This window comes from Aotus nancymaae, unplaced genomic scaffold, assembly GCF_030222135.1.
Source record: "Aotus nancymaae isolate 86718 unplaced genomic scaffold, 86718_ANA_hifiasm-v0.15.2.pri h1tg000029l, whole genome shotgun sequence".
Taxonomy (NCBI): domain Eukaryota; kingdom Metazoa; phylum Chordata; class Mammalia; order Primates; family Aotidae; genus Aotus; species Aotus nancymaae.
The window spans coordinates 56,157,113-56,229,201 of record NW_026988442.1 but is presented as its reverse complement, the minus strand read 5'-3'; positions in this window follow the sequence as shown (position 1 = coordinate 56,229,201).

The following is a 72,089-nucleotide window of genomic DNA, read 5'->3' as shown; positions in this document are numbered from 1 at the left end:
CTGATAAGAAACTTCAGCAGTCTCAGCATGCAAAATCAAAGTGCAGAAATCACAAGCATTCCTATACACCAATAAGAGACTTAAAGAGAGCCAAATCAAGAACGAACTGCCATTCACAATTGCTACAAAGAGAATAAAATACCTAGGAATACAACTAACAAAGGATGTAAAGGACCTCTTCAAGGAGAACTACAAATCACTGCTCAAGGAAATAAGAGAGGACACAAACAGATGGAAAAACATTCCAAGCTCATGGTTAGGAAGAATCAATATTGTGAAAATGGCCATACTGCCCAAGGTAATTTATAGATTCAAGGCTCTCCCCATCAAGCTACTTATGACCCTCTTCACAGAACTGGAAAAAACCACCTTAACCTCTCTTGGAACAAAAAGAGAGCCCACATAGCCAAGACAATTCTAAGCAAAAAGAACAAAGCTGGAGGCATCATGCTGCCTGACTTCAAACTATACTACAAGGCCACAGTAATCAAAACAGCATGGTACTGGTACCAAATCAGAGACATAGACCAATGGAACAGAACAGAAGCCTCGGAGGCAATACCACACATCTACAACCATCTGGTCTTTCACAAACCTGACATAAACAAGCAATGGAGAAAAGATTCCCTGTTTAATAAATGGTGTTGGGAAAACTGGCTAGCCATGTGCAGAAAGCAGAAACTGGACCCCTTCCTGACACCTTACACTAAAATTAACTCCAGATGGATTAAAGACTTAAGCATAAGACCTAACACCACAAAAAGCCTAGAAGCAAACCTAGGCAAAACCATTTAGGACATAGGCATAGGTAAGGACTTCATGACTAAAACACCAAAAGCTTTGGCAACAAAAGCCAAAGTAGATCATGGGATCTAATTAAACTCCAGAGCTTCTGTATGGCCAGAGAAACAATTATTATGGTGAACCAGCAACCAACAGAATGGGAAAAAAATTTTGCAGTCTACCCATCTGACAAAGAGCTAATATCCAGAATCTACAAAGAACAGAAACAGAGTTACAAAAAAACAAACAAACCCATTCAAAAATGGACAAAGCATATGAACAGACACTTTCAAAAGAAGACCTATATGAGGTCAACAAATACATGAAAAAATGCTCATCACTGATCATTAGAGAAATGCAAATCAAAACCATACTGAGGTACCATCTCATGCCAATTAGAATGGCAATCATTAAAAAGTCTGGAGACAACAGATGCTGGAGAGGATGTGGAGAAATAGGAACACCTTTACCCTGTTGGTGGGAGTGTAAATTAGTTCAGCCATTGTGGAAGACAGTGTGGTGATTCCTCAAGGACCTAGAAATAGAAATTCCATTTGACCCAGCAATCCCGTTACTGGGTACATATCCAAAGGATTATAAATTGTTCTATTATAAGGACACATGCACACGAATGTTCTTGCAGCACTGTTTACAATAGCAAAGACCTAGAACCAACCCAAATGCCCATCGATGATAGACTGGACAGGGAAAATGTGGCACATATAAACCATGGAATTCTATGCAGCCATAAAAAATGATGAGTTCATGTCCCTTGTAGGGACATGGGTGAATCTGGAAATCATCATTCTCAGCAAACTGACACAAGAACAGAAAATCAAACACTGCATGTTCTCACTCATAGGTGGGTGTTGAACAACGAGAACACATGGTTACAGGAAGGGGAGCATCACACACTGGGATCTGTTGTGGGGGGGACTAACGGAAGGACAGCAGGGGGGTAGGGAGTTGGGGAGGGATAACAAGGGGAGTAATGCCAGATATAGGTAACAGGGATGGAGGCAGCAAACCACATTGCCATATACGTACCTATGCAACAATCCTGCATGTTCTGTACATGTACCCCAGACCTAAAGTGCAATAAAATATGTTAAAAATTAATTAATTAATTAATTAAAATGAAGCTTAAAGGCAAGAACATCCGACTGTGTTCCTTTTCAAATTAAGACAAAGGATGAAGACATCGTGCAATTAACATTTGATCTCAGAAGACTGAGGCTTTCTCTTGACTCTCATTTTTCAGGTGGATCTGGCCAGGTTGTGTGTCAGTCACTTGCTTATAAAGGGCCATCAGTCACCAGTGCCACCTTGACTCCTGCAAGCAACGTTGTGGAGATGCCCGGGTTCTCTGGGCTCCTCCAGGGCTGGAGTCTCACAGGCATCACTCAGATAGGGAAACAGCGTCTCTCCATACAGGAGAACACGATAGTTTAAAAGGGCTTCTGCGGTGGGGCGTGGGGTGGAAGAGAATGTGTTGCTGGGAAGAGTTCAGCTTTTGCTTTTAACAGGGTGACTCGTCAGCCGCAGAATGAGAGAACCAGAAGGCTGGCATTTAAAAATGTTCATTTAAAAGAGAACTAAAAGGCATTTAAAAATGTTGCTTTGGAAAATTACCTATATCTTTAAAATTGTTCATACAATTTCAAGAAAGTTTATCCTCTCGTTCCCCACAAAAATATCCTATTCCTTTACTGGGCTTGCTTGGAGCTTGGTAACGCCCAGCAAAGAGTGCAAGAACTGGCCTTTCCCTAGAGATGACCTGGACCTTCTGCTGCAAATGCTCCCGCAGGGTGGGAGGATCTCCGTAAACGGCGTGGCCACATGGCCCCTTCTTTCACTCTGAACAGGGGAAGCTGTGTTGCCAGTTTCTGAAATGCCTTCTCCTGCCTTGGTCCTTGGTCTGGGCACCTCACTGCCTCCATGAAGGCTGAGCCCCGAAGCCCAGGGGGAGACACCGTGGAGGGAAGTTGCAGCAGCAAGTGCGTTAAGTGAAACCCAGCCTGCCACGGAGCCTGCCACAGAAATGCTTTCCAGGTCACACTCCAGGAGCACGCATGTCCTTTGGCAGTGCAGCTACGCTGTGGGCATCTCCAAAGTGGTCTCCCAGCCGGGTCAACACAGCCAGCAAAAAGCTAAAAGGCGGGGGCCGGGCGCGGTGGCTCACGCCTATAATCCCAGCACTTTGGGAGGCCAAGGCGGGTGGATCACGAGATCAAGAGATCGAGACCATCCTGGTCAACAAGGTGAAACCCCGTCTCTACTAAAAAAATACAAAAAAAAAAAAATTAGCTGGGCATGGTGGCACACGCCTGTAGTCCCAGCTACTCGGGAGGCTGAGGCAGGAGAATTGCTTGAACCCAGGAGGCGGAGGTTGCGGTGAGCCGAGATCGAGCCATTGCACTCCAGCCTGGGTAACAAGAGCGAAACTCCGTCTCCAAAAAAAAAAAAAAGCTAAAAGGCTCTAGATTCCTAAGTGATTTTTAGGTTAAAAAGTTTAAAAAATTAATAAAGCAGTGATGAGAATAAATCCGACCTGCATTAAGAAAAAAAGAAAGAAAGAAAGAAAGATGGCTTTCAAATAGTCCCAGAAACGTTGGTACCATCCTGGAATAAATAATTGTACCCATAATAGAATATCATTTTAGAAAGTCATCATATGAGTTAAAAAAAAGTGGAACACTTATATATTCTTTCAAGAGTAGAGAACTTGTTTGTGGAAACATTACCTTGGTTTCCTATTAGACTTTCAGTTTCTTCCATAGCTGGTAATAATTAATCATTTTACCATAAATCAAGATCATTACGAAATTCTAAAGTCATCTATTAAAATTTATGACTTACATAATAGATGTACTCCTTAGATATTTCTTTAACATCAAACATTTTAAAGCCAGTACTTTTAAATGTCCTAAAAGGAAACTATTTATTTAAAGATTTCCTGTGATAAATGTTTGGTAAAGGAAGGATCCTTTGGTAACATGAATAATTCTTCCATAATTATACTTTCGTCACTTTGAATTCATATACGGAATTATGCTTTCTTAAAGGGAGTATATCCTGACTAGCAATGGTTTTATGTTACAAAGTGTATATCTTATACTTATTTCAATTTTCAGTGCAAAATGAATGCAAACATTATTCCAATCACCTTTTGCCATAAATATGCCAAAATATCTTAGCCAATGAAAAACTCCCCACTGCTAAATACATGTTTTCATGAAAAACAAATTAGATACATTTTCCTAAGGAAAAGAATTTAAATGCATTCTTTGAATCATGCTCTACAATCTTTTTCCAAAGCAGCTTATGCTGTATCTTACAAAGTCAATGTTTACCAGTATATTTATATAATTTTCTTTCTTTTGTTTTCCCTCCATTTGGCAGAACACAGAGTACTATATAGGCATGTGTCTGAATATTTAGCCATGCTATGCCAGGAGTCCACACAATGCTTAGGACTGTTTAATTTAACAAAGAATGTGTGGCTTTTGCATGTTCTGGCACGTATGAGTGTCTCCAAAAACTCTGCTAATGGCAGAACGTACTTGTCACTTGAAATTTACAAAAGTGCAGTGAGTTTAGACACACCACCATCAACTTTATAAATACTTCTCTTTTAAAACTTGATGCAAAAAAATGAGTATTGGAAACGTTAAAAAAGTACATAAAGATTTAGAGAAACAAACTCTAGGGCCATCTCTCTGTACCTGCCTTTTGAATTTGCCCATGTTCTGCTTCTAGCAAGGAAATAATATGAAGCTCAAAATATGATTTATAACCTTCATATAAATCATTTACAAATGCCGGAACAACCAAATATTTAATAGTCAGCCAATCTGCCTATAGTTTATATCTAATTTGTGATCTTTAGGTTGGAATATTGTGCAGTTAAATTAGGTAAACATTATTTTAAAATTAGGTGATTACTAGCTTTAAACATAATAAACTATTTTTCCTTACATAAAGGAGAGGTAATGGGAAACTAATTTTTTGTCTGTGGATTTTTATGGATAACAAGGAGAACTTATAATATTGAAGCAAGTGAAATGGACCATTCACTGGTGGAAGTAATGCTCTAAATGCCAAACAGTATATTTACTTATATTGAGAAGTTTGCTTTGTCATCTATCCCAGTACTTCTCAGATTTTAATGAAACATCTGGGATCCTGTCAGAAATACAATTCCGACTCAGTAGATCTGGGTTGGTGGCCTGAGAACAAGTTCCCATGGGATGTACCTTCAAAGCAAGAATATAGATTTCTTTTTTTTAATATATTTTATTGCACTTTAGATTCTGGGGTACATGTGCAGAACACGCAGGATTGTTGCATAGGTACATACGTGGCAATGTGGTTTGCTGCCTCCATCCCTGTCACCTATACCTGGCATTTCTCCCCTTGTTATCCCTCCCCAACTCCCTACCCCCCTGCTGTCCCTCCCCTAGTCCCTCCCACAAAAGACCCCAGTGTGTGATGCTCCCCTCCCTGTAACCATGTGTTCTCATTGTTCAACACCCGCTTATGAGTGAGAACATGCGGTGTTTGATTTTCTGTTCTTGTGTCATTTTGTTGAGAATGATGATTTCCAGATTCATCCATGTCCCTACAAATGACACGAACTCATCATTTTTTATGGCTGCATAGCGTTCCATGGTGTATATGTGCCACATTTTTCTTATCCAGTCTATCAGACTGGCAAATTGGATAAAAAGTCAAAACCTATCGGTGTGCTGTATTGGGAAACCCATCTCACATGTAAGGACATATATAGACTCAAAATAAAGGGATGGAGGAAGATTTACCAAGCAAATGGAGAGCAAAAAAAGCAGGAGTTGCAATCCTAGTCTCTGATAAAATAGACTTTAAACCAACAAAGATTAAAAGAGACAAAGAAGGGCATTACATAATGGTAAAAGGATCAATGCAACAAGAAGAGTTAATGATCCTAAATATATACGCACCCAATACAGGAGCACCCAGATACATAAAGCAAGTTCTTAATGACCTAAAAAGAGACTTAGACTCCCACACCATAATAGTGGGAGACTTTAACACTCCACTGTCAATATTAGACAGATTAATGAGACAGAAAATTAACAAGGATATCCAGGACTTGAACTCAGATCTTCACCAAGCAAACCTAATAGACATTTACAGAACTCTCCACCCCAAACCACAGAATATACATTCTTCTCAGCACCACATCACACCTACTCTAAAACTGACCACATAATTGGAAGTAAATCACTCCTCAGAAAATGCAAAAGAACGGAAATCATAACAAACAGTCTCTCAGATCACAGTGCAATCAAATTAGAACTCAGGATTAAGAAACTAACTCAAAACCACAAGATTTTATGGAAACTGAACAACTGGCTCTTGAATGCTGACTGGATAAACAATGAAATGAAGGCAGAAATAAATATGTTCTTTGAAACCAGCGAGAATGAAGACACAATGTACCAGAATCTCTGGGACACATTTAAAGCAGTGTCTAGAGGAAAATTTGTATCAATAGATACCCACATGAGAGGCAAGGAAATATATAGATGATTTTTAGATTTTAAGTATCTGTTCTGTATCCTGTCTTTATGATTGATCAATTAGCTTTTCCTAAGTTTATTTTTTACTACTTTACTGAGTATTCTTTGCACACTTGCAGGATAGAGCACAAAAACTTGACAGTAGTATGGAAATAACACAAAATATATTTTGAAGGCTGGTCGAAATACAGTTCTTCTATATCTAGATGTATAGTTTTCGTCTAGGTGCATCAACTCCCTGAGACATAATTTGCTTTTAAGTAATTTAGAATATGTCATTATCTACTCAACGGAGATGTATGAAAATAAATGAGGTTATACATGTGAAAACTTTAGATACTTTAGAGCACTATAAATATTTTAGTTGTTGAAGTTACTACTATTATGTCACTGGGTTATTGGAAAACATTAATTATTATTCTGTGTTTTACATAGTGTTGTGGTGTATCTTGTATTCTCCTGATCATCATTTGAATCTTCTATCTTTCTTTTCAGTATTATAACTTGCCAGTCTGGAGTTGCAAGGTCTCTAATGCATATTCAATGATTCCTCCCCAACCCACAGAGGGAGGTATTGTGCAGAGAGAAAAAAAACAAAACCATGAATTCTGAAATCATACATGCGGAGTTTGAAAATCTGAAATTTTGTTTCTTTAATAGTATCCATGACTGAGTACCTCCTGCAAATGCTTTATGTACCATCAGGGGTACCCACAGACTTCTGATCTGGCTTATCTTTCTTCCTAAATTTATTTTTACAGGTAATACCGATCCCACTTTCAAGACCCAAGTCCAAAATACACTTCCATGAAGTTTTCCTGATCTGTGTCCCACCCACCCTTTCCACTACACAAACACACACAGCAGGAAGTGACTTTCTCTCTTTTGACAACTTACAATAAGATTCTTTTTGTAAGATCCTTTTTAATACAACTGGTCTATAATACAGATGTGAATTAAATTTCCTTTTAAATAGTTAACTACATATCCACCTGCCTTAAAATTTGTGTCCCCTGAGATACTTAGCACATTACTTTGTACATGCTGGGTACTCATTTAATTATTAAATTGAACTATTTATAATTTCTTAGATTTGTTGTCTTTACATTTTTAGTCATATACTCTCATTTATTGAAAATTTCAAGCTTCTATTCTCAACACGTTTATTTATGTAGAAATTTTACTTACACATATGCTTACTATATTATATTAACATAACATCCACATATAAAATATGCAAAAATTAAAAGTTTAAAGGCTATTTTGAACTTCTATTTTGCAAAATGAAAAATAGAAATGCTAATTTTTTTCCCAAATGCACTCCTCAAAGTTTAGAATTCTCTGGTCTTAAAGAATACAAACAAAATAAATACTGACTTCTTTGCTATCTGGATACATATCTAGTATCAAAATAATTTATTGACACATTATTCTGTGTGCATACTCTTCAATTTTACTACTGAGTTTAGAAAACAGAAAAGGGAAAATAATTCTGAACCAGGAGCTCTTCCTGTTTTCTGTAAATTCTAAGTGCATTGAGAAGATAAAATTAGGTGCCATCGAGGAAGACAGAAGAAAACAGGGGAGAGGAAAGGGTTGGAGAAAGGAGAAGACAAGGAAAGAAAGAAAGAGTGCATTGGTAGACTCCTGACGTAGAAAGAGTGGGAAAGGCAGCCTGTCTCAAGATTACTAAGGGACTTAGTCCCATTCTTACTCTGTCAGATAGATGAGTTACCAGGCTTTGGAAAGGATGGTTGGATCGTGGAACCAGTGTTCCTAAACATGACAAAGATCTTCCTAAAGCTCACATGGCATCCAAACAGAGAATTTTTTGATTTCATGAGACCACTCAGAGTTGGACCCGGGTCTGATAATAGTCTGCCAGTTCTGGGCACTAAACAGTGCCCCCTAGTTCCAAAGGCTTTGATAGAAAAAAAGGAACCCTAATAATAACTGAGATGAAAATTGGTGCCAGCCAGGCTGGATACAATTGCAAATTCAGAAGAAAAATGATTTAAAACAAGGATGTGATTATTCTTGCACACCTGAGTATATGTACCCAGGTATTTATACCTGCCTCATGTTCTACCTTGAATCTGCTACTTCTTTGCGTAACTGTTTTGGTATCTTTTTTGATGTTGCTTCTTGATTCTCCCATTTCTAATTAGTAACATTTAGAATACTTCCTCTTATACATTATGTTCTCAGTAAATGTGTTTAAGGGACTAATTCATTTATTAAAGATTGTTACTTATCTTATAAATTATAGGTATTTATATCTGATTTTATTTTTGTAATTAAACACTTATTTAATTCATTTTTTTTATCACAACTACCAAGCACCCAAAATCAAAGGTGTCGAAATTAGGAAGTGGTAACATTTCTAGAAAAAGTTAGAGTAAATCAAATGAAAATTTTAATATCAAAAATTAAAAATGATGGTGAAGCCCAACTCATGGTGACCATAAGTAGCAGGTGCTGTCACACAAAGGCTAAATGCCAACTTGTTAAAGTAATGACTAAGTAAGTAATTACCAAGGAAATAGAATTCTTTTTCATCATTACAAGGTAAGCTTTTTTCTGGCTAGAGAGGTTTTGATATGCTATCCATGCTACCAAATGTCTTTGCTAATAATAAGACTATATGTATCTTTCAGTTTATCATGAAGTAAAATTGTCTTTCTAGTTGACATTATCACTAAAACAAAAACGCCTACTATTTCAATAATAAGTGAGGATAGTTATATTATACTTTGAAAATATTTAAAATAAGTTGATTATGGAATAATTACCTTCTATTTGAAGTTTTGCTCATTCACACATCTCCAACCTCACTCAGTCATTAAATCTTTCAACACAACTTGGATCTGAATATACTCATTGCACACAATGTATTGTTTGATATGTCAGTTTACTCCAGGGTGCTTCACACAATTACATCTTCCCATCTAGAATCTGGTTCTTTTGCTTCAGCAAACAATACGGTTTTACTGAGACATCTTAAGGAGTCTGAAATGTTATATCTCTGATGAAACACAATTACTAACTCCTATCTGCTTCCACACGCACGCAGTCATTTAATCCTACTTAGATATTTAATAGAAGTGAAATGGTGCAAATCCACACCTTGTCTACATCTATTAAATTCTACTTGAGTTCTTGAACATCCTATAAGGCAGACACATCTTTTAGAAGTGTCTTATAGGAAAAATATGTAAAAGCACACATATGGAAAAGATAGATACTAGTTATAAGAAAAATAAGTATTTAGAAAAGAACTATTGGATTACAGAGAATAGTAAAAATAATAGAAACGGCAATCATCTCTTCCCTTTTCCTGTCCTTCTGAAGGCAAGTTGTACTAGATTGGTGCCCTGCCTCTCCCAGTGTCTCCCCCATCTTGTTTACCACATCTTACATTATTAAGGGAAAAGAGAGAAGCATGGAAGCATTCTCTCTAAGAGATTTTTGTAGTTATTGTTCTCATATATGCCAAGAATATTTGAATTTGTAGGAAGTCTTTTTTATAATTAAGGCATAAGAAATTAACTAAGCTAAGTCACTCTTGTAAGAAGCTTAATAACCCATAATCTTTTACTATGTCTTATAGGAATAGGGTGATAATTTAATTTTGTATTCTAATTTATTAGATTAGCACCTCATTTCAAGCCATGGGGTCTCACTGAATAGCAAAAACATTCATGTTTTGAGGCTTGATTAGAAACCCAATATATGAAGGAACTATTTATTACAAATTTTTCTAAAGCCAGATATTGTTCAGCCAATTAAATTTTGTGGGAAAACACTTCTTAAGTTCTTAATAACATTTTTTCTTCAATGGAGCTCAGTGTATTTTCCCTGGTAATATTTTAACACAACATGTCTATGAATTACAACGCAAAAATTCTAAACAAATTTGGAAAAATTGGTCAGCTTAAGGTTAAATTGGGTCAAAAATAAGCCCCCAGAAGGGCAATGAACTTAAGCTAATAAAAACATTTCATTCATGGACCACTTGAACATGCATTGCAGAGGTCTATAGCGTAAAGGAAAAAATTTAATTTCTTTGCCTTGAAGGAGCATGTTAAAACTAGCTCCATTCTGTTGGTGTGGGTATTGGAATTATATTCCTGGCTAGCTACATGGTTAGTGGAGTTAGCCAGCAGCAGTTGTCAAAGAGAAAGGCAACATATAAATCTGTTTCAAGGAGTTTAGTTATTTCAGTTTCACATTTGCAGGTTACTGTATCTGCAGTTTCCTGGAGGAGAAGAACCTAACAGTCTACAACTAAGCTTGCATCAAATAATATGAAAATAATCATGTAAATCATATGAAGAATTAAATTGTTTTAGAGGTTAATTTAATTTGCATTACCTGAAGTCTACCCCAAGCATTAAGCTGAGACCCAACACTGTTAGTCATTTACAATGATTAAAACTACATTGCTCTCCTGATTTATTACCTGGAATTCTTGTAAACAGCAACTATATCTCTTTGAGGATAGTATGCACCATGACATATTTTAAAACATGATGTTTTATTCTTATTAAATATTCCACAGGCATTTTGAGAAATATATAGAACACAACTTCTAGAGACTGTGCAATCTTGAAAGAATGCTTGCAATTTTCTAAGACTTTATGTAGCAATAACACTTTTGATATAAAACAAACACAGCATTATTATAGGAAATGGTCAGCATAATGTCTCAGTACCTGCCTTCATGAGCTTACAAAGTTAAATAGTATTTTTTAAATGTAGCTATGTGAAAAGAGTAGATGGCAAAACCTACAAATGACTTTGGGATCCTGGTTAGGGAGGTAAAAGGGAAGTGACACAGACAAGAAAGAGCAAAAATTTAATCTCAGTCTAGAATAACTGGGTAGAATTGAAATGGGTTAAAAAAAAATGAAGAACACTCTTATTAAAGGGAAAGAGATCTTCACAATTCTTATTTACTGTCTAGAAAAAAGTAAGAGGCTGAACAAGAAGCCCTAAAGTGTTTAGGACATTCCCTCTGCTGAAAACTACAAATTATTTTCTTCCAAGGAAGATGTGTGTCTTTTTATACTCTGCTTAGCAAGAAGGGAAGAATAGATAAATTTCATTAAAAATAAATGTAAAAAGATGCATCTATATCAAAGGCATAATCAAGCATGGATCCAAAACACATTTGCTCTCTTTGAAACAAATGTTAAAAAATTTACTTGCATAAGAAGGTGAAAAATTCTAGTCAACAGGTATCATTATGTGTGGCAAACAGCGGAGAAAACAGCAATACAAAATAACAAATATTTTTAAATGCCAGCAACGATTAAAGATCTTTAAAAGTTATTTTTAATAGATCTTCTACTTTCCTCTACAAACAATTCATTTTTTATTAATATTTATATGGTTTGAATAAGACTTATGAAAGCTATCACTGAAAATTAGAATATAGATGTTTTTACATTTTTCTGACAAGTCATAAATATTGAATCAGTATCAGTTCATTCTTTTAGTGTTTGGAGTAAATCCTTAAGTAAAGCAAAAGACCTTTAATTTTTATCACTTAAATGCTTAATGCATAGTTTAATTTTTAATGTGGACTTTTAGATGATGCCAAGTTTTATTAAGGTTGACACACCTCTACTAGAATTAGCCCAAATTAATATAGAATTAATGGATCCCTCCTCTCAAATTCCTAATGTGAATAAGATGCAGCATCCTCTCACACCAAGAAAGGAATACAAACCATTCAATGAGAGTGAGATATAAATAAGCATTATAAGCTGTTAAAACAGACAGTGGGTATCTGAAGGTTATAATTTTGGTACATTTTTAGTATAATGTAATATCAAAGCTTGAATAATCCATTTCTTTTTTTCTTTCTCTTTTCCCTTATATTCTTTTAAACCAACAGCATTAATGATAAATGGTATATGTCAAACTCTAATAACTAAAACATCCCATACCTTTATGAAACAGTCTCCTACATCCAGTGTCATTTGGATATATGTGAAGTACGTTGTACTCTTTGGACGGAATTTTAAAAAATATATGCCACATCAAAAGAAAGAGACAAAATTGATGTGATGTGTATATGGTAAAAATCTGACCAGAAAGACTCTCTCATTGCATTTCTAATAGCTTGGCTTTGACTTGTACTTCTTTTCATGGTACATTTAAAGAAGTCTAACGTCTATTTTCTGTCCCTGAGCAATAAGCATTACCTATTTTACTTTTTGTAAATGAATTACTTCGAGGATTTCAGTTGAGTACTTTACCTAAACCCTACAGATAGATGCTGTATAATTGTTGCCACATTCTTGATTATCATCAAGATACATTGCCGTGATAACTTGAAATCCTTGGCAAATTTAATGGACATTTTATATAGTGCATCTTGGCTTGAAAATGTCAAGCAAAAAAAGTCAGAGCAACACAGTCTATATAAGCTCTCCACTGAATGTGAAGGGCTGCCTAAGACACGCAGCTCTGACTGCCGAGTTTCTAATCACAAAGCTAAATGACTCGGGTGTTATCAAACTTATTTCTTCCAGGTACTCAAGTACCAAAATGACAAATCACAGGGGTGGCTGTTAGCCTGAAGACACTTCTGTTCTATTATTTAAAGTCTGTTTTTTTTTTAATGTCTGAGATTTCTATGTGGAAAAAATAATGAACTTTAAGAAATGTCACTTTTACTAACAGAAATTATGGCTTGAACACCTGAATATGAATATTAAATACAAAAAAGTACATTTAAATAATGTTAAGGTTGTGACACAAACTGACAAAAGCAGCAAAATTCAAAGTTAAGGATGACACTCCACCTTAACTCACCCTGCTAAGAGGGGGAAAAGGGCAGCAGAGTGCACAGCTGGGAACGCTATGTTGGCCTTCATTCTCTGTCGCCTGATTGTGTCAGATAGTGTTTTACCCTCCATATTACTTAATTGGTTTTTGGCATTTGATTTCCTCTCTTTTGCTTAAGAGAATTTTTGGTGCCCATTTATAAAATGTCATTTGGAAACCTACACATACCGATACTATACTTTTGGGGGAGACTCCTGAGAGGGATCAACTCATTAGAGCTGGGGTGTGTGTGTGTGTGTGTGTGTGTGTGTGTGTGTGTGTGTGTGTAGGGAGGGGGCATTTATCAAACAATGTGGGCATCTGGTATAAGAAGAAAAATGAAAGCTAACAATTTTCAAGTGTTTGCTTTGTGCCAAGCATTATTTTTTTTTGTTTGTTTACAGGTATTGATTTCTTCAAGCTTTATTTAAAAAAAAAAAGTCTATGAGGAAGTTACCACTGTCATCACCATTATCATTATACTCATTTTACAGATGGGAAATTTGAGGCACAGTGAACTTGCCCAAGATCACAAAGCAAATAATTGCCAAGGTCAAGATTCAAGTCTTGGCTCCAGACAATCAATTTCTTAACCATCATGGCCAACAAAAATAAAAGTGACCAGGATGTCACCAAAATTGAGTCAGTACACTCTTTACAACAGTTAGTACATGGCTATAGCCAATTAATATATTCTAGTATCAATCAGGCAAAAATTACATATTAATCATCTATTACATGCAAAGCATCAGAGTATGTGCTTTGGATAAATGGAAGGGAGCAAGAAGAATTAACATTTATAAGAAACCTGATACATGCCAGACACTTCACTGAGTACCATGCATATATCCACCTAATTGTTTCAAAATCACACCAATATTTGTATTATAATTATGATTTTGAAAATGAATAAACTAAAGCTGAAAAAGATCAAATAACTTGGCCAAGACCACACACAATTCCTGGTGTTGCTGTATATTAGCTTTGCAAATTTTTTCAAGATACCTGACTTATCTGACCCTTTCTTTTTTTTAACAATATGGAGATAGGAGAACAAATCTTGTAGTTATTGTGGTTCAATCAGTCTTGCATTTTCTGAGAGAATCCTATTGCCAATCTATAAATTAACAAATATTTTCTTGAAGCCAACAATGTGCCAACTAAATTTCCTTTGGATTGAACCTCTTAAGAATAAATTAATGCTGGTCATAATATATCAGATAAACTGTTGGTGAAAAAAAGGTGATTAGTGGAATTCAGCTCTATGTCACTCCCACTTCTATTGATGTCTATCAAACAAGACAGATGTGACATAAAAACATCATATTATATTACTAAAAAGAATCCTGGAGTTTATCACAACCAAACTCATTTTTATTGATGCATAAACTGAGTTTTTCCCACCATAATGTAGCCTGCCTGAACTAAACCACCAATTAATACTATGGTCTCTGATGCCCTGTTGAACACATTTCTACTTCGCCATTCTTTACTTTGTCATTAATTGTAGAAATTATCTTTGCTTTAGAAATGCTACACTGTCTCTTGATCATTTCCATCCAAATCTATTGCGGCAAAGTTCCCTGACACCAGTCACAGTGGTACCAAAAGATAGTATGGTGATTAAGAAATAAACACTCATTAAATTCAAGATAATTAGAGTTTTTTAGCTCAGCAGGATACAAGTCTTTTTATTTAAGAAAAAAGTGGTATATATAACATAAAGACTTTCCATCCATGGTCAATTCTCACTCCTGCCAACTAATGAAGGGAAATAAGGATAGATGACTAGACAGATGTAAATCAAAAGTCACTGATGATCATAATTTATTAACTGGTAATTCTGTTTGCCACCACCTCCGGATCCAGGCTCCAGCCTTTTCCGCCCTGTTTAGGACAGTGAGCTGACCCATGCAGACACAGAATGGGTGTGGAGGTGTTTTTCTGCACCTCTCCTTCAGCAGCACTTTCATCCCTTCGTGTTTTCTCTCCTACTGAATAGCAGCACAGCTCCTGGCTCTAGGTTGTCCTGGTCTCCAGGAGCTTTATTTTTTCCCATGTTTTTTTCTGGCCTTAGAGTGATAAAGTAGATAGTATTATTTTTGACCCATATCCAGGGCACCTCATTATATATGAAACTCATCTCCTGACACATTGAACGTAAACATGGCTATGTGACCAACTTGGCCAGTGAAGAGCAAAATAATTTATGTCACTTCTCAGGAGAAATTTTAAAGCCAGCCTCTACTTTGTTCTTATTTTCTGCTGTCATAACTAGCAATGTTCTTAACAGAAGCTGCATCATCTAGCCTGGGTCCTAGAGAGAAGACAACAGGGAGCAGAACTGCAGCTGACCCACAACAACATGTTCAAAATAGAGGATTAGCTAGAAACAAGTGTTCTTAATTCATTTATTTGGAGTTTTCATTACCATTGCATAGCCTATCTCAGTGGTTTTTAATTTTTCAGCATCAAGAATCAACTAGAATACGTACTCACTAGTCCCACATGCAGAGTTTATGATTCAGTGGGTCCAAAGTAAAAACTGAGAAACTTCATTACTGACAGATGATACTGATGCTGCTGGTCCAGGGACCAGACTCTGAGAATCACTGTCCTAGTTGCTTCAGACTGATACGAGTGGGAAGATTTCATGCTATTAGTCTCACGTAGCCTCCATTGCCTTCTTTTGCTTCTTTAACACTGCCCACGCCTCTCTACAGAGAGATTTTTATTAGATTCTCTTAAATTGAAACCATTCAGGTGGAAATTCTCCTTCATGCTAGGAACCTGAAATCTTGTAATAAAGTTTCTATTGACATTGTCCAAAAACTATGAACATGTATTATTTCTTATGATCCACACAACCACCTTGAAAGTTGATAGGAAAGACATAACTTAGTAAATGAGGAAAAAGTTTCAGATAGACTGTGACTGGCCCCTCTGGGTGGCTAATTTGCTTCAAATCTTAGAGTCAATTTAGGTAGCTTCTACTTCATATTATTCTTATGATAACACGCTATAGACAGTGTTGTAATATACTGTATGAGTTTCCTTTTGTGCTTCCTCTTAATAGTGCATTTCTAATTTCATCTTACTTTTAAAAGTATAGAGACTAGTTTCAATCCCCAGAGGGAGCAAAAAACATACTCTAAGCTTCCTTAGAAATGTATAAAATAACTTATGTTCTTGGGACAAACTTAACTTGACCAATAGTAAACTCAGCAAAGAATGGCGAGGCATGTAGCCATAGGATTTAACCATACCTAAATTAGTTTTCGGTCCCTGATCACCACAAAGTAGACATCAGGAAAATTCAGGAGGGTACTTGATATTGAATTCATAGTTTTAATTATCAGAACAATAATCTTGAGGTTTTTCCATCAGGACCACTATTCACATATATGAATACAATAAATTATGCTCTTGAAAAAGAAATCTTAAATATTTCACTTTTATGAGGAAAAAAATATGAAGGTGGATAAGCCTACTGGATGTGCTTTATACTTTATTCAAGTTTTTTTTTAATTCAAGTTGCAGTAGCAAACACTCAGGCTTATTGTTAAGCAGTGTAAACATATTTAAAAAGATTTCCATTGAATGGAAGATAATCTAAATGTTAGTTGACAATAAATTATGATACTTCCATTTAATGGATTGCACACTATATATTTAACTGAAAGAGCATATTGAAAAACAGCATGTACTACGGGAGTTCAGTTTTTCAAATATGTATGTACATGTGTATAAAGAAGTGGATACATGCACAATTATACCATAAATATTTGGAAAAAATTCTAGTGTATTTAGCAAAAGGTAAATGATGGTCATCTTAGGATGAGTAGTATAGATGGTATTCATTTTCTATATCATATTTACATATTTTCTGATTTTGCAAATTTCTGGAAAACTGTAGATAAATTTCTGAATTTACAAATTTTCTAAATTTTTGGCAAGAAACAGACGTTGCCTTTAGAATACTTGTATGACACATAGTATAATAGTGGTATTTCAAAAAAAGAAAGAAAGAAAGAAAAAGAGGCAGATGTTACAAGGAGCTCAAAGTAGACCTGCAAGATATATGGTGGTTCACAAGTTTAGAGAGTAGTCTAAAATAATAAAAAATAAAAACAAATAGCATAAATAATTTTATATTTATTAGGTTATTTTATGATAAAAATTGTTAGCAAACTAGATATAGAAAAAATGTACTTCATAATAGAGACCATGCATGACAAACTCACAGCTAATAGCATACTCAATGGTGGAAAACTGAAAACTTTCCATCTAAAATCAAGAGTAAGCAAGCATGCCCACTCTCACCACTCCTTTTCAATGTTTATTACTTTTTGAATATTTAGAAATTCTTTACAGTGTGGAGATTTTGTAAAATACAAAAAAAAAATTAAAATTAAATTACTATTAGAATTGTGTTTTGTGTTTAGGAATATACCTTTAATTAATATTTGTAAATGAATCTACCAGACTAAAAAACATAATAATAGAATTTAGGCATTTACAGTTAAATAAATGTTCTTTCTGAAAATATTTAAAAGTATATATTGAAGAAAAGACACTACCTGCATACTTGATAAACTAGAATTAGAGGAAAAGATTAGAAATATAGAGAATTACATCTGCAGAACATCAGAGGAAGAGGTTACTTGGGTATTTCTTGAACATTCCTGTCAGTTATCGACAAACTCTAAGATTAAAAAAAAAGGTAAAGTCAAGAGAAAGGAGTCAATATGTGAAATCTGTCTTTTACTTGGAGTTTAGGTTTACTATTTTACCTAAGGAGGGCCAAAAGCTGCCATTGCTCAGTCAGTGAAAGAGGTAGGAAGTATCAGTCAGGGAACAAAAGCAAAGCAAGGAGCAGAGAGCTTCTAAACAAGACTCTGAGCTTTCTGTTTTTTGCTGTGTGGTGAGTTCCCTTCCAGGGTGCTGAATGGAAGCAACTGGCTTGCTTCAGCAGAAGGATTGTCAGTAGTAGACACAGCTGTGCAGGTCTGGCACACAGTGGTTTGGTTTGCTTTGGTTTTCTCAATTTGCCAGCTCTCTAACCTCCCTCATCCAACAGCTGTTGCTCAGAGTCCTCCAATACTCCTCAGAGAACACAAGAACTAGGCCTGGAGCCTGCCTCTACCACCCTTACCCCCAAGGGTAACCTGCCATCACAGATAGTAAGATTATTTTCTCTTTGCTGTTTTGAAACAATGTTTGGAAAAAATTTGAGAAAGTGTACATAGTAAGAAAACTTTGATCGCCACTTATATGAAATCCATGTCTACTGCTGCCTTTTAAAATCTTGGCATTCACTGTGATTCATACAAGCTAATGCAATGTTGGAGGAAGTATCTTCTCCACACATTAAGAAGGAAGACTGTTGGTTTCAGAACCCTACAGCATTTATCTGGTTGTCAGATATGGCATGATATTAAAAAGCACAACTCAAAACAAGCAATGAATACCAAAATAATGTTTTAACTATGCAAAGACTTAATTTGTGAATAATTTCATATCTCTAGAATTTGACTAAATAGAAAACAATAAAACAGCTGAGTTAAAGCTAGATTTTTCTATCTTGTAAACCACTCAATTTGTTCATAGATAATAATAAAATATCTAGGTTGGTGAGTATTTTTCATCAAATGAGTTGGAAATATTTTTCTTTGATTATTTAATCTACTCATTTATTTGGTCTGCGAATATTTATTGACTACCTGCTATGTGTCAGCAAGGTTCTAGGTGCCCCAGACACAATAATAACCAGAAGGTACCAAAACCCAAACAAAAATACAAAAACCCTTGGCCTCACTGAATTTAAATTCCAACATGGGAGGCATATCATAAACAATGGACATAATAAATAATTTATCAGGATTTTAGAAAATGATAAATGCTATGAACAAAAATAAATTTAAATAATTGAGAAACTGATATTTGATTAATGACTTTAAAGAGATGAGGAAGTTAGCCATGTACTATTTTTTTCATAAGTTATTGGGGTACAGGTGGTATTTGGTTACATGAGTAAGTTGTTTAGTGGTGATTTGTGAGATCCTGGTGCACTCATCTCCCGAACAGAATACACTACACCATATTTGTTGCCTTTTATCCCTCACTGAGATTTAAGTCCTTAATTCATCTTGAGTTGATTTTTGTATAAGGTGAGGGATGAAGATCCAGTTTCACTCTCATACATGTGACTAGTCAACAGCACCATTTGTTGAAAAGGGTGTCCTTTCACCACTTTATGTTTTTTTTGGCTTTGTTGAAGATCAGTTAGCTGTAAGTATTTGGGTTTATTTCTAGGTTTTCTATTCTGTTCCATTGGTCTGTGTGCCTATTTTTACACTAGTACCATGCTGTTTTGGCAACTATGGCCCTGTACTATAGTTTGAAATCAGTTGGTGTGATGCCTCCAGATTTGCACTTTTTGCTTAATTTTGCTTTGGTTATGAGGTCTCTTTTATGGTTCTATATAAATTTTAGAATTGTTTTTCTAACTCTGTGCATTTTGATGGGAATTGTGATGAATTCATAGATTGCTTTTGGCATTATGGTCATTTTCACAATATTGATTCTACCTATCCATAAGCATGGGATGCATTTCCATTTGTTTGTGTCATCTATGATTTCTTTCAGCAGTGTTTTGTAGTTTTCCTTGTAGAGGTTTTTCAATGCCTTTGTTAGGTATATTCCTAAATATTTTTTTCAGCTATTGTACAAGGCATTGAGTTCTTGATTTGATTCTCTGCTTGGTCACTATTGGTGTATAGAAGAGCTACTAATTTGTGTACATTAATCTTGTATCTGGAAACTTTGCTGAATTCTTTTATCAATTCTAGAAGCTTTCTGTAGGAGTCCTTAGGATTTTCAAGATAAACAAACATATCATCAGCAAGCAGGGACAATTTGACTTCCTCTTTACTGATTTGGATGCTCTTTATTGCTTTCTCTTGTCTGATTGCTCTGGCTAGGATGTCCAGTACTATGGTGAAGAGGAGTGGTGAGAGTGGGCGTCCTTGTCTTGTTTCTGTTCTCAGAGGGAATGCTTTCAACTTTTCCCCATTCAGTATAATGTTGGTCATGGGTTTGTCATAGATGGCTTTTATTACATTAAGGTATGCCCCTTATATGCTGATTTTGCTGAGAGTTTTAATCATAAATGGATGCTGGATTTTGTCTAATGCTTTTTCTGCATCTATTGAGATGATCATGTAATTTTTGTTGTTAATTCTGTTTATGTGGTGTATTACATTTATTGATTTGCATATGTTAAACCATCCCTGCATTCCTGGTATGAAACCCACTAGATCATGGTGGATTATCTTTTTGATATTTTGTTGGATTTGGTTAGCTAGTATTTTCTTAAGGATTTTAGCATCTGTGTTCATCAAGGATATTGTTCTGTAGTTTTCTGTCTTGGTTGTGTCCTTTCCTGGTTTTAGTCTTAGGGTGATGCTGGCTTCATAGAATGAAGTAGGGAGGGTTCTTTCTTTCTCTGTCTTGTGGAATCATGTCAAAAAATTGATACCAATTCTTCTTTGAATGTCTGGTAGAATTCCACTGTGAATCCATCTGGTTCTGGACTTTTTTTGTTGTTGGAAATTTTTAAATTACTGTTTCAATCTCACTGCTTGTTATTGGTTTGTTCAGGATATCTAATTCTTTCTGATTTAAGCTAAGAGAGTTGTATTTTTCCAGGAATTTATCCATCTCTTCTAGGTGTTCTAATTTATGTGTGTAAAGGTGTTCATAGTAACCTTGAATAATCTTTTATATTTCAGTTGTGTCAGTTGTAATATCTCCTGTTTCATTTCTCAGTGAGTTTATTTGGATTTTCTCTCTTCTTTTCTTGGTTAATCTTGCTAATGGTCTATCAATTTTATTTATCTTTTCCAAAAAACCAGGTTTTGGTTTCATTTGTCTTTTGTATTTGTTTGTTTCAATTTCATTTAGTTCTGCTCTGATCTTGGTTATTTCCTTTCTTCTGCTGGGTTTGGATTTGGCTTGTTCTTGTTTCTCTACTTCCTTGAGGTGTGACTTTACGTTGTCTGTTTGTGCTCTTTTTAATGTAGGCGTTTCAGGCTATGAGCATTCCTCTTAGCACTGCCTTAGCTGTATCCCAGAGGTTTTGATATGCTGTGTCATTATTGTCATTCAGTTTGAAGAATTTTTAAATTTCCATCTTGATTTTGTTTTTTACCCAATGCTCATTCAGGAACAGGTTATTTAATTTTTATATATTTGTGTGGTTTTGAAAGTTCCTTTTGGAGTTGATTTCCAGTTTTATTCCATTGTGGTCTGAGAGAGTACTTGATATAATTTCAATTTTCCTAAATTTATTAAGCCACGTTTTATGGCCTATCATATGGTCTATCTTGGAGAAAGTTCCATGCATCATTGAATAAAATGTGTATTCTGCGGTTGTTGGATAAAATGTTCTGTATATAGCTGTTAAGTCCATTTGTTCCAGGGTACAGTTTAAATCCATTGTTTCTTTGTTGACTTTGTGTCTTGATGACCTGCCTAGTGTTGTCAGTGGAGTACTGAAGTCCCCCACTATTATTGTGTTGCTGTGTATCTCATTTCTTAAGTGTATTAGTAATTGAATTACAAATTTGGGAGTTCCAGTGTTAGGTGCATATATGTTTAAGATTCTGATTTTTCCTGTTGAACAAGGCCTATTACCATTATATAATGTCCCTCTTCATCTCTTTTAACTGCTGTTGCTTTAAAGTTTGTTTTGTCTGATATAAGAATACCCCTGCTTGCTTTTGGTGCCCATTTGCATGAAATACCTTTTTTCACCCCTTTACTTAAGTTTATGTGAGTCCATATGTGTTAGGTGAGTCTCCTAAAGGTAGCAGATAGTAGGTCGGTGAGTTCTTATCCATTCTGTTGTCTGTATCTTTTTAAGTGGAGCATTTAGTCCATCTACATCCAATGTCAGTGTTGAAATGTGAGGTACCACATTCATTGTGCTCTTCGTTGCTGTGTACTTTGTTTTTAGTTTTGTTTTGTTTTTGCTTTTTAACGTGTATTTTTGTTTCATAGGTCCTGTGTGATTTATACTTTAAACAGGTTCTGTTCTGATGTATTTCCAAGATGTGTTTCAAGATGTAGAGCTCCTTTTAACAGTTCTTGTAGTGGTGGCTTGGTAATGGCAAACTCTCTCAGCATTCGTTTGTCTGAAAACAACTGTATCTTTCCTTTATATATGATGCTTAGTTTCTTTGGATACAAAATTTTTGGCTGATAATTGTTTTGTTTGAGGAGGCTGAAGATAAGGCCCCAATCCCTTCTTGCTTCTAGGGTTTCTACTGAAAAATCTGCTATTAATCTGATAGGTTTTCCTTTATAGGTTTCCTGGTGCTTCCCTCTCACAGCTCTTAAGATGATTTCCTTTTACTTGACTTTGGATAACCTAATGATAAATGTCTACATGAAGATCATTTTTGTGATGAATATTCCAGGTGTTCTTTGTGCTTCTTGTATTTGAATGTCTAGGTATCTAGCAAGGCCAGGGAAGTTTTCGTCAATTATTCCCTGAGCATATTTTCTAAGCTTTTAGAATTTTCTTCTTCCTCAGGAACACAAATTACTCTTAGGTTTTGTCATTTAACATAATCCCAGACTTATTGGAGGTTTTGTTTATATTTTCATATTCTTTTTTCTTTGTCTTTGTTGGATTGAATTAATTTGAAGACCTTATCTTTGAGCTCTGAATTTCTTTCTTCTACTTGTTCAGTTCTATTGCTGAGACTTTCCAAAGCATTTAACATTTCTAAAAGTGTGTCCAAAGTTTCCTGAATTTTGGATTGTTTTTTCTTTAAGATATTTATTTCCTTGAATATTTCTCCCTTCACTTCTTATATCATTTTTTGGATTGCCTTGCGTTGGGCTTCACCTTTCTGTGGTCCCTCCCTGATTCACGTAATAACTAACCTCTGGAATTCTTTTCAGGTAAATCATGGATTTCTTCTTAGTTTGGATCCATTGGTGGTGAACTAGTATGATTTTGGAGGGTGTTGACAAGCCTTGTTTTGTCACATTGCTAGGGTTGGTTTTCTGATTTCTTCTCATTTGGGTAGGTTCTGTCTAAGGGAAAGTCTAGGGTTATAGGCTGTTGTACAGATGTTTTTTGTCCCATAGGGTGTTCCCTTGATGTAGTACTCTCCCCCTTTTCCTATGGATGTGGCTTCCTGTGAGCTGAACTGCTGTGATTGTTTCTCTTCTGGGTCTAGCCACCCAGCAAGTTTATCTGGCTCTAGGCTGCTACTAGGTGTTGTCTACACAGAGTTCTGTGATGTGAACCATCTATGTATGGGTCTCTCTCACCTGTGGATACCAGTGCCTGTTCCAGTAGAGGTGGCAGAGGGTGTAATGAACTCTGTGAGGGTTCTTAGTTTTGGTGGTTTAATGCTCTATTTTTGTGCTGGTTGACCTTCTGCCAGGAGGTGATGCTTTCCAGAAAGCATCAGCTGTAGTAGAGTGGAGAAGTACTGGTGATGGGCGGGCCCTAGAATTCTCATGATTATATGTCCTTTGTGTTCTTCTACCAGCATAGGTAGGGAAGGGCCATCAGGTGGGGCAGGGCTAGGCATGTTTGAGTTCAGACTCCCCTTGGGCGGGTCTTGCTGCTGCTGAGAGGCACAGGGGTGAGATTCCCAGGTCACTGGAGTTGTATACCTAGGAGGATTGTGGCTGCCTCTGCTGAGTCATGCAAGTTGTCAGGGAAGTAGGGGAAAGCTGGCAGTCACAGGCCTCACTCATCTCCCATGCAAACTGAAGGAGCAGTCTCACTCCCACTGTGTCCCTCACAACAGCCCCAAGTCTGTTTCCAGGCGGAGGGCAAGTCAGGCTTGAAAACTTGCCCAGGGCTTTCCACCTCCCAGCTGTGAAAGAAAAGGGCTTTCATTCTTCCCCCGCCTGTGAAGTCTGCAAGCTGGATTCGCACCCTCCCCCGAGTTCTGGCCAGGATGCTTCTCGCCCTGCTCAAATTGTTACAAGGTTCAACTAGAGACGTCCTTCTCCCCATGGAGTTTTACCCCATGCTCCACTGGCCTCCCTCCTGATGGATCCCTGTGGTGTCAGGCAGGAATGGGCTGCTTAGGGATTCAGTGAGCTCCCAGGCTTCCCTGCTGCTTCATCTCCCCCTGTATTTCATTCACTTGGCTCAGCTCTAACTTGACTCAGCTCCAAGTAAAGTCAGGAACTTCTCCAGCAAACAGACCTTCAGCTTCTCCAGTGGGGGTGTGTGTTCGGGAGAGAAGGGTCTCCCTTTTCCACTTCCACAGTTGGGCACTCACAGTACTTGAGATGTCTCCCGGGTCCTGCAAAAGCAGTCTGTTTCCTTCAGAGGGTCTGTGGTCTTCTCAGGATTGCTGGTTTGTTCTTGCAGTGGATCTGGAGCTAAAATTCACAGTGCAAGTGTCTGCATGCTGCTCTGTCTGGAGCTACAATCTAGTCCTGCCTCCCATCTGCCATGATCCCAAGGTCACCACTATGTGCTATTTTAGAAGGCATTTTATTCAGAGAGAATAGGAGGCACAGAGGCCAGTGTAGATAAAGATGAGTAAGAGGAAGAGAGGTAGGAAAAGAGAAGGAATGACGGTCAGGATACGTGAGCTCTTGTTGAACAGGTTGAGGACATGGGCCTTTTTTTTTCTGAAATAGGAGCGATGTGAAGGTTGTTTTGTAAGGGTCCTTTAGCTGTAAAATCCCTTGGGGCATGGGAGTATCAGCAGAAACATGGAGACCAGTTATGAGGGTCTTGCAATAATTTGATTGAAATATTGGGTATCCTGCCACCAGGATAAAGGTAATTTAAATATGTTTTGCTGAATGAAAATTTTTTGGTCAAATTTTTAAGCAGCATTAGAACAAGATTGTCAATTAAAATTCCTACCATGGAAGTCCTCAGAAAAGGGCAAGTGGAAATGTAGACCAGTACCTGAAATGGAAGCTAGAAGCTTACTAACAATTTAGATCCTATGAGTATACTGGTGAATGTTTCAAATTGTGTAGTCGGAGCCTTCTAAATAAGAAATCAAAGAAAAAGTTATTTCAAGTCTATTTTGGTTACAAGAGACAATTATCATAGAAGGAAATCTCTACCTGGATCATTTGCTGTGGCTGTCCATGTACAACACAGAGATTTTCTGCCATGTGGAACATCTGTAACTCGTACTAGACACAGGAATTTAGGGTGTGAGAGAGGTCTGAATCAAGATACAGAGGCTGCTGCAGCCCTACATTTCTCAGTCTGTTTCATGAAATAAAAATCGCGAGAGAAATGAATAGTCATTTCTGAAAAAAAAAAAAATTCCTGGAAAATGGTGCCTTCAACAAATTTAAATAAGTTTTTTTCCATCAAAGCTTGTCAGAACCTTTAATTGATAATTTTCAACACAAAAATTCAAGAGTGTATTATTAATATAATATGCTCAATTTCCCAATGTTATTTGACAGTGTTACTTTACAGTAAATTCTTTTCATTCTCCTTTGTATCTTTCACCATCCTAGCACCTAGTATAGTGCTTTGAGTAGGAAATAAGAAAGTAAATAAATCCATCTTCCTAATTCTACAAATAACTTATTTTCTAATGAAGACTCCAAAGGTGCATGGCTCAAACCTAGTATCTAAAACATCACAGAAAAGCAGCATCTTCAAATTTATAATAAGAGAAATAGTGGCTATAATTACAATGCTTTCTGTATCTGTAAAGATTCTGAATTGTGTAATTTACAAAATCATTTTCAGTAGTCTATACTAAATAATAGCTGGATATCCATATATGTATATGTCCATATACGTATCCAGTCAGTCTTACAATTGTAACACAGCTTTTAGAAATGTGAGCTTAACTTCAAGTAATGGTTGCTTTAACATATCATTCTTCTAGATGATAAGTACCTGAAACAATCAGTATACTTTCCTTTTGTCATTTACTACGCAAGGTAAATTGAGTAAGAATTTAACCCAATGTGATGCTAAGTCAAAATCAATGTTTTATTTATCTACTCCTAACAAGTATAAAGACAGAATGTGAGTTAACTAGGTATTAATCTATTTTATAACACACTTACAATAAGTGACCTGAAACTCTTACTTGTATACATTCTCAGTCCATTAAGTAGTTTTATTTCAAATAACTAAATAACTACAGGTATCATCAAAAATCTTTGAACCAGTCATTTAGAAGCTTTTGTATTGAGTGTTGTCTTTGTACATGCACATATGAATGCATGCACACACTATAAATGTAGAGCTTTCTTCCTGAATGTCCTGTCTCCACTATGAATTGAAATAAATTGGTAGTGAAATTTTATTTTTAAAATTGTATATTTTATACAGAGGAAACATTTTCCTCTGTATAAAATAACAGCAAACATTATTTCATCTACTCTGTCAGGCTCATTCTATAATGAATAGTAAAATACCTATTACTATGTAATTAGAAATAGGGTATTTTCAAAAATAATTTTTAATTAAAAACATCTAGCAAAAAACTTGCATTCTAAAAAGAACTTTTAAAACTTTTAGAAGTTCTAACCAGCCCATCTGGTCAATATAATGGTCACAGGTGATCATAGCTATCCCCAGAAAGGCTCCTGGAAACCCCTCCTCTGAGAGCCTGCCCCTCTCCCAGTGGGGCAGGGGCATCTTCCTGTAATACACATGGGCTGTGCTATATTGCATCAATTGGTATCTTAGTCTATTCTCTCTTCTCTGAAAAAATCTCATAAATTGTGTGGCTTATAAACAACAGATATTTATTTTTCACAGCTCTAGAGTCTAGGGGGCCTAAAATCAAGGTGCCAGCCAATTCTGTATCTTCTGATGGCCTGCTTTCTGGTTCATAGACAGCACTTTCTTGCTGTGTCCTCATATGGTATAAGAGGCCAGGTGTCTCTCTTGGGCATCCCTATCTCCTAATATCATCACTTTGTGGGGGTAGGATTTTGACATCTGAATTTTGGGAGGACACAACTGTTCAGACCACAGCAATGGGAGAGACAGTCAGATAGGTTTGAATGTGCACAAAGAAAAAGCAATGACCATTTTGATATTTATGATACTTATTAATATAGTAGACAGTATTTGGCATATTGTGGGTTTAGATATGGAGTTAATAACTTTTTAAGTCACCTATAATCATAATTCCCCAAACTCCTTAAGGTTAAAAAAAATTAATGGAGGAAAAAAGAAAACGAAAGGATTTATTTTCTTTTTCTCTGATTTTGAACAGATGCACTTCAGAAAAATGGTGGTGGTGTCCTTTTGGTAAATCAGAATGTCAGCTGAGTATTTTTAAAAGTAAAAAAAAATAAAATAAAATCCTGGACTTTCTCTGAAAGGTTAAAATGGTTTAAGCAAATTTAGTCAAAGTAAATGACATCTAGTGAAGAATACAAGGAAACTATATTTATTTATAAATGCTTTTACTTAAATTCTAAACAAGCAATTTACTAAGCTATAATTTCAAGAGATTGTGATATGATTCTGACAAAGAATATCAAGAATTTTAAATGGTAAAGAAGTGATGGGTGGACAAAAGAATACAGGTTGATAAAAAGATTAATCTACGGTCCCAGGCATCTTAATGTTACAATCTATGATTATGAGTAATCATTTGGAAACAAAAACTCCTCTAAGTGGCTCTTGTCCTTTTCCTGCCCTCACAGTACCTAACCAGCTGTAGCTGACATCAATGCAGGAAGTAGCCACATTTCTGCAAATCAGAGGCAGTTAAGAGAGACATACATTGTCAGCCACTAAACCAGCTTCTGATATAGTATTAGGTACAAGCTTTATCACTCAACACATACATGAGGTTAGCTTAGTCATAGTGTTAAAGAATTCTTTCATTTAGCAGATACTGACATTTAACCAAATAAAGTAAAATGAAAATGAAATGCAATAAGGTAAAATAACAATATAAGTAGGTTATTAAGAATTAACACTGAAATCATCCAAACCAATTTGTCCCCAAACACGCCTGACATCAGGTTGACATGGTTATCAAAGCCACAAACAGCAGAGGTCTGGTTTGGTGTAGGTCAAATACTGGTAACTATGGAGCATTTGTTTTAACATAAGTTTGATTCCTTGGTTATATTTCCATATTTATTTAATCCTTAGCAAAACATGCTTTGCCTTTGTATGTCATCTTAACAGTAGTCAAGTTCAAATATTCAGGATACTTGGAAATTTCTGTGTACTGTAAAAGATGAATTGTTCTATCTCTCCTTGTGTAGTCACTTACTAACACCAGAGTCACCCACTGTCATTCCTTAATCACTTAGACACTAGGCTCATTGCCATTTTCCCCGTCATTACTCTGCTTGGTCTGAGTAATGTCAGTGTTCACATCAACAGCTCTGTCAACAATCAGGTCCCTCATTCCCTTACTTCCATTCCTAGGCCTGTCTTCCATCCTCCTCTAGTGACTCAGAGTCATGGGCATACCCTAGGAGCTGGCAAACTATCCCCACAGGCCAGCTACTTGTTTTGTTTGGTTTTGTTTTTTAACAGACATTATTTTTAGAATAGTTTTAGATTCACAGCAAAATTGAGCAAAAGGTATAGAAATTTCTTATATACTCCCCCACCCCCATCTATACATTTGTTACAATGATGAGCCTACATTGATACAGCATTATCACCCAAACCGTAGTTTACATTAAGGTTTATTCTTCCTGTTGTACATTTTATGGGATTAGAAAAATACATAATGACATGTATTCACCATTATAGTATCATAGAGAGCAGTTTCATGTCCCTAAAATTGCTTTGTGCTCTACCCATTCTTCTCTCCCTCCCCACTAATCCCTGACAACCACTGATCTTTTTACTGTCTCCACAGTTTTGCCTTTCCCAGAATGTCATAGACTTGGAATTGTACTGTAGGCAGCCTTCCCAGGTTGGTTAATTTTTTTTATTACTTAATAATATGCATTTAAGTATGCTCCATGCCTTATTATGGCTTCATAAGTCATTTCTTTTTATTACTAAGTAAAAACTTTGTCTGGATGTATCACAGTTTATTTATCCACTCACCTACTGAAGGATATCTTGGTACTTCTAACTTTTGACAATTATGAATAAAACTATTATAAACTGCTGTGTGTATGTTTTTGAGTGGACATAAGTTTTTTTACTCTTTCGGGTAAAAACTAAGAAATGTGCTATGAACTGCATATTGGTGTTCTTCCAAAGCTTATATGATGAAACTGAAACCTCCAAAGTGATGGCTTAGAAGATGGGAGCTGTGGGAGGTTATTAGGTCATGAGACTGGAGCCCTCTTGAATGGGATTGATGCCCTTACAAAAGACTCTCCAGAGAACTCCTTTGGCCCTTCCACCATATGAGGACATATAAAAACAGCCACCGATGAACGAAAAGCGGAACCTCACCGGACACAGAATCTGCCGGTGCCTTGATCTTGGGCTTCCCAGCCTCCCAAACTATAAGAAATTAATTTCTATTGTGCATAAGCCACATATTGATGATATTATTGTCATAGTAGACTGAATGAACTAAGACAGAGTACGACTGCTGGACTGGGTAATAAGAGTATGTTTAGTTTTGTAGGAAACTGCCAGTCTGTCTTCCAGCATGACTGTACCATTTTACATTAACACTAGCAATAGAGTTCCTGATGCTCTACATTCTTGCCAGCATTTGGTGGTGTTGGTGTTCTGGACTTCAATCATTCTAATAGTTGTGTACTCATATTTCATTGTCATTTTAATTTGCATTTCTGTAACGACATATGATGTAGAATATGTTCTCAGATTTTTATTACCCATCTGTATATATTCTTTGGTGACATTATCTGTTAATATCTTTGGTCTATTTATTAACTGAGGTGTTCATTTTCTTCTTGCTGAGTTGTAAGGATTTTTATGTATATTTTGGATAACACTCTTTTATCAGAAATGCACTCTGAGAATATTTTCTCCTGGTCTGTTGTTTATCTTTTCATTCTCTTGACAGTGACTTTTCCAGAGCAGACATTTTTATATATAATGAAGTCTAAATTATCAATTATTTCTTTCATGTATCATGCATTTGATGTTGTATCTAAAAAGTCATTACCATACCCAAGGTCATTTAGATGTTTTTCTTTATCATCTTTTAAGAGTTTTGCATTTTACATGTAGGTCTATGAGACATTTAGATTTATTTGGGGGAAAAGTAAGGTGAGGGTCTAGATTTTTTTTTTTTTTTTTTTTGCATGTGACTATCCAGTTGTTTCAGCACCATTTGCTGAAAAGACTATCTTCTCTCCATTGTATTGCCTTTGCTGTTTTATCAAAAGTCAATTAACTACATTTATGTGAGTCTACTTCTGGGCTCTCTGTTCCATCAATCAGTCTGTTCTTTGACCAGTACCACACTGTCATGATTACTGTTGCTTTACACTAAGTTTTTTTTGTTTGTTTTTTTTTTTTTTTATATTTATTTATTGCATTTTAGGTTTTGGGGTACATGTGAAAAACATGCAAGGTTGTTGCATAGGTGTATACGTGGCAGTGTGATTTGCTGCCTTCCTCCCCTTCACCCATATCTGGCATTTCTCCCCATGCTATCCCTCCCCAATTCCCCACCCCCCCGCTGTCCCCCCCACTCCCCCACAACAGACCCCCATGTATAGTGCTCCCCTCCCTGTGTCCATGTGTTCTCCTTGTTCAACACCCACCTATGAGTGAGAACATGTGGTGTTTGATTTTGTGTTCTTGTGTCAGTTTGCTGAGAATGATGGTTTCCAGGTTCATCCATGTCCCTACAAAGGACGCGAACTCCTCGTTTTTAATGGCTGCATAATATTCCATGGTGTATATGTGCCACATTTTTTCTGTCCAGTCTATCATCGATGGGCATTTGGGTTGGTTCCATGTCTTTGCTATTGTAAACTGTGCTGCAATGAACATTCGTGTGCATGTGTCCTTATAGTAGAACGATTTATAATCCTTTGGATATATGCCCAGTAATGGGATTGCTGGGTCAAATGGAATTTCTATTTCTAGGTCCTTGAGGAATCGCCACACTGTTTTCCACAATGGTTGAACTAATTTACACTCCCACCAACAGTGTAAAAGTGTTCCTATTTCTCCACATCCTCTCCAGCATCTGTTGTCTCCAGATTTCTTAATGATTGCCATTCTAACTGGTGTGAGATGGTATCTCAATGTAGTTTTGATTTGCATTTCTCTAGTGGCCAGTGATGATGAGCATTTTTTCATATGCTTGTTGGCCTCATGTAAGTCTTCTTTTGTAAAGTATCTGTTCATATCCTTCGCCCACTTTTGAATGGGCTTGTTTGTTTTTTTCTTGTAAATCTTTTTTAGCTCGTTGTAAATTCTGGATATCAGCCCTTTGTCAGATGGGTAGGCTGCAAAAATTTTTTCCCATTCTGTTGGTTGCCGATTCACTCTATTGACTGTTTCTTTTGCTGTGCAGAAGCTGTGGAGTTTGATTAGGTCCCATTTGTCTATTTTGGCTTTTGTTGCCAATGCTTTTGGTGTTTTGGTCATGAAGTCCTTGCCTACGCCTATGTCCTGAATGGTTTTGCCTAGGTTTTCTTCTAGGGTTTTTATGGTGTTAGGTCTTATGTTCAAGTCTTTAATCCATCTGGAGTCAATTTTAGTGTAAGGTGTCAGGAAGGGGTCCAGTTTCTGCTTTCTGCATATGACTAGCCAGTTTTCCCAACACCACTTATTGAACAGGGAATCCTTTCCCCATTGCTTGTTTTTATCAGGTTTGTCAAAGATTGGGTGGTTGTAGATATGTTGTGTTGCCTCCGACGCCTCTGTTCTGTTCCATTGGTCTATATCTCTGTTTTGGTACCAGTACCATGCTGTTTTGATTACTGTAGCCTTGTAGTAGAGTTTGATGTCTGGTAGTGTGATGCCTCCTGCTTTGTTCTTTTTGCTTAGAATTGACTTGGCTATGCGGGCTCTCTTTTGGTTCCATATGAAGTTTAAGGTGGTTTTTTCCAGTTCTGTGAAGAAGGTCATTGGTAGCTTGATGGGGATAGCATTGAATCTGTATATTACTTTGGGCAGTATGGCCATTTTCACGATATTAATTCTTCCTAACCATGAACATGGAATGTTTCTCCATCTGTTTGTGTTCTCTCTTATTTCGTTGAGCAGTGATTTGTAGTTCTCCTTGAAGAGGTCCTTTACGTTCCTTGTTAGTTGTATTCCTAGGTATTTTATTCTCTTTGTAGCAATTGTAAATGGCAGTTCGTTCTTGATTTGGCTCTCTTTAAGTCTGTTATTGGTGTATAGGAATGCTTGTGATTTTTGCACATTGATTTTGTATCCTGAGACTTTGCTGAAGTTGCTTATCAGTTTCAGGAGCTTTTGGGCTGAGATGAGGGGGTCTTCTAGATATACAATCATGTCGTCTGCAAATAGAGACAATTTGACTTCCTCCTTTCCTAATTGAATACCCTTTATTTCTTTTTCTTGCCTGATTGCTCTGGCTAGAACTTCCAGTACTATATTGAATAGGAGTGGTGAGAGAGGGCATCCTTGTCTAGTGCCAGATTTCAAAGGGAATGCTTCCAGTTTTTGCCCGTTCAGTATGATATTGGCTGTCGGTTTGTCGTAAATAGCTTTTATTATTTTGAGATACGTTCCGTCGATACCTAGTTTATTGAGGGTTTTTAGCATAAAGGGCTGTTGAATTTTGTCGAAGGCCTTCTCTGCATCGATTGAGATAATCATGTGGTTTTTGTCTTTGGTTCTGTTTATGTGGTGAATTACATTTATAGACTTGCGTATATTGAACCAGCCTTGCATCCCCGGGATGAATCCTACTTGATCATGGTGGATAAGCTTTTTGATGTGCTGTTGTAATCGGCTTGCCATTATTTTATTGAAGATTTTTGCATCTATGTTCATCATGGATATTGGCCTGTAGTTTTCCTTTCTTGTTGAGTCTCTGCCAGGTTTTGGTATTAGGATGATGTTGGTCTCATAAAATGACTTGGGAAGGATTCCCTCTTTTTGGATTATTTGGAATAGTTTCAGTATGAATGGTATCAGTTCCTCTTTGTATGTCTGGTAGAATTCTGCTGTGAACCCATCTGGACCTGGGCTTTTTTTGGGTGGTAGGCTCTTAATTGCTGCCTCGACTTCAGACCTTGTTATTGGTCTATTCAGGGTTTCGACTTCTTCCTGGTTTAGGCTTGGGAGGAGGCAGCTGTCCAGGAATTTATCCATTTCCTCCAGGTTTTCTAATTTATGTGCATAGAGTTGTTTGTAATAATCTCTGATGATGGTTTGAATTTCTGTGGAATCTGTGGTGATATCCCCTTTGTCATTTTTTATTGCATCTATTTGATTATTCTCTCTTTTCTTTTTTATTAGTCTGGCTAGTGGTCTATTTTGTTGATCTTTTCAAAAAACCAGCTCCTGGATTTATTGATTTTTTGAAGGGTTTTTCGTGTCTCTATCTCCTTCAATTCTGCTTTGATCTTAGTTATTTCTTGTCTTCTGCTAGGTTTTGAGTTTTTTTGATCTTGCTCCTCTAGCTCTTTCAATTTTGACGATAGGGTGTCAATTTTAGATCTCTCCTTTCTTCTCATGTGGGCACTTATTGCTATATATTTTCCTCTAGAGACTGCTTTAAATGTGTCCCAGAGATTCTGGTATGTGGTGTCTTCATTCTTGTTGGTTTCGAAGAACATCTTTATTTCTGCCTTCATTTCATTGTTTATCCAGTCAACATTCAGGAGAAAGTTGTTCATTTTCCATGAGGCTGTGTGGTTCTGGGTTGGTTTCTGAATTCTGAGTTCTAACTTGATTGCACTGTGGTCTGAGAGACTGTTTGTTATGGTTTCTGTTCTTTTGCATTTGCTGAGGAGTGATTTACTTCCAATTATGTGGTCAATTTTAGAGTAGGTGTGATGTGGTGCTGAGAAGAATGTATATTCTGTGGATTTGGGGTGGAGAGTTCTGTAAATGTCTATTAGGTTTGCTTGGTCCAGGTCTGAGTTCAAGTCCTGGATATCCTTGTTAATTTTCTGTCTCGTTGATCTGTCTAATATTGACAATGGTGTGTTGAAGTCTCCCACTATTATTGTGTGGGAGTCTAAGTCTCTTTGTAAGTCTTTAAGAACTTGCCTTATGTATCTGGGTGCTCCTGTATTAGGTGCATATATATTTAGGATCGTTAGCTCTTCTTGCTGCATTGATCCTTTTACCATTATGTAATGTCCTTCTTTGTCTCTTTTGATCTTTGTTGGTTTAAAGTCTATTTTATCAGAGATGAGAATTGCAACTCCTGCTTTTTTTTGCTCTCCATTTGCTTGGTAAATCTTCCTCCATCCCTTTATTTTGAGCCTTTGTGTATCCTTGCATGCGAGATGGGTTTCCTGGATACAGCACACTGATGGGTTTTGGCTTTTTATCCAATTTGCCAGTCTGTGTCTTTTGATTGGGGCATTTAGTCCGTTTACATTTAGGGTTAATATTGTTATGTGTGAATTCGATCCTGTCATTTTGGTGCTAGGTGGCTGTTTTGCCCTTTGGTTGATGCAGATTCTTCATTGTGTTGATGCTCTTTACCTTTTCGTGTGTTTTTGGAGTGGCTGGTACTGGTTGTTCTTTTCTATGTGTAGTGCCTCCTTCAGGAGTTCTTGTAGAGCTGGTCTGGTGGTGATGAACTCTCTGAGTTCTTGCTTGTTCACAAAGGATTTTATTTTTCCTTCACTTATGAAGCTTAGTTTGGCTGGATACGAAATTCTGGGTTGAAAGTTCTTTTCCTTAAGGATGTTGAATATCGGCCCCCACTCTCTTCTGGCCTGTAGGGTTTCTGCTGAGAGATCTGCAGTGAGTCTGATGGGCTTCCCTTTGTGGGTAACCCGACCTTTCTCTCTGGCTGCCCTTAGTATTTTCTCCTTCATTTCAACCCTGGTGAATCTGATGATTATGTGTCTTGGGGTTGCTCTTCTAGAGGAGTATCTTTGTGGTGTTCTCTGTATTTCCTGGACTTGAATCTTGGCCTGCCTTGTTAGGTTGGGGAAGTTTTCCTGGATAATATCCTGAAGAGTATTTTCCAGCTTGGATGCATTCTCTTCGTCACATTCAGGTACACCTATCAAACGTAGATTAGGTCTTTTCACATAGTCCCATATTTCTTGTTGACTTTGTTCATTCCTTTTTACCCTGTTTTCTCTAATCTTGCCTTCTCGTTTTATTTCATTGAGTTGATCTTCGACCTCTGATATCCTTTCTTCTGCTTGGTCAATTCGGCTGTTGAAACTTGTGCATGCTTCACGAAGTTCTCGTGTTGTGTTTTTCAGCTCCATCAATTCGCTCATATTCCTCTCTAAGTTGTCCATTCTTGTTAGCATTTCGTCAAGTCTTTTTTCAAGGTTCTTAGTTTCTTTGCATTGGGTTAGAACATGTTCTTTTAGCTCACGGAAGTTTCTTATTATCCACTTTCTGAAAGCTGATTCTGTCATTTCATCACACTCATTCTCCATCCAGTCTTGTTCCCTTGCTGGTGAGGAGTTGTGATCCCTTGTAGGAGGAGAAGTGTTCTGGTTTTGGGTGTTTTCATCCTTTTTGCGCTGGTTTCTTCCCATCTTTGTGGATTTATCCACCTGTTGACTTTGTAGTTGTTGTCTTTCTGATTTTGGTAATTTTAAGTCTGCTGTGGCAGAACTCATAAACCCCCTGCTCTTCCCCCCAGGTGTTCTGTCCCAGGGAGTTACGGTTTTATGATGTTCCCCTGTGCGGTTGCTGTTTTCCCTGCCCACAAGGTGGCAGCCTAGTCACACTCAGGTTGCCGAGGCTTCGCTAAGCTGCTGTGGGCTCCACCCAGCTTCCGTGTGAACTTCTGGGTGTAGTTAGAACTGCTTCCGCGATGTTGGCCCGCCCCTGTAGTGACGGAGTCTCTGTAGTGGCGGATAGCCTTGTTAGATTGCCCTGGGAACAGCAGGGTGCCTATGGAGAACGCCCCTCCTCCACAGAGCTGAACCGTCCCAGTTTCAGTTGTGTTTCAGATCTTCTTGCTGGCTAAGAGGGGACACCGTCTCATCTGATCTGCCTCCGGAGCCGCTGCGTTGGCTAAAGCCGCGGCTCTGAGATTCGTGGCACTGGCCTGGCTCCCCGTTTCAGCTCCCCTTGCTGGCTTATAGGGGACTCAGACTCTCTCACTTTGTACAGTGAGCCGTTGCCTCAGGGTGCCGGCCCAGCGGCTGCGCCGTTCAAGCCAGCGGCGCCAGCGGCGCTGGCGACCCGTGTGGTTTCTCTGGGTGTGAATCTCCTGGTCTGTGGGCAGTAAAAATCAGTCTGGAAATACGGCGTCCACTCACCCTCTGTGCTTTCTCTCGGAGCTGCATTCCCGAGTTCCTCCTAAGCGGCCATCTTGGATCTCTCCTCTACACTAAGTTTTAAGGTTTGGTAGTGTTCGTTCTCTGACTTTCCTGTTTTTCTTCAATATTGTGTTGACTTTTCTGGGTCTTTTGCCTCTCCACATAAACTTTTTAGTCAGTTTATTGATACCAACATAATATCTTGCTTGGATTTGGATTGTGATTGCATTGAAACTACAGATCAAATTGGGAGGAATGGACCTCTTGGCAACGTTGAGTCTTCCTATCCGTGAACATGGCATTTCTCTCCATTTGTTTAGTTTTTCTTTGATTTCTTTCATCAGAGTTTTGTAGTTTTTTTAGTACAGATCTTATACATATTTCTTTGATTTCTACCTAGGTATTTTATTTGGGGGTGGTGCTAATGTAAATGGCATTGTGTTTTTAATGTCAAATTCCACTTATTCGTTGCTGGTATATGGGAAAGTGAGTGCACTTTGTATATTAACCTTGTATCCTGAAATATTGCTATAATTACTTAGCTGATCATTTTTATAAATAAAGTTTTGGAATGTGGTTATGCCCAGTAGTATTGTCTGTGGTTGCTTTCTAGCTACAACAGCAGAACTGAGTAAATGCAACAGAGCTTCTGTGGCCTCCAAGCCCAAAATATTTTTGTTACTAATAATAATTGTATTCTTTGTCCATAATCTTAATTGCATGCTTCTCACTCTCCGGACTCTACCTTCTATCTTTCTAGCTTAGTCCCTCTAGACTCCTAATTCCAGCAATTTTATGACCCCTTAGGGCTTTCATTACATCAATACAATATCCAGCTTCATTTTTAGTGACTTCTTTCTTTCATTTCTTACCCTGCTTCTATTCCATGATTCATCTTTGTAATCATTCCTTTTCATACATTCTCTTTCTTTTCATAATATTTACTTGGAAAAAAATTCAAGGATGGATAAATGTAATTCTCCATCTGCTTTGTGCCTAAAACTCTGTATTTGACTATAACTGGAGAAAAACACAGAACCATGTTCCCTGGTTTCTCTTTCACTTCATGATAACAGAACTTAAATAAACTTTAAGTTAAAAAAGAAACTATTTTATTTCCCTAGCAAATTCATTCTCCTCAATGCCTACTTCATACTTTCTGCATCCTCTTCAAAGTATCATACCTCCCCGCTATGTCTCAACAAGTGAGTGAAAATAGAAGCAATCAGAAAAGACATTCCACATCCTCCTACCATATCTACCCACTTACCCAAATCTGAGCTCTGATACTGTTTTTTTTTCTCAACATACGTTAAACTGTCTGCGCTCCTATCTGAAAACTTACCCACTCAATCCCTTTTCCTTCTAGACAACTGAAGTACGTCATTACAGAAATTGTCACTTCTCCTTCCCGTACACTATTATTACTCCCTCTCTACTGGATCATCCCCATCAACAAACAAACATGCTGTGATGCTGTAATTCCTCTTATCTTCAAATAAAAACATTTTCTTGACTACATATTACCCTCCAATTACCTTTCCATTTTTCTGTTTCCTTCTATAACACTCCCCCAGAGTAGTCTATAATTAATATCTCTACTTCATTATTTTATCTGCTTTCTTGAAAACAATCTAATAAACTTTAACCCAAACATTCTATTGAAACCAGTCTTCTCAAGGCCACTGAGGCTAAATCCAATAGTCAAATGCAGCCCTCATCTTACTTAACTTTGGATCATTAGCTTGGGATTTTCCCTATGCAGATCCTAAGGCAAGAGTTCAAAGGTAGGTAGTTTACATAGGAATCACAGGAAACACTAATAGGTCAGTGGTAAGTGGTACAGGAAAGAGAAGCCAGACAATGAGGAGTATATTATTAAAACAGCTATCACTGGAATTGAGTTTCATGAGGAAACACATGGAAACAGTATGAACACTCACATCAGCATTATTTCCACCTAAGGATCTAGAGATCTGGGGTACTTATACAGTGGCTCCCTCAAGTCATTGGTTAAGGACTTCTGAATGGCAGAGCTATACTAATTAACCAGCCTTTCTGGCCTGGTTTATGCTTGGGCAGAGTGAATTTCCTTGGTTTTGGAAACAATCCTTAGGTACAAAGATGTGGAAAGTGGCAGCCAAAACTTGGCAGAAACACTCCAAATAGCAAGGTTCAAAAGATATAAGTGAAACACCTACAGCACGTTAAAACATGCTCACTCTCCCTCTTGAAATATTTTTTTCAGGTGGCTAGAAAGAACACAGACTCCTGGTTTCCTTTTTACCATTCTGGTCTCTCTCTCTTTTTTTTTTTTTTTTTGGTCTCCTCTGTTTCTTTCTCCTCATCTAGCCAACCACTGAATGTTCTCTGGGTTATCTACACACACTCCCAAGGTAATCTTATCCAGTTTCTATATGTTGATGTCTTCAAAATGTACATCTTTTCCTTATTTGTCAAACTGTCTTCCTGACATCTTCATTTAGTTGTCCAAGAGGCATCTTAAAGACACCATGTCTGGGACTTGGTCTCCCTATCATCTTCCTAATCTCAATGCCATTCCCATTTTTCAAATTCCTCAAGTCAAAAAAGTTGGAAGCTAGATTAACTTATTTCTTTCCCTCATATTCACATCCAATGCATCAGTAAATTCTATTAAACATACCAAATCTAACTTAGAATCTAACCATCCCCAACATTAATAATCCAGTCCCATATTCTGTCAACTAAATAATTATATAGCCTTTTAATGTGTTTTTCTGTTTTCATCTTTACTTCTCCCTCCTGACACACACACACACACACACGTGTGTATGCACATACAAATACACGATGTATTTTCAATATAGCAGATAGAGTGATCTTTTTAAAGCATTAGTTAGATCAAGCAATTCCTCTTTCCAAAACTCCTCAGTGGTTTTTTATCTCATTGAAAGTTAAAGTTTGTCTTTATACGATCTGGCTCCTACTGCCTTCGTGATCTCATCAGCTATCACATCCTTCTTACTTGCTTTGTCCTGGCAATTGTGTCCTTCACTGTTACTCAAACATTAGTTTCACTCATAACTCAAGACCTATAAATTTGCTGGTCTCTTTGCCTGAAAAATCCCAATATTTCCATGGCTCATGCCTCACAGCCTGCAGATTTCTGCACAAATGTTTCTGTAACAGTAACCATCCTATTTTAAAAAAAAAAAACAACAAACCCTACCTCCACCAGTAGTCCCTCTCCTCTTTCCCTGCTTTAATCATTATCTGGAATATTATACTGTATATTATTATTTGTTTACCTGTCTCTCTTCACCTTAACATAAGCTCCACGAAGACAAAAATTTTCCTCTATTATTCACCACTGTATCTTCAGACCTTCAAATCATGCATGTCACAAGGTTGGCACTCAAATAATACTTGCTAAATTTGTTAAGGAATGAATGAAGAATAATTGAAATTAACAATTAGTATTATACCATGGAACATGCTAATATTATATAATTATGAACAAATTCAGAGAAGCCCTGTCTATAACAGAAAACTTATTCTCAGGTTGAAGAATTGAGAAGGGTCTAAGATTTTACTCTGCTAGACAGATAAAACTTTTCCTGTCATTTTTCTCAAAACTTGGAGAAAGCACAAGACTCGGGATTCAGAGACCAAGGACTTTATAACTCTCAGCACAGCAGGCAGCATAATCTTCATGTTGTATTGGTTTCGCTTGGCCTCTAAATTCCATGACTCTACAGAAGGGAGCCCAGGTAGATGCTGTGCGCACAGTGTGTTTGTGTCATAGCTGAAGAATCATGAGCTAAGAAAATCCCCATCTTACAAGAGAACTGTTAGCAAACCTGCTTAAAGCTCTGCCCAGAGGGAGACATTTTCTTTTTATTCTGGATAGAAAATCAATCTGCCCTCTGCTATGGTCAGAAACACTCTCTATTTTCCAAGTTTGTTCATTATGCAAACATCTTTAACAAGATATCCTGGAACAAAAATTATCACAAAATGTGCAGAAATGTAAGGGAATTATCTTCCAAGCAGATGTTTTCATTGTTGAATTCTACCAAACATTTAAAAAAGAAATTATACTATTTCTACATAATTTCTCCAAAAAATAGAAAAGGATGGATCAAAAACCCAATACATTATAAGTAGCCAGAATAACACACAAAACAGACCAGATGAGAATAAGACATAAAACTACTGGCCAATATCCATTATGAAATTCACCAACAAAAGTTATCAACAAAACATTAACTAATCAAATCCAGCAATAAATTTTAAAAATAACACATTATGACTAAGTAGGATTGACTCAGGAATGCAAGGTTAGTTCAATATTGAAAATCAGTTTTGGTAATTCATCACATTAATTAACACCGTTATCAATTGTACCATTGGTAAGATTGCCTAGTTTTTCTTCTTTAGTCTGTTAATGTGATGGATGTTCACAAAATTTAACATCCATTCATGACTAAAACTCTTAGCAAATGAGGAATAGAATGAAACTTCCCTAACAAGATAAAGAAAATGTAAAAACAAAAATTAAAACACACACACACACACAGCTAACATCATATTTAGTGTAAATGTTTTCACTTTAAGATCAGTCACAAGGCAACAGTGTCCATTCTCACCACCCCATTCAATGTTTTATTGGAAAGCCTAGCCAGTGAAGTAAGAAAAAAATTAAACAAAATGCATACAGTTTAAAAAGGAAAAGATAAAGCTATTCCTATACAAACCTGCACTTGATTGTTTATAACAATTTTATTAATATCAGCCCCAAACTTAAAAACAAGGTAAATGTCCTTTAACAAGTAAATGACATACTGTGATACATCCATACAATAAAATAGTATTCAGCAATAGAAAGGAACAAAGTGTAGTTTTACACAACAACATGGATGATTCTCAAAGGCAGTTTTCTAAATAAAAGAAGCCAATCTCAAAAGGTTATAAATGATATGATTCTCTTTATATGATACCTTGATGTATATACACATACAAACTCACAGTCTATTTTCAATAGAGCAGAGAGAGAATTCTTTTTAATGTACTAGTTAGATCAAGTAATTCCTCTCTTCAACACTCTTCAATTGTTTTTTTATCTCATCGTGACCCTGAGGATAAAGAATATATCAGTGGTTGCCAAAGGTTAGCAAAGGAGTAAGTGTTTGACTACAAATGGGCATCAAAAAGGAGCATTTGAGAGTAGTAAAACCATTATACACCCTGAATATTGTAGTGATTATACAAATCTATATATGTGTTAAAATTCATAAAATGTACAGCAAAAAATACAAGTTAACTTATGCACACAAATTTTCAAATGATTTTTTAAAGATTAAGCATACATCACACCTATGACCCATTAATTACGCTCTTAGCTATTTACCATAATAAGTGAAAACCATTATGTCCACAAAAGGCTTGTACTTAATTGCCTTATTCATAGCAATGGGAAACTGAAAACAGAATGGATAAACGAATTATTTTTTATATAATGAAATACTACCAAGAAATAAAAAAGAACATTAATACATCTTAAAATTCACTTACAAATATTATTAAGTGAAAGAAGCCAGGCACAGAACATATGCATTTATAATTCATCTTATAAATCATTCCATTTATAAGAAGTCCAAAATCAAACACTAGAAATCAGAACATTGATTGACTTTGTACATATGAAAAAGGGGAAGGAGTCTGGAATTAATTTCAAAAGGGACATGAAGAAAATTTCAAGGTAGTAGGTATGTTCTATATATTGCTTTAGGTAATGATAATGTGGGTGTATATCATCAAAATCCATCACATTGAATATGTATACTTTGATTAAAATAAAGCTAGAGCAAAAAAAAAAAACTACATACATTTTGAAATTAAACTGGGAGCTCTCTAATTGCTTTATCCCTGTATTGGCCACAGACATAAAATCAAGCACATGTGGAGGGTTGAGATCAAAAAGCCAGCATTAGGAATGAATGCCCTAACAAGTTATTCATTTTTTAAATGAAGTTTACTAAAATTACTCACTTAATTAATTTCAATTCCTTGGGTTAATAAGACCTGAATTCTGATTTTGACATCTAATGGTGCCTTGTAAATTATAGGTGAGATAAAGCCACTATGTGCACAAGCAGGTGATTGCTTATGAAACTTGTGCTACTTGTTTTGGCTATAAGAGGACAATCCTGTAAGGATTATTTGAAAAATATTTCCTTTTTATTCTCTCTCTCTCCTTGATTTCAGGATATAAAAATCTTATACCAGTAGGCATGAGATTTTAATTTCCTTATGTTCACTATAGCTTTTCAAGGTTCTTCCAATTCCTTGGCTCAAAAAGAAAATGAAAATATTTGGAAATAATTCATTCTTGCAGTGCCAGGGCCTCCAATAAATGGGGCACCTGCCCCAGAGTATCGCCAGCCTAGGTTTCCTTCTCAGTGATGTTAAGTTGCCAACACCATTGTTATGCCAGTAGAGACAACACAGACGCTGCCAACCCAAGAAGTCACACCGCCTCGATACCACCTCCCTTTCCCAGCAGAAATTTCCCTTAACTGTGGAAAGTTCTGCTGACACGAATGTGTGTGGAAGAGAAAAGTCAGAGAAGAGCAAAGATAAGAATTACAGAATAAAAATTTAAACACATGAAGATGACTATATCCCTTTAAAAAAAAACAAGTAGTTAAAAAATAGCAGCTCATGGGCCATGACTTTCCCATCCTGGACTTGAGGAAGTTATCACTAAAATCTCATTTGTTCCTGCTGTCCCCGGATGGAAACTCAGACTCATCCTCCTCACAATGTCGAGAAAACGCTACGAACTGGTCAAAATTAGTATGCAAGGAAAAATTTATTTACCATCCCATGAGAGTTTATGCTAACTTTACACAAAGAATTTCTGACCGTTATTTGATATCAGTATTGTTTATTGAAATAAACTTTGGGAAGCATTTAAAGAATTGGTCCTCCCATATTTGGGTTACATAAGAAATAACTCCTGCAAAGACCAAATCGAATTCATTTGAAGCCTGAGAGTTCTGCCTTAAAAGGAATTCCCAAATTTCCATAAAATAATTAAACTACTCCCTATCTTCCACCCCCTAACCATACCGCAAACCTCAAACCACACCACCCACCACAAACCTCACCACACTTTTCCAAGATTTCTGTATTCATGTCAACACACTAAGGTAATGTGAACTACAGTGTTGTCTCTAAAGCTCCAAAAGTGAGTGCTATTGAAACTATTAATTTAACATCAAACTTCTGCTCATATAAGTTGTTCCCAATTGCCTGTTGAGCTGCTCCCATTGTCAATAATGGAAGCTTTATATGTAATCAAAGAGCAATGCACATCCTTAAAGTCTTCAATTGCTTTAAGTGAACATTTTCAATTACAAGATTTTTTCCTAGTTCTGCAAACAAAATAATCTACTGTGGCTTATGTATTTAGGTTTCTTAGGAAAATTCAAATTGACATTATTTGTAAATGTTAAAATATTCTAATTTGAAGAAATCATGGAAAGCATCAATTGGATATGATGTAAGAAAGCAAAGGTTAAGTTCAATGAAAGATACATAAATTACAGTTTTAACTTCCAAGCTATTACAAATCCATCGTACAGCATTTTCAACCCAAATACATTAAGAAATTAAAGATTATTTTACTTGCTGCAATTACACAAAAACAGAGCCATTTTTGAGGTATTGCTTTTCATGAATGCAGTCTAGTTTTAAAGATTTGTTTATTTTGTTTTGTGTTTAAAGAAAAGGCATTATCTGCTCAATTGCCTAGCAAGAAGATTTTACAAATTTCTCTCAAGTTCCCATAGAAATGCATTGATTAGGGTATAATTTCTGTTAATATTTTCTTCATATCCAGACTCCTCTGCTTGCTTAAACTAACAGTGCACCTGCCCCTTGCCATCGTTTTCATCTTTTGTTCGGCTCAGTAGGTTACCTAACTGGTGGATTTTATTGAGTTAAATCAAGCTGTCACTTCATCTGCCTGAAGGATGACTCAAATACTACACATAATAATAAAAGAAAAGTAGGATAAAATAATCTTGTCAAGCCAGAAAAACTGATTGCTTGAAGTTGTAGCCTTCAATCAATACACTAATTCCACAATTTATACCTTTTTCAATTGGAGGGGAAAGAAACCCTGATATGGTATTTCTTGGCTCACTGACCAACTTTGACCTTCTATCTATGTGAATGTAGGATTAACAAGGTGTTTTGCTTAGTGAAATCACCTATGAAAATAAGAAATCAAATTGCACATTTGTGGCTCCAAATAACTATTAATTTCAGAAATGCAAGAAATGCTCAGTGTTTATTTACTATGTCTACTAAAATGAAGATTTTATTTAGATTGAGGTAGATGGCCTTTACTATTCAAAAATAATTCTAAGCTAGAATTGGCAGCACAAAACACTTTAAAATTTGGCATAGTAGAATCTCCTAAAGACTTTTTTTTTATTTGAGCCATTCATTAATAGCTTATGCAAAAGAATAGATAACTAAACAATATGCCACTCTTTCTTTCAAGTTGTACTCTTGTTTGGTTTCTTACAAAATCTGTCGTCTATGATAAAATAGAGTCATATCATTCTATTGAGCTAAAGTTATGATTTCATATAGAGTATAATGAACTATTTTTTCACCTATTATTATTGCCAAAAATAATCTATCATTTTAAAAAGCTTATGTTTGTTTGTAAATTGTAATTAATTTGCATACCTTTTAAAATCAATAAAAACATTTCATTTAGAAATTCTGGACTCTCTTTAACTGTCAGGTTTCTGCTTTCCTTTCATAATTTCTCCCCTGCAGGCACCGACCAGGAAATAAAATTCTTTGTTTAGCCAGTCTTTTATATCTCACTAGGCCACCTGCTTACCTTGAATTGTGGCATGCAATCAAGCAGGATCTCAAAAACTAGTACTTTTTATTCTAGCCCACATCTTAAATGTATATGCATGTGTACACCACAAAGCAATCTATAAGCTGAGCCATTAACATTTTGAACAAAACATTTTTAATTCCAAAAACTGATATGCGCTTGCCCAAATACTTTTGGTTTTGAATAAGTCATCTTTTTACATTATCAAAGAGTAATACATTTATTAAAATGAGAGAAATAAATTATGTACATATTCTACATATATTGCATATGTACATATATCTTAAATACACATATTTCTTGCTGAAATAAGCTCTTTTAAACCCGGGCTGTTGTGGAAACACAAGACTATCTTTGTCCTTCCAATATGCTTAATCACATCTCACTGCCAGCTTTAGCTTCTTAAGCCCAGATTTGAACTTTTGAAAGAACTGTGTGAGACCATTCTGTCATGTAAGCCATCTGAGCAGGCTGAGATCGTCGAATGCGGTAGAACACAGCAGATCCCCAAATGCTGCTAGCCTTTAAGAGAATAAATCAGAGTTTGAGATGAGTGAACAAAGAGCTATTTTTTTTTCTTTACAGCAAACATAAAAATACTTGCCTGACCCAGAGTTTATCCCCTCAAACCAGATCGTGTCCTCCAACTTCTGTGCCATTTTGATGTGTTATAAGGGGGAAGAACAGGAAAAAAGAAGACAAAGCAAAAGACTAGAAATCTTAAGTGCTTCTCCTCCCTACAGCCACCTACACACACACACACACACACACACACACACACACACCACTATTTCTTACCTCCAGTAAAAAATAAGCCAAACCATCTCTTTGAAAAGCTTACATTTACACATAGAGAAACATATGTTCATTTTCAAATGGTGAAGAAGTGCATTAAAACCAGTACCAAAATTATCTAGCAAGTAAATTTCAGGATGTAATTAAAGGTCACCACTGGCTTCCTGTTTGTGCAACCTGATGGACTTGACTCATTCTTCATTTTCTATAATATTTCAGTGAAATTTCATTCAGTTGGTTAATTTCTTCTTCATGAAAATATTTACTCTCCTTTATACACTTTCACCTTATATGTGTATGTTACTCTCTTTATATTCTCTTTTTTCTTTCCCCTTCTTTGAGCATTCCACAAGATTTCACCCAGGGACCTGTACTTATATTAATATGTATTCTTCTCCCTTCAAGAATTCCTTTCCTCTAAAGGGTTCCGTCTTCTGACTGAACTATGGACAGCAGTCAATCTAGAGTTCAGGCCTTGGTTCCTAAGAGTCACAAAAAGGTAAGTAATTAAATTCAGAGTCAGGCAAAGGAGACAGTCTGGAACCAAGATGAGTACAGGAGTCAGTAGTCAAAGATCAGTTGGAAGACCAGGGCTGATTAAAATAAAAAGGAAAGGATCATGCCTCTGCCAGATGTCAAGATAGTAGAGTGGGCTTCAAACTTAAACAAGTAGCAGAAACCAGAAACACGCATAGCCTTATATACCAAATACCTTAAAGAGGAAAATTCTTCTTCCTTGACTCTTCAAACCAGGCAGAAATCAGTGACTGGTTTCCTAGAGATGGACACTGAGAAGATGGGTGTCCCTACTGTTACCTTTAAGTCATTTAAAACAATGAAAAAATACCAAGAATTTTCTCTTCTATACAAATAGCTACCAAATCTCCCTCTCTAATCAGACCTCTCTACATTCTCATGTTTTCAAAAGCTAGCTCTTGCTAGAGGCTCTGTTGTCACTTCAATTTGACAGAAGCTAAACATCTCTTCACTTGAATTCTCTATTTCTGTCCATCATTCATTTATTTAAACAAATGTGTTAAGTGACCACAATGTGATAAGCAGTATTCTGGGCAATAAATGAACAGCAGCAAAGAAAGGTGACAGAAATCTCTATTTGAGTAGAGTTTGAATTTTAGGGAGTAAGAAAGGCAGACTACAAACAAAATAAATAAGAAAAGTATATAATATGTTCAATTAGAATATAATGCATATATAATAAAGTGTGGATAGGGCATCAAGAAAGACAAATCAGTGAAATATAATAAAAAATCTAGAAATAGATATATATAGATATATATATAGGCAACTGATTTTTGACAAAGATAAGAATGCAATTTAGTAAAGAGAGAATTGTGTCTCCAACAGATGAAGCTAGAAGAGTTAAATATCCATATGCAAAAAAGAACTTTAATCCATACCTCACGCCCTGTATAAAAATTAGCTCAAAATATACCATCTGAATAGGATTATATTAATAAATTGAATCAATAATTAGTAACCTTCCCCCCAAAAACCAGCACCAGGCCCTTGTGGGTTCATTAATGAATTCTATGACATATTTAAGGAAGAAAATATACCAGTCCTTTACAATCTCTTCCAGAAGAAGAGGCAATACTTGCTAACTCATTCCATGAAGCCAGCATTATCCTAATACCCACACCAGATAAAAGCATCACAAGAAAAGAAAACTACAGACCAAAATTTTTCATCAATATAGATGCAAATATCCTCAACTAAAATATTAGAAAATAGAACTTAATGATGTATTTAAGGAGTTATATACCATGGCCAAATAGGATTTATCCCAGGTATGCAGGCTAGTTTAACATCCAAAATCAATTAATATAATTAACCACAGCAACAGCTTAAAAAGTAAAAATCACATTATCACACCAATAAATGCAAAAGAATATTTGACAAAATCCAACACTCATTCATGACAAAAATTTTCATTAAACTGGGAATAGAGAGGAATGCCCTCAACTTGATAAGGAATTTCTACAAAAACCTACAGCTAACATCAAACTGAGTGGTGGGAAATTCAAAGTCTCCCACTAAGATCAGGAATAAAGCAATGATATTCCTTCTCACCATTGGTTTTCAACATCATACTGGAAGTCCTAGTTAATGATACAAGAGAAGAAAATAAAAGGTATAAATATTAGAGAGAAATAATAAAAGTTTCCTTATTTACCCATGAAATGATTGATGATTGTCTTTGTAGAAAACCTGAAAGAATTGGCACACACACAAAAACTCCTGTTACTAATAAGCTATTACGGCAAGATTGCAGGACACAAGGTTAATACACCTTGTATTAATGCCAATTGCTTTCTTATACACCGGCAGTAAACTAGTGGAATTTGAAATTGAAAACACAATACTATTTACATTAGTACCCCCTAAAAATGAAATACTTAGGTGTGAATCCAGCAAAATACATACAAGATCTACATGAGGAAAAGTACAAACCTCTGGTGAGATTTTTTTTTAACTAAATAAATGGAGAGAGATTTCATATTCATGGTTAGGAAGACTCCATATGGTCAAGGTGTTAGATCTTCCTAACTTGATCTTCAGATTCAACACAGTCCCAAACAAAATTACAGCAAGGCTGGGTGCAGTGTTTCATGCTTGTAATCCCAGCACTTTGGGAGGCTGAGGCAAGAGGATTACTGAAGTTTGGGAATTCAAGATCAGCCCGGGCAACATGGCAATATCCCATCTCTACAAAAATTTAAAAATTAGCCAAGTGTGGTGGTGCATACCTGTGATCCCAACTACTCAGGATGCTGAGATGGGAGGATCTCTTGAGCCCAGGAGGTCAAAGTTGCAGTGAGCCATGATTACACCATTGCACTCCAGCCTGGGTGGCAGTGAGTCCCTGTCAAAAAAAAAAAAAAATCCACAATGTTGTTTTGTGAATATCAACAAACTGATTCTAAAATTCCTATGGAAAGGCAAAAGACCTAGAATAGCCAATTGAATATTAAAGGAGAAGAACAAACTCAGAGGACATTACCCACCTGACTTCAAGACTTACTATAAAGTTACAGTAATTGACATAGCATGGTATTGGCAAAAGAACAGACAAATTGATCAATGGAACAGAATAGAGGACCCACATAAATAGATCCATATAAATTTAATCAACTAATCTTTAAGAAAGGAGCAAAGGCAATACAATGGAGGAAAGATAATCCTTTTAATGAATGATGCCAGAAAAACTAGACATCCAGATGCCAAATGATGAATCTAGACACAGACCTTATACCCTCAAAAAAAAATTAACTCAAAATGAATGTAAATGCAAAATGATAAAATTCCCAGAAGGAAATATGGGAGATAATCTAAATGATCTTGAATTTGGCAATGACTTTTTATATACAACATGAAGGCACAATTCATGAAAGAAAGAATGATAAGCTTGCTGGACCTCATTAAAACTAAACACGTTGCTGTGCAAAAGATACTGTCAAGAGAATAAAACAAGCTACTAACTGGGAAAGAAATATTTGCAAAAGACGTATCTGGTTAAGGATTGTTATCCAAGATATACAAAGAGCTCTTAAAACTCAACTATAAGAAAACACAAGAACACAAAATCAAACACCACATGTTCTCACTCATAGGCGGGTGTTGAACAAGGAGAACACATGGACACAGGGAGGGGAGCACTATACACGGGGGTCTGTTGGGGGGAGGGGGGATAGTGGGGGGGGTGGGGAGTTGGGGAGGGATAGCATGGGGAGAAATGCCAGATATAGGTGAAGGGGAGGGAGGCAGCAAATCATACTGCCAGGTGTGCACCTGTGCAACAACCTTGCATGTTCTTCACATGTACCCCAAAACCTAAAATGCAATAAAAATAAATAAATAAATAAATAAATAAATAAAAATTAAAAAAAAAAAAAGAAAACAAACACCTGATTTTAAAATGCGTAAAAGACATGAACAGACACCTCATCAAAGATATATAGATGACAAGTAAGCAAATGAAAAGATGCTCCCCATCATATTTCATCAGAAAGGACAAATTAATGGGTACAAAATTACAGGTAGACAGAAAGTATAAATTTTAGTGTTCTATTACACAGTAAGGTGACTATCGCAAATAGTAACATCATGTATGTTTAAAGATAGCCAGAAGGAGAGAAGATTTTTAATGTTTTTATCACTAAGAAATGTATCCCAGAACTTAAAATTGAATTAAATTAAAATTTCTATGCATTTATAAGCCTGCCTGTAGTAAGTACTCAGCACATATTTTTTGAATGAATGTATGAATAAATAAAGAATACATAATGTTGGTGAGAGAAAAAAATCATAAATGTGTAAAATAATAGACATGATAATTACCCCAAATTGATTATTACACTACAAATACATGTGTCAAAACATCACATTGTACCCCATAAATATGTATTAGGTTGGTGCAAAAGCTATTGCGATTTTTGCCATTGACAGTAATGGCAAAAACCACAACTGCTTTTGTACCTACCTATTACAATTATTACATATCAATTATAAATTTAAAAAGTGAGATACCACCATACAGCTGTTAGAATGACCAAAATCCAAAACAGTGTCAACACCAAATACTGGTGAGTATTTGAAGCAACAAAAACTCACACATTGCTGGTAGGAATGTGAAATTGCATAGCTTCTTTGGAAAATCATCTGGTAGTTTGTCACAAAATTAATCATATTCTTTCATACAATATAATCCAAGAATTGTGCTCCTTGGTATTTACCTAAAAGAGTTGAAAATGTACCTCCCACACAAAAACTTAAACATAGATGTTTATAGCAGCTTTATTCATAAGTGCCAAAACTTAAAAGCAACCAAAATCCCTTTTGGTAGGTGAGTGAATAAATAAACTATGATACATCCAGGCAATGAAATATTACTCAGATTTAAAAATAAATTAGCAATTAAGCCATTATAAGACACGGAGGAAACTTAAATGCATATTACTAAGTGAAAAGGTCAATCTGAAAGGTTACAAGCTATGTGATTTCAACCCTATAGAAAAATGTGGCACATATACACCATGGAATATTATGCAGCCATTAAAAAGGAGGAGTTCACATCCTTCGTAGGGACATGGATGAACCTGGAAAACATCATTCTCAGCAAACTGACACAAGAACACAAAATCAAACACCACATGTTCTCACTCATAGGCGGGTGTTGAACAAGGAGAACACATGGACACAGGGAGGGAAGCACTATACACGGGGGTCTGTTGGGGGGGAGGGGGGATAGTGGGGGGGGTGGGGAGTTGGGGAGGGATAGCATGGGGAGTAATGCCAGATATAGGTGAAGGGGAGGGAGGCAGCAAATCATACTGCCACGTGTGCACCAGTGCAACAACCTTGCATGTTATTCACATGTACCCCAAAACCTAAAATGCAATAAAAAAAAAAAAAAAAAAAAAAAAAATATTCTGGAAAAGCCAAAACTATGGAGACAGTACCAGTGGTTGTCGGGGGATAGAAAAAAGTGAAAGATAGGGAGAACACAGAGCATTGTTGGGGCAGTGATATTATTCTGTAGGATACATTAATTGTGAATATATATCATTATAAATTCGTCCAAATCCATAGAATGTATAACACCAAGAGTAAACCCTAATGTAAACTCTGGTACCATTAATGATAACCTATAAACCTAGGCTTATTAATTGTAACCAATGTATCACTCTGGTGCAAGTGGTTGACGGTCAAGGAGGCTGTGCATGTATAGAAGCAAAAGGCGTATAGGTAATTTCTGTATCTTCCCTTCAATTTTGCTGTGAACCTAAATCTTCTCTGAAAAAAAATCTATTAAAAATTTAACTAATAAAGAATCATAGACCAACACATGTCTTCATACTACAAAATTTCTGGAAGAAAGTATAAGAGAAAATCTTTGTGACTTTAAGTTAGGCAAATATTTCTTAGTAAAATTGTAAAATTGCTAAATTCATAAATTTTATTTTATCCAAATGTAATACTTCCACTTTTCAAAAGATATTGTTAAAACAATGAAAATAGAAGCCACAAACTGAGAGAAAGTATTTGCAAACAATGCCTCTGATAAATTACTTGTATTTAAAGGTCATTTGTTTAAAACTCTCAAAACCCAACAATAAGAAAACAACCCAATGAGAAAATAAGCAAAAGATTGTAACAACACTTCAGCAACAAGGATAGAGGGATGGCCAATAAGCATATAAAATGATATTTGACTATGACTAATAGTAAGAAAATGACCAATAATTTAAATACTAATGGATTAAAACTATGATAATACATCATCTCAGATATATTAGGACAACTAAGATTAAATAACTGGCTATACAAAATGTTGGCGAGAATATGGAGAAACTAAAACTCTCAAATGGTGCTGGTAGGTATGCGAAGTGATAGAAACACTTCAGAAAACAGTTTGTCGGTTTTATAAAAAGTAAAATATTCAACTACCGTAAGAGCTAGTAGCCATTCTGTCCCTGGGTAATTATTAAAAAGATATGGAAACCTATAGTCAGAGAGAGACTTACACATCAATGTTCATAGCAGCTTTATTTATCATTACCAAAAACTGGAAACAACTCAAATATCCATCAACATGAGAATGGAAAAACAAAAACTGGTGCATTCATTTAACAGAACAGCACTCGGCAGTAAAAAGAAATGGACAACTGATGCACACAACAACATGGATGACTTTCAAAATAGGTATGCTGGAGAAAGAAGTAAGACCCAAAACAAATAAATCAATAAGAAAGAGTGCCTGTTCTGCTGCTCCTTTTATATAAAATTCTTGAAAATTCAAACAACCTATAGTAATAGAAAGCAGATGAATGGTTGCCTGGGAAGTGAGGATGGGTGAAGGGAGAATGGAGTGCAAGGTGCAGGAAGAAACCTTCTGGGTTATGGTTGTCTTCATTACATTGATTGTGGTGATTGTTTCATGGGTGTCTACATGTGTCAAAACTTATCAAATTGCATACTTTATGTATGTACAGTTTGTTACGTGTCAGTAAAGGTGTTCAAAATAAATATAAGAGAAATGGAGAACAATTAAAATTGTTAGCAGCATGTGAGTGAAAGAAGCTTGACATGATATGAATTTTTTTTAAATTATACTTTAAGTTCTGGGGTACAAGTGCAGAACGTGAAGGTTTGTTACATAGTTATGCACTTGCCATGGTGGTTTGCTACATCCATCACTCCATCATCTACATTAGGCATTTCTCCTAATGCTATCCCTCCCCTAGCTCCCCACACCGCACCAGGCCCCAGTGTGTGATGTTCCCCTCCCTGTGGATATGACTATTTTTTATCAGGCTTTTGAAAACAAACTATGCAGACATAAGGATAAAAGTAAAGATGTAATTTAAGTGGTTAATACAATAAACTAGGCATAATATAATAATTGCTTGTATCCAGATGATAAAAGTGTGGTGGAGAGAAGTAATCAAATTCTGGACATATTTCAGAATAGCACACACAAATTTTCCTCATGGATTGGGTATATAATGTGAAAGAAAAAGATGATTCAAAAATAGCCCCAAAGTTTTAAGCCTTAACGAGGGAAATAATTGAATTGATAAAACTATGATAATAAATGAGGAATAAGTCCAAACACTAAATCCTGAGACATATCAACACCGAGAGTTTGAAAAGAAGAGAAGAACCAATAAAAAACACTGAGAAGGATTAGCAAATATGGTACAAGAAAAAGCAGTAGAGTATGGTATTCTAAGAGTTGAGATGAAAAATGTGTTTCAAGAAAGGAATAATAAGAAAGGAGTGTCAAGTGATAACAAGATGAAGAGAAATGAGGACTGAGAATTGACCAATCTAAATATGCAAGCAACTCATATAGTTTTACCAGATTTGGACCATAGGGAGCCACTAAGTTAACTCTATGATCAATCTTAAACTTGTATTTAGCACTTAAATGTCAGGGCTTTTACTATGTCCTGAAGGATAGAACAAGTATATAACAGGAAATGCCTCTGAAAATGGAGATTGGAGCTTTCAACAGGTAGAGAAAGAAAGATCTAAAGAGCAAAGACAAAGATCAATACATAGCTATCCTGGACCTGAAAATGTTCAAGAATGGTTAAAAATAATAATAATAATAAAAAGAAATAAGGAAGACTCAAAGGCAGGTAGGTGCAAGCGAAAGACATAAGTACACACCCAAAATAGCAAATTTAGTGACAGCAATTTTTATAAAAGCTTGAGAAATGGCAGGGATGCACAGAGTAGCAAAGTTGAATTTGACTTGTTCATACACTCAGAAAGCATTTATTAAGCGCATAATAGATGCTGAAAACTAAACATACAAACCTATGCCTGGGTTCTGCCATGCCATATTCACATACTACCTGTCTGATATTTTCTTCTTTTGTTCTTTAAATCAATTCACTTTAAAAAATTACTTTTTTAACCTCTTATATCATTGACAGAAACTAAAACCAGTTACCCTTGCCAGCATACAAAATACAAATTCTAGTAATGTATACCAGAAAATAAATTCCTCAGTGAAAAGAATAGAACTACTTATGGTTGGTTGATAGTGACTATAAACCAAAATGTCCCTTATTTAGGGATACGAGTCTATGTCAATAGGATTATTTACTTTTCTAGAATCACTGCTAATAAATACCAAGAAATGTCAAATCCCGGGGTTAGTTGGGAGAAAAAATCTAAAAGATACTTGTCTTTCTTCTCTGAACAGTTAAATCCTGATAATTAATTCCTAAACAACTGGTGTGGCATTGCTCAATAAATTTTGTGTCAAGAAACCCTCTAAAGTGATCTCAGAATTGTTCTTCTTCTGGATATGTTAAATAATTTGGAACTATACAAAAAGTAGTAGGAAAGTGTTTCTTATTCATTTGTAGCTATATAAAATTTCATGTGAAAAAATACTAAGATGTGTGTTTATCAAGTCTTTCAAGTGTCTTCATGGAATTTAAAGTACTTCCAGTGAATATTCCAGATGGCTATATAGTCAGGATGTTAAGATGACCAAAACATTTTCAGCATTTGTTGGTTGTCTGAATGGAAAAATCTGGTTTGGGGGCCTTATTTCCAGTGCCCTGGCTATGTGATGCCTGAACACAATAATAATAATGGGGCTATCATTTATTGACTTTTAACTATATGTATCAGGAACTATTCATGAGCTTTACAAATAACATCTCATTTAATTCTCACAACAGCAATATTATGTGAATCTTATCATTAACCCCACTTTACAGTTAAAGCAAATTGCTTTCAGAGGAGTGAACTGATTTTTCTGAGATCACACAGCTATTACGTTGTAGAGCTATGACTTAGACAAAAATCTGCTTCCAGACTTTCTCTTCAACCCCAGCATGGCTGTATGGGAATTGGAGGCTGCAGTTCTTCCTGTCTTCCTAGAGTATTTGGTTGCAGATTTTAAGCACCTTCTTGAATGTGTATCTCATCATTCTAATTAGGCACTTGGGCATTCTGGCTCTCAGGAACATCCTGAGGATTCTCCTGATCAGAAATCCCAAGTTCAGCTTAAGAGAGGAGAAATATATAGGTAGAGAGTGATGGGAGAAGTTGCCATCAGCACTAATAGTCTGTAGCAAGAAAATGAAAATCACCAACGTGGTAGTCGACTCACTCTACCACACACTTATCCCTCTCTCATTCATGTTCTTTCCCTTCCTCTTCTCCCAAAGGCTCCCCACATCAAGTCTGCTTGTCCTTCTAGGCATGTCTACCTCTTCTCAAGATTCTGTACCAATTTAAAGAATGCTTAGTCCTGACGGGCCTCAAGTAGTGTAAAAAAAAAAAAAAACCGATCATAGTCAGGCAATAATCTACCAAGAGAAGCTGTCTGTCAACATAAAAGTGTTCTATGTGTCTGTGAAGTTTTAAAATATGATAATTGATTGTGGTGTTCATTTCACAATGAACACATATATCAAAACATCAAAGCTATATATCTTTTTTTAATTGTACTTTAAGTTCTGGAGTACATGTGCAAATCATGCAGGATTGTTGCATAGGTACATACATGGCAAGGTGGTTTGCTGCCTCCATTCCCCTGTCACCTATATCTGGCATTTCTTCCCAACCTCCCTATCCCCTGCTATCACTCACCTAGTGTCCCCCAACAGATTCCAGTGTGTGATGCTCCCCTCCCTGTATCCATGTGTTCTCATTGTTCAACACCCACCTATGAGTGAGAATATGTGGTGTTTGATTTTCTGTTCTTGTGTCAGTTTGCTGAGAAGGATGGTTTCCAGATTCGTCCATGTCCCTACAAAGGACATGAACTCATCATTTTTTATGACTGCATAGTATTCCATGGTGTATATGTGCCACATCTCCCTTGTCCAGTCTATCATCGATGGGCATTTGGGTTGGTTCCAGGTCTTTGCTACTGTAAACAGTGCCACAATGAACCTACATGTGATGTGTCTTTATAATAGAACAATTTACAATCCTTCGGTTATATACTCAGTAATAAGATTGCTGGATCAAATGGAATTTCTATTTCTAGATCCTTGAGAAATCGCCACACTGTCTTCCACAATGGCTGAACTAATTTACACTCCCACCAACAGGGTGAAGGTGTTCCTATTTCTTCACATCCTCTCCAGCATCTGTTGTCTCCAGACTTTTTAATGATCACCACTCTAACTGGCATGAGACGGTATCTCAGTATGGCTTTGATTTGCATTTCTCTAACGACCAGTGATGATGAGCATTTTTTCATATGTTTGTTGGCCTCATATACGTCTTCTTTTGAAAGTGTCTGTTCATGCCCTTTGTACATTTTTGCATGGGTTTGTTTGTTTTCTTGTAACTCTGTTTTTGTTCTTTGTAGATTCTGGATATTAGCCCTTTGTCAGATGGGTAGACTGCAAAATTTTTTTCCCATTCTGTTGGTTGCCGGTTCACTCTAATGATTGTTTCTTTTGCTGTACAGAAGCTCTGGAGTTAAATTAGATCCCATATGCTACTTTGGCTTTTTGTTGCCAATGCTTTTGGTGTTTTAGTCATGAAGTCCTTCCTATGCCTGTGTCCTGATTGGTTTTGCCTAGGTTTGCTTCTAGGGTTTTTATGGTGTTAGGTCCTATGTTTAAGTCTTTAATCCATCTGGAGTTAATTTGAGGTGTCAGGAAGGGGTCCAGTATCTGCTTTCTGCACATGGCTAGCCAGTTTTCCCAACACCATTTACTAAACAGGGAATCCTTTCTCCATTGCTTGTTTTTGTCAGGTTTGTCAAAGATCAGATGGTTGTAGATGTGTGGCATTGCCCTGAGTCCTCTGTTCTGTTCCATTGGTCTATATCTCTGATTTGGTACCAGTACCATGCTGTTTTGATTATTGTAGCCTTGTAGTATAGTTTGAAGTCAGGTAGCATGATGCCTCCAGCTATGTTCTTTGTGCTTAGGATTGTCTTAGCTATGTGTATTCTCTTTTGGTTCCATATTAAAATTTAAGGTGGTTTTTCCAAGTTCCATGTAGAAGGTTATTGGTAGCTTGATGGGGATAGCCTTGAATATATAAATTGCTTTGGGCAGTTTGGTCAATTTCACAATATGGATTCTCCCTAATGATGAGCATGGCATATTTTTCCATCTGTTTGTGTCCTCTCTTATTTCCTTGAGCAGTGATTTGTAGTTCTCCTTGAAGAGGTCCTTTACATCCTTTGTTAGTTGTATTACTAGGTATTTTATTATCTTTGTAGCAATTGTGAATGGCAGGTCGCTCTTGATTTGGCTCTCTTTAAGTCTCTTATTGGTGTATAGGAATGCTTGTGATTTCTGAGCATTGATTTTGTATCCTGAGACTTTGCTGAAGTTGATTATCAAGTTTCAGGAGATTTGGGGCTGAGATGATGAGATCTTCTAAATATACAACCATGTCATCTGCAAATAGAGACAATTTGACTTCCTCCTTTCCTAATTGAATACACTATTTCTTTTTCTTGCCAGACTGCTCTGGCTAGAACTTCCAATACTATATTGAATAGGAGAGGTGAGAGAGGGCATCCTTTTCCAGTGCCAGATTTCAAAGGGAATATTTCCAGTTTTTGCCCATTCAGTATAATATCAGCTGTGTGTTTCTCATAAATAGCTTTTATTATTTTGAGATATGTTCCGTCGTTGCCTAGTTTATTGAGAGTTTTTAGCATAAAGGGCTGTTGAATTTTATCAAAGGCCTTCTCTGCATCTATTGAGATAATAGTGTGCTTTTTGCCTTTGGTTCTGTTTATGTGATGGATTACATTTATAGACTTGCATATGTTGAACCAGCCTTGCATCCCCAGGATGAAGCCTACTTGACCATGATGGATAAGCTTTTTGATATGCTGTTGCAATCGGTTTGCCAGTGTTTTATTGAAAATTTTTATATCTATGCTTATCATGGATACTGGCCTGAAGTTTTCTTCTTTTGTTGAATCTCTACTGGGTTTTGGTATCAGGATGATTCTGGTCTCGCAGCAATTTGGGAAGGATTCTCTCTTTTTGTATTGTTTGATATAGTTCCAGAACAATGGTACCAGCTTCTCTTTATACATCTGGTAGAATTTGGCTGTGAACCCATCTGGACCTAAGCTTTTTTTGGTTGATAGGCTATTAATTGCTGCCTCAAATTCAGCCCTTGTGATTGGTCTATTCAGGGTTTCAACTTCCTCCTAGTTTAGGCTTGGGAGAGTGCAAGTGTTCAGGAATTTATCCATTTCTTCCAGGTTTACTGGTTTATGTGCATAGAGTTGTTTGTAGTAATCTCTGATGGTAGTTTGTATTTCTGTGGAATCAGTGGTGATATCCCCTTTATCGTTTTTTGTTGCATCTATTTGATTCTTCTCTCTTTTCTTTTTTATTAATTTGGCTAGCGGTCTGTCTATTTTGTTGATCTTTCCAAAAAACCAGCTCCTGGATTTACTGATTTTTTGAAGGATTTTTTTGTTTCTCTCTATCTCCTTCAGTTCTGCTCTGATCTTAGTTATTTCTTATCTTCTGCTAGTTTTTGAGGGTTTTTCTTTTTTTTTCTTTTTTTATCTTGCTCCTCTAGCTCTTTCAATTTTGATTACAGGGTGTTGACTTTAGATCATGCTCACATGACTTCCTTCTCATGTGGGCATTTATTGCTATAAATTTTCCTCTAGACACTGTTTTAAATGTGTCCCAGAGATTCTGATACATTGTGTCTTTGTTCTCATTGGTTTTGAAGAACCTCTTTATTTCTGCCTTCATTTAATTGTTTATCCAGTCAACATTCAAGAGCTAGTTGTTCAGTTTCCATGAAGTTGTGCAGTTCTGAGTTAGTTTCTTAATCCTGAGTTCTAAATTGATTGCACTGTGGTCTGAGAGAATGCTTGTTATTATTTCCACTCTTCTGCATTTGCTGAGGAGTGATTTACTTCCAATTATGTGGTCAATTTTAGAGTAGGTGTGGTGTGGTGCTGAGAAGAATGTATATTCTGTGAATTTGGGGTGGAGAGCTCTGTAGATGTCTATTAGGTCCATTTGCTCCAGATCTGAGTTCAAGTTCTGGATATCCTTGTTAATTTTCTGTCTCGTTGATCTGTCTAATATTGACAGTGGAGTGTTAATGTATCCCACTATTATTGTGTGGGAGTCTAAGTCTCTTTGTAGGTCATTAAGAACTTGCTTTTTATATCAGGGTGCTCCTGTATTGGGTGCATATATATTTAGGATCATTAGTTCTTCTTGTTGCATTGATCCTTTTACCACTTTGTAATGCCCTTCTTTGACTCTTTTGATCTTTGTTAGCTTAAAGTCTATTCTTTGAGAGACTAGGATTGCAACGCCTGCTTTTTTTTTGCTCTCCATTTGCTTGGTAAATCTTCCTCCATCCCTTTAGTTTGAGCCTATGTGTCCTTGCATGTGAGATGGGTTTCCTGCATACAGCACACTGATGGGTCTTGACTTTTTATCCAATTTGCCAGTCTGTGTCTTTTGATTGGGGCATTTAGCCCATTTACATTTAAGGTTAATATTGTTATATGTGAACTTGATCCTGCCATTTTGATGCTAGCTGGTTGTTTTGCCCATTAGTTGACACAGTTTCTTCACTGTGTTGATGGTCTTTACCATTTGGTATGTTTTTGGACTGGCTGGTACTGGTTGTTCCTTTCCATGTTTAGTGCTTTTTTCAGGAGCTCTTGTAAGGAAGGCCTGATGGTGATGAAATCTCTCAGCAGTTGCTTGTCCATAAAGGATTTTATTTCTCCTTCACTTATGAAACTTAGTTTTGCTAGATTTAAAATTCTAGATTGAAAGTTATTTTCTTTAAGGATGTTGAATATTGGCCCCCTTTCTCTTCTGGCTTGTAGGGTTTCTGCCATGAGATCTGCTGTGAGTCTAATGGGCTTCCCTTTGTGGGTAACCTCACCTTTCTCTATTGCTGCCCTTAGCATTTTGTTCTCATTTCAACCCTGATGAATCTGATGATTATGTGCTTTGGGGCTGCTCTTCTTGAGGAATATCTTTGTGGTGTTCTCTGTATTTCCTGGACTTCAATGTTGGCCTGCTTTGCTAGTTCTCCTGGATAATATCCTAAAGAGTGTTTTCCAGCTTGGATTCATTTTCCCCGTTACATTCAGGTACACCTATCAAATGTAGATTAGGTCTTTTCACATAATCCCATATTTCCTGGAGGCTTTGTTTATTTCTTTTCACATTTTTTCTCTAATCTTGCCTTCTCATTTTATTTCATTGAGTTGAGCTGTTTATCCTAAATACATAAATTTTCTATTTATCAATTATACCTAAATAAATGTCAAAAAATATATTGAGATTTTTAAGTGATACACTTTTAATGAGAAGAGAAGAATCTAAGAATCCACTTTTTATAAAATATTATAGTCTTTTAAAGTTTTTAATACTTTTTAAATAATATTTAATAATCCTTAATGATAGACTTACATAGAAGGCAAAGGAAAATGGGGAAAAAAAGTCAAAAAGACCTGCAAAAAGTTTTCAGGAACGTGTCCTGGGAATGGGAAGGTTTGGCATTGATATGTGTGCTTTAACATGTTTTATAAAACAACATCATTATCTGTATTCTGAGATTTTAACCCCAAAGTTCAGAAATTGCTTTATGTTTTATTTTGAAGAGAAAAAACCCTCAAATTTGTCACGATTTGATTTTTTTAGTTTGTGACTTAGATTGCTCTTGCTTTGTGATTTTATGACGTCTTTGCTTATATGTAAACAGCTAATCTGGGTTGTATTTGAGTAAAACTTCCTACCTACAGCCTTCCCTGCTTAGTCCAGCTCTGTTCTTACAGTTCTAACCAAAATGTCCTTGGAAAACTTTTATCTTGAAGTTTGAAAATATATATACTCTAACATGACTCTAACATAAAATACAAATATGAAAATTATCATAGATAAAATTTTTGTATCTACAAAATACACTTTGAGAGTCTGAAAGCAAGTTGTCAATATTAGTTGAATTTTTTGGTAACAGTTTCATTGAGATATAGTTCATATACCATTCAATTTACCCACATAAAGTATGAATTCAGTGTTTTGTATATTCACACAGATTACCATACAGTAAATTTTAGAACATTTTTACCACCTTGGGAGGAAACTCTTGAAAAGATGCTTTTAGCTATCGCCTTTCAATCTTTCTATCTACACCTAAGCCCCTGCCCCAGCCCTAAGCAACCACTAATCTACTTTCTATATTCACATATTTGCCTGTCCTGGAGATTTTGTGTAAACGGAGTCATATCATATGAGGTCTTTTGTATCTAGTTTCTTCAAATTAGTAGAACATTTTTAAGAATCATTCACACAGTAGCATGTATTAACTTCATTCTTTTTCATGGCCTAATATTCCATTGTATTGATATAACACATTTTGTCTTTTCTTCATCAGATGATGTACATTTGGGTCGTTTCTTACTTTAGGCTATTATAAATAATGCTTCTGTAAATATTCATGTACAAGTTTTTGCATGAACATATGCTTTCATTTCTCTTCGATGTATACCTAGGAGTGGAATTACTGAGTCATATGATAACTCTTTGTTTAACTTTTTGAAAAACTCCTAGCCTGTTTCCTAAAGTGACTGCATCATTTTACATTTCCACCAGCAGCATATCAGGGTTCTTATTTTTCAATATCCTTGTTAACATTTGTTATTAGCAGACATTTTGATTATAATCATTCTAGTGAATATGAAGTGCTATCATTGGGGTTTTGATTGCATGTATAATGTCTTAATTATTTAATATAATTCAGTAATAATTAACATTATTAATAATAATTTAATAATTTACTGGATATTCTTTGATGAATAATGATGTTATGTGCATCATTGCATATTGTTCATATTGTCCATTTGCATATCTTCTCTGGAGAAACGTTTATCTAAATCCTTTGCCCACATTCAGTTGGGCTGTTGTCTTTTCATTATTGAGTTGCAAAAGTTCTTTATATATTCTAGAGAAAAGCCTCTTATCAGATATATGATTAGCCAACATTTTTTTCTCACTAAATTAGAGAAATGCAAATCAAAACTACATTGAGATACCATCTCACGCCAGTTAGAATGGCTATCATTTAAAAATCTGGAGACAACAGATGCCGGAGAGGATGTGGAGAAATAGGAACACTTTTACACTGTTGGTGGGAGTGTAAATTAGTTCAACCATTGTGGAAGACAGTGTGGTGATTCCTCAAGGACCTAGAAATAGAAATTCCATTTGACCCAGCAATCCCATTACTGGGTATATATCCAAAGGATTATAAATCATTCTACTATAAGGACACATGCACACGAATGTTCATTGCAGCACAGTTTACAATAGCAAAGACCTGGAACCAACCCAAATGCCCATCGATGATAGACTGGACAGGGAAAATGTGGCACATATACACCATGGAATATTATGCAGCCATCAAAAACGATGAGTTTGTGTCCTTTGTAGGGACATGGATGAACCTGGAAACCATCCTTCTCAGCAAACTGACACAAGAACAGAAAATCAAACACCACATGTTCTCACTCAGGCGGGTGTTGAACAATGAGAACACACGGACACAGGGAGGGGAGCACTACACACTACGGTCTGTTGGGGGGAAATAGGGGAGGGACAGTGGGGATTGGGGAGTTGGGGAGGGATAACATGGGGAGAAATGCCAGATGTAGGTGAAGGGGAGGAAGGCAGCAAATCATACTGCCACGTGTGTACCTATGCAACAATTTTGCATGTTCTTCACATGTACCCCAAAACCTAAAATACGATTAAAAAAATAGTTTGCTTTTTCACTTTCATCATAGTGTCCTTTGATGCACAAGAATTTTTAACATTTTCTTTTTTTGCTTTTATTTTCATATTTAAGTTTTCTGTTGTCATTTGCACACGTTTATAATTGTTCTCTCTTCCTGATAGATTCACCACTTAATCATTATTAAATGCCCATCTTTATCATTAGTAACATTTTAAATTTTAAAGTCTATTTTGTCTGATATTTGTACAGCCACTCCAATTTTTTTTTTTTATTTGAGATGGAGTCTCTCTCTGTCACCCAGCCTGGAGTGCAGTGGTGCAGTCTCAGCTCACTGCAACCTCCACCTCCCAGATTCAAGTGATTTTCCTGCCTCAGCCTCCTAAGTAGCTGGGATTACAGGCACGCACCACCACACCCGGCTAATTTTTTGTATTTTAGTAGAGACAGTGTTTCACCATGTTGGCCAGGCTGGTCTTGAACTCCTGACCTCAAATGATCTGCCTGCCTAAGCCTGCGAAAGTGCTTGGATTACAGGTGTGAGCCACCACACCCAGCCCCAACTTTTTATTGTTCGGTTTTTGCTACTGAGAAAAGATTCACTTTGGTTACTAAATACATAGTTTGACTTACAAGCTTACTATCATTTATTGCCTGCCCTAAACAATAAAGTTTAACCTTTTACAAGGTCTTTAATGCTTTTGTGGAACTTGTAAAATAAAAAAAATGACAATTCTTTGGCCCACAGACCAATAAAGTTAGAATCTCAAATAATAGGTTTTAGGTAACTGCATATCGCCAAACTCTTTGAATGATTCTTATTTCTACTAATATTTGATGGCAACTGTGCTGAAGATTTAATTACACAAGTACAAGAGTCTTTATTATGGAATTTTTGTTTGCAAGGGTTACACTTTGTGATTTTCTGTTTGGAATCAGTTAATTAATCCCCCTCCTGGATTATAAATTCCCTTCAGGAACAAACCCACATTTAGCAATTAAAGAGTACGAATGATTCTCTGCCCACAACAAGTACTCAAGAATAATGAACAAGAGGTAAACAGTATTCCAAGCAGAGGCCAATTAGAAGTTTGAAACAACTAGCTTGACTGGAGCACTGTAATCAGTTAGATCACAAGAAGTGGGATAGGGACACAATATGCTATTGTAGAGATACTCAGGGCCTTGGTCATTTTGCAAGAAGCAAAAGAATTTAGATGATATACTGTAAATAGTACCTTTTAAAAAAGATTACTTTACTGTCAGATTGGAGGCTTACATTCCTAAATATTCCACAGAGTATTAGACAAGGGTATCAATATAGACAGGATTGAAATACAGAAAGGAAGATAGATAATTAGAATGTTAAGGTACAAAATTAAACTAATTTCATTGCAGATAAAAGAAGATGGAATTTACTACCATGAATCCAAAGCTTTCTTAAATGACTTGGATATTGGTAGATTCATTAACTAATATTTACAAAGAAAAGACCTAAGGCACCCGAAGACTAAGCTTAAAAGTGTATGTGATTTGACATTTGGATTCTGAAATAAGAAACTGGAACTAATGTCCCTGATCTAGATGTTGGCCCGAAATCAGACTGATTGATTTATAATCTTTATTTTTAAAAGCACTATGTAAATTTTAGCCTTTTCCTTTCATGTGTAATAGTTATCCATTGCTGTGAAACAAATTCCCCTAAAACATGATAGCTTAAGACAAAAATAAATATTTTGAATCTCACAGGAATTCTCTAGGTTAGGAATTCAGGAACAGCTTAGTTGAGTGGTTCTGCCTTAGAGACTCTAATGATGCTGGATTCAAAACACTGGCTGGGGCTATTGTTTTGGACTTGGGCTGGACAATCTTCTTCCAAAATGGCTCACTCCCATGACCAAAAACTTGATGATGGTTGGTGGTGGAAGGATGTGTTAGTCTTTCCATGGGTCTCTCCATAAGACTACTTAATTTTCCTCACATGTTTGCTAGACTCCTCTAGAATGTCTGATATGATTTAGAAAAAGAACCAGGCAGAAGCTCTGTCCTTCAATGGCCTAGACTCAGAAGTCACATGGAATCAAGTACTCCCTCGGTGTTGAGGGAAAGACCTCGTGGAAAGTGATTGAATCATGGGGGAAATTTTTCCCATGCTATTCTCATGATAGCAAGTGAGTTCTCATGAGATCTGATGGTTTAAAAGTATGACAGTTCCTTTCCTGGCCCCGCTCTCTCCTGCTGCCCTGTAAGATGTGCCTTGTTTCCTCTTTACCTACTGCCATAATTGTAAGTTTCCTGAGGCTACTCAGCCATTAGGAATTTTGAGTCAATTAAACCTCTTTCTTTATAAATTACCCAGTCTCAGGTATGTTTTTATAGCAGTGTGAGAATGAACTAATAAAACAGGCATACCTCCCAGATAGTGTGAGTTCAGTTCTAGACCACAACAATAAAGCAAACACTCCAATAATGTGAGTCATGTAGTTTTTTTTTTGGTTTCCCAGAACATATAAAATATGATATTAGGAACATATGCCTACATGTTTGTTTGTTTGTTTGTTTAATGGCTTTGACTAAAATGCTAATAGTGATGTGGACAATGAAGTTCAGGTTGAGGTGGTCTCAGATGGAGACAAAGAACTTGTTGAGAACTAGAATAAAGACGACTTGCTGTGTTTTAGCAAAGAGACTGGCACCATCTTGCTCCTGCCCTAGATATCTGTGGAACTTTGAACTTGAGAGAGATGATTTAGGGTATCTGGCAGAAGAAATTTCCAAGAAGCAAAGCATTAAAGACATGGCCTGCATTATTCTTAAAGCATTCAGTTTTATGTATTCACAAAGTTATGGTCTGGAATTGGAACTTATGTGTAAAAGGGAAGCAGTGTATTAGAGTTCAGAAAATTTGCAGCCTGATGATATGACAGAAAAAGAAAAACCCATTTTGTGAAGAGAAATTCAAGTTGGCTGCAGAAGTTTGCAAACAGAACAAGGATCCAAATGTTAATCATGCAGACAATGGGAAATATGCTTCCAGGGAATGTCAGAGGTCTTCACGGCAACCCTTCCCATTACAGCCCAGAGGCCTAGGAGAAGAAAGTGGTTTCATAGGCTAGGGCCAGGGCCTTGCTGTGTGCAGTCTTGGGACTTGGTGCAATGTGTCCCAGCAGTGGCTAAAAGGGGCCAAGGTACAGCTCACGGTTTCAGAGGGTGCAAGCCCCAAGCCTTGGCAGCCTCCATGTAGTGTTGAGCTTGCAGGTGCACAGAAGTCAAGAATTGAGGTTTGGGGACCTCCTTCTAGATTTCAGAGGATGTAATAGAAACACATGGATGTCCAAGAAGAACTTTTCTGCAGGAGTGGAGCCCTCATAGAGAACCTGTGCCAGGGCAGTGCAGAAATGAAATGTGGGGGTTAGAGGCCCCTCACAGAGTCCTCACTGGGATACTGCCTAGTAAAGCTGTGAGAAGAGGGTCACCATCCTGCAGACTCCAGAATGGTAGTTCCACCAAGAGCTTTCACCATACTCCTGGAAAAGCTACAGACACTCTATGTTAGCCCATGAATGAAGCTGGGAGGAGGGCCATACCCTACAAAGCCACAGGAGCAGAGCTGCCTAAGGCCATGGGAGCCCACCTCTTGCATCATCATGACCTGGATGTGAGACATGGAGTCAAAGGAGATTAATTTTGGAGCTTTAAGATTTGACTGCCCCACTGGATTTCAGACTTGTATAAGGCCTGTAGCCCCTTCATTTGGGCCAATTTCTCTCATTTGAAATGGTTGTGTTCACTCAATGCTGTCCCCCCATTGTATGTAGGAATTAACTAACTTGCTTTTGGTTTTACAGGCTCATAGACAGAAGAGACTTGCCTTGTCTCAGATGAGACTTTGGACTTGAACTTTTGAGTTAATGCTGAAATGACTTAAGATTTTGGGGGAATGTTGGAAAGGCATAATTATATTTTGAAATGTGAGGACACAAGATTGAGGAGGGGCTAGGGGCAGAATGATATGGTTTAGCTGTGTCCCCACCCAAATCTCATCCATGACATGTAGGTGACCATAATATCTACATGGAGGGACCCAGTGGGAGGTAACTGAATCATGGAGGTGATTACCCCCATGCTGCTGTTCTCATAATGGTGAGTTCTCGTGAGATCTGATGGTTTTATAAGAGGCTTCCCCCTTTGCTTGGCACTCGTTCTCTCTCTTGCCACCCTGTGAAGAAGTGCCTTCTGCCATGATTGTAAGTATCCTGAGGCTTCCCCAGCCATGTGGAACTGTGAATCAACAAACCTCTTTCCTTTACAAATTACCCCATCTTGGGCAGTCCTTTATAGCAGTGTGAGAATGGACTAATGCAATAAGCTAAAATGATTGAAATTTTTTCAAGTTTCTTTTTCTTTATAATTTAAAGAAAATCGCATTTAACATTTGGAGTTTACTTTTAAAGAGATTTATATCAAATTACGTCTTGATTATCTTGGATCTTAAAGTTCCCTAGAAGGACCAAATGGCCAATAACTGTAATTCAAATAGTTCAGAGCCATAAAGAACAAATACGTAATTTTGAAATATCACCCATTGTAACTTGGTTATTAACTGAGAATGTGTAAAGCGTAGCACAGTACTATGTAAGGTACTGGTGGAAAACTAAGGTGACATAATCCTCATGTTAATGATTTATACTAAGGAAGAGAGACACACACAAAATGTGAAGCTCTACCATTAATATTAGAAAAAGTGAAAATGCACAGATCATTACATGAAACACTACTATTGGACAATCAAAACCACAGAATGTCCAAAAGATGGTGCAAGATAGTTATTTCTTCCAGCAGTTGCCCATAATTCCCTGAGAATCTGTTTGCTTTAGACATTAAGGAGCTCTTCCTTCTCTGATGTCTCCTCTCCTTGTCCTCCTAAGTCTCCCTACACTTTATTCCCTCTTTGTTCTACCAGGGTTCTGTGTCTTCCTCCACTATGCTTTGGCCCATGTACTTTCTCTTCTAGCAAAATGAAGAAGGAGGAAAAGACGTCCAGACTTTGGTGAAAGAGATGAAGGAAAAGTGTTCTTCCTAGTCCAGCATCCACTAAAAATAATCTATAACACAAATCAAGCCCTTTACAGCTGAGAGTAATTGTCTCTGTTGCATAATTCGTCTGTCATACTATCAAAATGTCTTTTCTCTGCCCTCCCAAACTAAACAAAGAATAAATAAACAAAATAACTCTATAATTATCTAGTCATATATAGCCTAGGACCTCAGAAATGGGGCAGATATGTGCCCTTTCCCAGAAAAGTGAATTGGTGTATCAGAAAAATCCCTCATTTTTCACAATAAAAGCAATTTTAATACTACTAGTGTCAACCACAATTAATGATGTCAAGCTAAAGTTATTTAGCCCAAACCAGGGCTGACAATCTGATGACATAAGCTGTCAGAGCCACATTGGTTGGTCAGCCCATCGTGGCCCTCATTTATAAGTGACGAGACACAGAAGCTGATAAACATTTTTAAAATCCTATGTGGCTAACCCCAGAAACACAGTTGTTAGAGGAGATTTTTCTAGAGTCAACAAGAAACAAAAAGTGAAACCAAAACCTTAACAGATGGAACCAACTTTTAAAATTATTGCTAAAAACTTAATTTGAGTTTAAAATAGTATACCTATAAAAGATCTCATTTACCTCATTTTCTGTGGAAAACCCCAAAGCAATTTTTTTTAGTGCTTGGTAACTAACTCAGTCAGTGAAAAACCATCTAGGCCTCTGCTCTTTGTACACAGTGCAGAAATATAATACATTTGGAAAATAAAATGGATTCCAACTCAGAGCAATAAAACTAATCCTTCTTTAATTATTGAAAGCACTATATATTCAAAATACAAATGAACCTTGAAAGTAGATCAATAAAATATAAAGCGCTTCAATTACACAAATTACTGAACTTCCATAGTGGGCAATCCTCTTTCAGAGTTAAGAAAACAAAAAGAGCACACAGGTTTGAACAAAATTAGATTATTTTTAGCTAGCTATAAAGAATCTTGTTACTACTTTATCTAAACCTCCTAGATTATTCTGTTTTATAGTTAGGTTCATATAGTACATGAAGGTGACTGGTGCACATGGACACACACACACACACACAATTTTAATACTACAAACTCAGAATTGAGGGGTGGGGGACGAGTATCTTTATTTTTTTAATCTAACTTTATTGTAAAAATAATGGGGAAAAATTAATACCTTCCCCACTCCATCTTATCAAATAGTAGTAACTTTGTCTCCTCTGGTTATAATCATCCATTTCTGGTAAATATGCAAACAATTCAAAGTTCAGCTCCCTTTCAAGGCACCTCTCTTCCTTCTCAAGATGGCATCTGGGTGTAAGGGTAAGCTGGCCCTGGCTCATGTCATTGAAAATGGGGCCTTTGGTTCCTGTGCCATTTCCCTTTCAGTGTCTCATCCTGCTAGCCTCGGGGAGCAAGCAGCCTCTGTTCTCACTGGCTTCAGTGTTGCAGTTTCACTCATGGTCTGATCTCTTTTTAGAGAAGGGAATAGTAATTTCTCCCAGAAAACTTGCTCGCCCCCTTGCTGTTCAGGACCCTTCTTTTCTCATTGTCATCACAAATCTTCATTGCTTTACCTGGTTCCTGTTTAACTCAACAATCAACATCTTCCTTCTGCATTCCCCTACTGAAAGTATGTGGGAACTTTTCAAATTCCTTCCATCACACATGGAAAGAGGGAGATTCATGATAGTTCTCTTTGGCCCCTCTTTGCCTACATATCTCCCACAGCCATTTCTGCTCTATGATGAGCAGGTTGCCAAGGACACCATAATCTGACTTTCAGTTGAGCAACGTACAATGCCAAGTGCACAGCTGAGATAGCTTAGAATTTAATGAATACTCCCTAGAGTTGTGTTGTGCTCACAGGTACATAGCGACCCATCATGATAGTTTTCCTCCCAGAGTTTCTAAGAGGAAAGGAGGCAAAAAACCCCATCACTTTTAGCTTCCACCTCTATATATTGTTTTCATCTCTTCCATCTTTCTGCAACCACCTTTTCGGACCACAGCCAAAGAGAAGCTATTGATATAAGGCTTTGTACCATGTTTTAATGTCTTTCTTTCCACTCAGTTCTTTAATTTTTCTTCTTTATACACCAGAAAAAAAAATACTTTTCCTTTGCTACTTAGAGAAGAAACTCTCTTACATTAGGACTCATAATCTTTATACATTATAATTTATAATAAAACACTAAGACATCAGGTTTTGCTCCTGCCATATAAAGGCAAACTTTTGGAATTTATGAAGACATTTTCTTTCTCAACAAAACTTGTTTTTTTTATTTGTTTCTTCATTTGTTTGTTTGTTTGTTTGTTGGGACGGGTCTCACTATGTTGCCCAAGCTGGAGTGCCATGGCATGATCTCAATTCACTGCAGCCTCTGCCTCCTGAGTTCAAGCCTCAGCCTCCCAAGTAGCTAGAATTACAGGAGTATACCACCATGACTGCCAAATTTTTTTATATTTTTAGTAGACATGGAGTTTCACCGTGTTAGCCAGGAGGGTCTCAATCTCCTGATCTCATGATCTGCCCAACTTGGCCTCCCAAAATGCTTGGATTACAAGCATGAGCCTCCATGCCAGGCCAACTTAGCTTGTTTTTAAAAACTCTTATTTTCTTACAGAAGAAAGTCATTTTTGCAACTTAGGTCTGAATAATGACTTTCTTTGCCTTCTCTGAGTGACCTATGTGCTCCAGGAATAATGGACTCACTGGGCAAAAAGACTGATGAGATATGAAAAATAAGGTAAATATTTTTACCATATATATATGTATTTTTTAAAAATTCATTATATGGGATTTAAATTTCTTAAGGATAATGTCCATGACAAATTTATTTTGTTATTATCCAAAATATATATAGTAGGCCTTCAATGAACATTTGAGTAAACCTGTGAACTAAAGAAAGTTTGGTTTGTTTTTTTTTATGAAATCCAGATTCCAACTTCAATAAAGACTGAGTACAGAAGTTGCTTCTTGGTTAAATGGTGTGGCCCTTAATGTGTATGCCAATAAGAAAAGTATTTGGATGAGAAAGGCTAGAAAAAGAAATTTCATGTGAAATCCAAAAGAAGAGAAGACACTCTGTGATGGTTAATTTTATGTGTCAACTTGATTGGGCTAAAGGAAGCCCAGATAGCTGGCAAAACACGATTTCAAGGTGTGTCTGTGAGAGTGTTTCCAGAGAGACTGGCATTTGAATCAGTAAACAGAATAAAGAAGAGCTGCCCTCAGCAATGTGAGTGAGCATCATCCAATCCATTGAGGACCTAATAGATTGAAAAGGTGAAGACAAACTCTCCCTCTCTTTTCTTGACTGAAACGTTCACCTTCTGTATTAGTCCATTCTCACCCTGCTAATAAAGACATACTTGAGACTGGGTAATTTATAAAGAAGAGAGGTTTAATGGTCTCACAGTTCCACATAGCTGGGGTGGCCTCACAATCGTGGTAGAAGGTAAAGGAGAAGCAAAGTCATCTGTTACATGGCAGCAGGCAAAGAGCATA